The 72,089-nt window shown below is 47.4% G+C and overlaps 1 protein-coding gene and 4 long non-coding RNA genes across 5 annotated transcripts in view; 4 read left to right on the forward strand and 1 right to left on the reverse strand.

The window, feature by feature from the left end:
• The window catches only part of LOC100825379, a 1,574-nt gene extending 803 nt beyond the window's left edge, over positions 1 to 771 (forward strand). Inside the window, exon 3 of the long non-coding RNA XR_002961286.1 lies at positions 70 to 771. This is a non-coding gene — a long non-coding RNA (uncharacterized LOC100825379). The remainder of the gene's footprint in view (positions 1 to 69) is intronic.
• Positions 772 to 7,155: 6,384 nt separating this feature from the next.
• On the forward strand, positions 7,156 to 7,874 carry LOC112269444. Its single transcript, XR_002961291.1, has 2 exons — positions 7,156 to 7,272; positions 7,398 to 7,874. It is a non-coding gene; the product is annotated as an uncharacterized LOC112269444 (long non-coding RNA).
• Positions 7,875 to 10,079: 2,205 nt separating this feature from the next.
• On the reverse strand, positions 10,080 to 10,925 carry LOC112269443. Its single transcript, XR_002961290.1, has 2 exons — positions 10,570 to 10,925; positions 10,080 to 10,490 (listed from the first exon to the last, which is right to left on the reverse strand). It is a non-coding gene; the product is annotated as an uncharacterized LOC112269443 (long non-coding RNA).
• A 25,840-nt stretch (positions 10,926 to 36,765) lies between these two features.
• Positions 36,766 to 38,515, forward strand: LOC112269220. Its single transcript, XR_002960727.1, has 2 exons — positions 36,766 to 37,678; positions 38,170 to 38,515. It is a non-coding gene; the product is annotated as an uncharacterized LOC112269220 (long non-coding RNA).
• Positions 38,516 to 46,779: 8,264 nt separating this feature from the next.
• LOC106865476 lies at positions 46,780 to 50,243 on the forward strand. Its single transcript, XM_014895535.2, has 3 exons — positions 46,780 to 47,710; positions 48,200 to 48,277; positions 49,816 to 50,243. Exons 1-3 carry the CDS (start codon positions 47,647 to 47,649, stop codon positions 50,019 to 50,021), a joined length of 348 nt encoding a protein of 115 aa, XP_014751021.1. The 5' UTR covers positions 46,780 to 47,646; the 3' UTR covers positions 50,022 to 50,243.
• The last annotated feature ends 21,846 nt before the right edge of the window (positions 50,244 to 72,089 follow it).

Raw genomic sequence — 72,089 nt, forward strand, 5'->3', positions numbered from 1 at the left:
ATTTGTTTTGCAAATTATAATTAATATACGGGCTGATTATTGATGGGTGTTATTTCTAATGTACACCAGAACATTCCTGGTTGCGGCAAGTTCAAGAAGCAGGGGCTTTGCAATGAAGAGAACCTAAGATCATGTTTGAAGACATCACTAGTGATGGTACAGATCATTGGAATCCTACTTCGGGCGTACCACCTCCTTCCAGTGAAGCATTAGCAGATGCTATGAATGTTGATGACATCCAAGATCTTGATAATGAAGATACCGAAATGCAACCAAGTCCAGGTAATGCAGGAGCTAGTACCTCAGTCAAGAGGCTTGGAAAGTTTGTTCATGAAGGGAGCAAGAAACCCAAGACTGCAATGGTGATGCAGGAGCAGATTACAAGGATCGCTGATGTTGCTGTGCAATCCCAATCCTCTTTTGAGTCTTTCATACGAGCTGATGATGCTAGCTCCGTGAAGACTGTCATGGATGCTGACATAGAATGTGGCGCTAATGAAGGTAGTGATGAGCACTACATAGCCACTGAGTTGTTCGCCAAGAGAGACCTAAGGGAGATTTTTATGCACATGAGTGTTGGGTCTCGTTTGGCTTGGCTTCGCAGGAAGTATGACCACAAGTATCCGAAGTAGATGGTTCAATTTTATTTATGTGTAATGGTTGCATGCTATCGAGACTATTTGTGCACTTTGTTGAACCATTGTTTGAAATCTGGCTTGTAATGCTACTTGGATGATATTTATCTTTATCTATGGATTGTAATGTCTCTTTGGATATTGTTCACGGCTGATGATGCTAACTATTTATATTTGGAGATACTCACCTTGTATGATGCTAACTATTTATATTTATATTTATATTTATATTTATCTATTGTATGTACAACAACTATCTGGAGATTACTCACCTTGTATGATGCTAACTACATGTGACTTGTTCATTTGGTATGTGTAGATGTCATCTGACGGTGACAATGAAGATGCTAATGCTTATGAAATTAAGAAACTGGCTGTTTTCCATCATGCGAGTCAAATGTCTATCATGTTAGCTAATGCAGCAAGCATAGATGGGAAATATTGTGCAAGCTGGTTGTTGAAGGCTGAACCTAGGACATCTATTTTGAGTGGGTTTGGATGGCTCCAAGAGACTATTGACACACCAGGAGAGACGTACACAATACGTACACAATGCTGAGAACGAGTGCAAGGGTATTCTTTGATCTTCATGACTTGTTGGTTGAACGGTATGGCCTCACACATTCCCCCTATGTTAGCAGCTATGAGTCTCTTGCTATGTTCTTGTGGACCTTGGGTGGTTGTGAATCAAATAGAAGAACACAAAACCGTTTCAAACATTCACCAGATACTATCCACCGCAAATTTTTCATGAGGTATTACATTGTGTGGTCGGCATGTCAGCTCACTACATAAAGCCAAAGGATCCAAATTTTCGCAATGTGCATCCTAGGATTAGAAATGATAGAAGGGCCTACCCACATCTAAAAAATTGCATTGGTGCAATAGATGGGACTCATATTAGGGCAGTGATACCTGTGGACCAGCAAGTGAGATATATTGGAAGAACAGGCGCAGTTACTCAGAATGTGATGGCAATATGTGACTTCGATATGCATTTCACTTATGCTTCAATTGGACAGCCTGGTGCTATGCACGACACAAGTGTGCTATATCATGCAATTGACAAGGACAGGGCCACGTTTCCGCATCCTCCAAAGGGTTAGCATTTCTACTTATTGTTAATAAAATGTAATCTTATCTTAGGCATGCCCTTATGACTAAACTGAAATATTCTTTTTTGTTTTTATTTAGGGAAGTACTACCTAGTAGATGCAGGCTATCCTAACAGATTGGGCTATCTTGCACCATACAAAGGAGGAAGGTACCATGTTCCTGACTTCCATAGAGGTGTAGCTCCAAATACTCCTAAGGAGAAATTCAATAGGATCCACTCGTCCAAGCGCAATTGCATTGAGAGAGCCTTTGGAGTATTGAAGAACAAATGGCAAATTCTTCTCAAGATGCCGAAGTACTCCGTTGATACCCAAAAGATGATTGTTGCTGCGAGTATGACATTGCACAATTATGTTCGTGCCCTAATAGACAAGATATCCATTTTGAGCGCTGCGATAGGGATCCAGATTATATTCCAGAAATTCCGGAACGATATAAGAGCTATGCTGTTCCTCCAGGTGCTTCGGATTCATCAACTCCGGAGGCAAACTGTGATGACATGGATGCGATCAGGGATTAGCTTGCTACCGCCATTGCTGTTGGTCGGTGTGACTGATGTTTTTTGTCGTTTGAAACATGCCAGTAAACTGTGATGCTTTTGTCATTTGGAACATGTGAGTACAGGCACGAAGAACTGAACCATCAGCAGCTTCTCTTTGTTAGATAAAGAATATATGTATATGTTAATGAGTTATCCTTTCTCTGACTTCTCTTTGTTACATACTGTAATCAGGAGCTTGCTTACTGTACTACTAGTAAACAAGTCATGGTTAATCATCTTGCCGGCCTTTGCAAAGTCAGTAAGGCATCAGTCGCTACTCTCTAGTCATCATGCCAGTGTACGCTGGATGATATTTGTTGGTCTAGCACCAGTTGTTTATGTTTTGAACGGCAGGTACTCTGATATAGTATATGTGCCGGCAGAGACAGTCAAGCACTGGCAAAGTATGTCGCGTTTGGTTAGGTCATCAAAATGGTTTTGAATAGCGGAGTTCCTTTGTTTACACAAGTATCTGGTCATTGCAATGGTTTTTCTATTTCTGATGAGATCACTGTCAACTGTCATGCTAGGTTGTGACTAGGTCTGTACCTTAACGTTCTCACAATTGGATGGTCAATCTTTCTCTCCTGATCGATAGATTTGTCAGCTGATCGATCAATTGAAACACCCGACTGGCCTAATGGGCTCAATTTCTCTCCCGATCTGGCCGGCCTGCAATGTTCCACCTTCATCCAGCGAGCAGGCCAAATAGAGCTAGGTGGGTTATGGGCTTCCAGCCCAGTTGAAACGAGAAGCTGTCCCGAACACCTCTCGCTCTCGATCAGAAGCAGGAGCACGAAATAGAAGCGGGATCGATGGATTTCTGAGAAGCGGGGGGCGTTCCTGAACACGCCCTAAGATCTGCGAGTCAAATGTTCCATATTCCATTCCAGGTATCTGCTACCTACCTCCTGCCTAATTCTACCTTCTATGTCTAGAAGCATCATATATGCATTGCTAATTCCTACTACGCCAGAACCTAATTAAGCACTGATCATCCTTGAAATTGGCAGTACATTCTCATGAATGCAATCACTCATCATGCTCAAATTGCATGTGTTCAAATGTTGGCTCTAAATCTGAATATATGTCAACAAAAAAAAAGTGTCACAATCTTTCTAGAAAAAACAGAGTTGCATAAAGATTATCAAAGAGAAAAAAAAACTATCTTATGATATGAAAAAGCTCTGCATCTGCAGTTATTGCACCATCAAAATCAACAAAGCATAGTCTTACAAGACACGATTCCGTTCCAGCATCCACAAACTTAGCACTAAGCTACCTAGTACTCCATAAAATCAAAGGAAAATATTCACTAATTGCAAACAAATTGGGAGAAAGTTCAATAAAAAAATCCATGACATGGAGACTACTGAGTCATCTATGATATATACAGAATTCAGAGAATGGTATCTTAGAAGCAAAATCCCACGTAGAGCAATCGAAAACATGAGCTTCAAATATCTCCAAGGGCTTTCTATCGTAGTCTGAGCAACACACCCAGCTTGCTTATGTGTGCAATTATGTACTACTAGCAGGTGTGCCCGCGCGTTACTACGGGTCAACAAAATCATAAACTATTTATTTTTATTTTCTGTGTAGGCAACTCATGGCGCCGTCAAGGTCGGCATGCGGGTGTGGTGGCGTCGGTTGTAAGACGGAGTAGGAGAAATCGTGAAAAAAATTGGAAGAAAAGAAAATAACGGGCAGTGGATATTGGTTGTAATTTTAACGAGGTTAAGCTACGACGGCGACCGTGCCATCACCACCAACTCCAATTTCATATATTGGTATAGATGTAATATTGTTGTCATCTCTGAGTCGAAAAAAATGGTTACTGTAATTATCCTTCACTGGACCTCAATAAGCTCGTAAGCTAGTAAAATAAGAGCAATTTACTATAGCTCATCGTTCACATTGTCTGCGGCTGCCACTGCATTGACATAAAAAAATTTGCGTCTCCTACTTAATTTATCCATCATCAATAACATCAGCAGGCAGGAGACTCTGCGTCTGCCCGCCGTCACAACTCTATTAAACTCTAAAGTACTATCTCTCTAACTTGGTGTCATCCATCGTCGGGTGAGGATGCAGATGTTCCTTGTTGAATTGAAGGACTACTCCTGCGCCACCATGGTCCGGCATCCTGTATGTCGGTACGTGCAACAGGGTGCTCTTCCTCGACACACGCAGTAATAGGAGGTGGAGGCCACATGCCATGGAGGACAAACGACATTGACCGGTCCATCTCTTCCAGGACGACCTGCAATGTATATCAAATTGTCAGTCTAGTTCTGTCACTTGCCACATAACCCATAACATATAACTGTGTCAGTCTAGTATTCTGTCACTTGCCACATAACCCATAACATGATTTCAGAAAACAAACAAAGCTATCAGTAATAGCATGGCCACAATGTCTTAGTATTCTACTTTTTCATAAAATAGTAAAATTGCACTATATATCCTTGGACGACTGTTCTGCAAGAAATTTTGTTTTACAAGGGATGAAACCTAAAATCAATAAGCTCAAGGATTTTGGTTTCTGTTGTACGGTGGGAGATGAGAATGAGATCAAGCAGAGCTGAGCTAGGAAGTGCTTGTGACGAGGAGACAGAGTGCTGGTTGCCCAGCCAAAGCATGATCCAGATAGACCTCTCATGATGCAATTGCAGGTGAGCTGCATCTCGGCTAGCGATCCCTCGGCGGCCTCAGGTGAGCCGCAGCCAAGCCTTCCACCACATCAAGAGAACTAGCCGGAGACTCGCGCTTCGCCGCGAGGTCGTGTCACAAAGATATGACAATTTTATTGAAATAAGAGCCGTTATTTAACTGAAGGTTTGGTATTTTTGTGTACTTGTTGGGTAATTATTGGTAGCGGAAAGATGTCAGCGGCTGCTTGATCTCATTCCTGGTAATGATTATTAAGTATGATGTAATTTGTATTTAAGCTGACATTTATTTTCGAATTAGTATTTTCTGTCTCGACTCTTTTATTATTATTATTATTTCCACTTATTTTGTAGATATGATTGCCGCTTGTTCTCAGTAGGAGTGATTTCGTTGGTTCATTGTCATATCGTGCATGCGGTGCTGGGTGCGTGTTTGTAAAGTATCCATTACTCTTTGGCCCAGATTGCCTTTATCACTTTTTACTTAGTTGATTTTGTGTTGACGTCTATGAGGCAAAAAAATTCGTTCCTTCGTTTGCTACGCTTCCCTGCCTGATCGATGAGTAGGTGAGTGTTTGTTTACGTGTCGGTTCAATTGATGTCTTACTTGCAACGTGTCAGTTCGGTTTGTGCATGCGTTGTCGTAGCTGTAGAGACACGCGTCGTTACTCCTATGTTACTTGCTTGGGTATATATGGGGTGCCCGCCGAGCTATGTTACTATATTCTCGCGAATTATCGATCCTACGGAACTTACAGTAGGAGTGATTGCTGGACTCTTCCTTCTGTCTAAACCGATCGCTCGCTGTTTTAGGCTTTCTATAGACCCCGATCCTCGTGGTAATAGCCAGTATATATGTATAATGCATATTTGACCATTAGTCTTAGTAGTAAATTGTACATTTTCCTGTTTTATGTAATCATTAATTTATTAGCATAATTTTGTTTTCACGCAGCTGCACCTGTGGTGACGGTTTCTGGTAGGCCTATCCTGGCCGAAGCTGCGAGGAGACTTGGTGCTCCTGCACCGGTGTACCTCACGGATCATGCCGATGGGGAGTACACTTGTAGCATCCAGTTGGCTCTGCCAATGCGTTGTCATGCTGATTGCACTCGGATTGCTCACGCTGTACGTGGCGTTGCTCCTTCTGCTGTCGCGGCAGAAGAAAAAGCGGCTGAGTGCATTATATTTGCACTTCGTAGGAGATTCGGAGTGCAGTTTGATGATGTTAACTGGGCTCGTTTCAACCGGTGCCATCGTAGGTTTAACATGGCGCGTACTTGACTGAGGACCATGATTGAAAGGCACAACGAGTTGTCTCAAAGGGCTCGGCTCATGGAGAGGGGTTGGGAGAAGTGTTCAGCTGATATTAAGGCCGCTCATGAGGTGTGTTTTGACATTTCTTCGAATGGTAGTGATGCGCTTGACGTGTCTGAAGAGCCCAATCCTCTTGGTGACACTCTCTTTGGTGTGCACTCGCTTGGCACATGGACACAGGAGCGCTTCGATGAAGGCATGGCTGCTATCACTGCAGCCAGGGGCACCGGTGTGGCACAGTGAATCTGAGTCGCAGTTGGAACTACCATAGGTAGTTTGCCAGTTGTGCGATCTTGTTTTATTATCGAGGTGTGTCTTTCTGTGTGTGCTAGGTGCTTGTATCACTGCGTATTAGTTCTGTGTTGTTGTTAGCATGTCACTGGTGCTGTGTCCATCAATTTTGTTTTTTCTTCTGACCTCTGGTAGAACATGCTGTTTGTTCTCCTGGGCAGCGGTGGCGTGGTTATCAGTTGCATGTGTCTGGCCTGTCATAAATTAGCTAAGTGGTTGTGGTCGGTTTATGTAAGAATGTGATCAATAGACTCTGCGGCTTGCTCTGGTGCTCATTCACCCGTGTAGTTACTTTGATCCTGTAACTATAAGTGCATGCATCCTTTGGTCACATAATGGAGTAAAAGAAACGAAAAGATCGGGTCAAAATCACTAAAGGTGAGATGGTAAGAGTCCGAGAAGTCATAAAGTAAACAGTGACGTATGTTTCCGGAGAGTCCTTTACACGTTTCAATCTGCTGTACATAGCACTTGCAGAGGTCGACACGTTACCACGATGTCATCTCATTTGAGGGGTACACGAGTTATCCTTTGTAGTATAAATAGACGGATGCTGCAACCGGTTTCTCATCGTAATTCTCTTGTTGGGATTTCTGAGTTCCTGCCTTATTCTGGCTTCCAGTGACACTATCGCTTTGCACCGTGAGTCGCTGTCCATCGGTTGCAATACGCGGGGATGCTCGACGGATTCATACCTCATGTTCGTCGTCCTCGTCTGGCGATTCCTTTCGAGTTGTATCTGATTCTTCGGATGCTTTCTCCGTGTCGTCGTCACTTGGAAGTTCGTTGCTTCATTCATGTGAGTTTTCATCTTCTGAGCTGCAGATCTCTTTCGGCGATGCCGGGCGACCTCTGAACTTAGCCCCTGCGAGACCAAGAGTTCTGCAGTGTGATTGCTGTGAGGCCAATATCTGCGGCAGTAATGTTGCGCTTCGTGTCCGCCGGGCCATTGACGTTGCGGAAGAAGATCTCAGGCATACTAAGCGTGCTATTTCGGCTGCAAAGAAGGAAGAAAGCGATGCGATTCGCCGCGCTCTAGAAGCGGGTGCCGTGGCTAGTGAAGTCGAGCAGGCGACAGCTGAGGTGATTGATGACGTCGTTACCAGGGTTTTGATAGCGACAACGCACACAGAAAAGATTATCCGGGAAGCAAAAGTTGCGGAGCAACGTATGTTTAGCCGCAGCAACACAACTGGGCATATCTGAGGACGTTATTATACTCTCGTCGGACGATGACATGTGACTTGTCTACATTTATGTTCAAATCGTTGTTTGAACTCTTTGTAATCTATAGTTCGATCCTTCAGGTGCTACTATGTTGTAAATCTTCTTTTTTCGAATATCATAAATGTTCTTGTGAATTTAGCTTATGTGAATTTCTATCCAATGAGGTTTCATATAATTTATATATATCGCTGATGTGTTCGTATCTATATATATGGTATAGCGAATTGGCTATTCGATTTGTTTGCATCTTAGGGAATTTTTCTTTTGAACTGTGAGTAAATACGTTATGTGAAATTCCGAATGATTCATATTTTGTTGATTATTTTCGTAAAATACGTGGTGGCATCTTTTTTAGGTTGACCCGTGACGTCGAGGACGATCTGTTCTTACTTTGAGGGCAAAGATATCGTAATGGTTGACACGACGAAGTTGTGCGAATAAATTCTACGTAGTTTTAGCCAGGTTGTTATTATTGATAGAGGAGTCACCCATTTCTCTTGTAAATCAGGGGGTAGGACATGGTACACGAAGGAAGTTGCGCATTGTTTTTTTTACGTACTTATCTAAGTTACATTGGATCTTTCCTTGATGTTTGTTCAGAAAACTCTCTTCTTATTTTGGACCTTTTTTCGTATCTAAAGGTCAGTTTTGCCACTGAACTGACTGATTAATATATTTGGCACATACAACCAAAATTACTATTTAAAGCCCAAACATAAGTGAGTTGAAAAGAAATCACAGAACTGTCTCACTTCCATAAGAAGGGTTACAGAAGAGAAGAACAACGGGCCTTTTAGACCAGGTAGCAGGCATCGATAAACTGTGCAATTTTTTTTGCAAAATGTGCTATCCAAAAAGGTTGCCGCGGAACGAGTGGCCCGACAAGCCAAGACATACGCTCTAGTAGATGGGGATCTCTACCGGAAGTGTCCTAACGGAGTTATGCTCCTCTGCTTGCCCCAGGAGGAAGAGCGCACGCTGCTGGAGGATATCCATTGAGGCACATGTTCGCATCATGTGGCCTCCAGGGCGCTAGGAAAGCATTCCGGCACGGCTTCTGCTGGCCAACAGCCTTAGCCGATGCCGAGCAACTAGTCAAGACCTGTGAAGCATGCCAGTTCCACGCCAAGAAGAGCAACCAGCCAGCGCAAGCCCTGCAAGTCATCCCGTCCTCGTGGCCGTTCGCGGTCCGTGGGCGGGACATCGTCGGGAAGTTGCCGAGAGCTGTTGGCGGCTATGAGTACCTCCTTGTGGCCATCGACAAGTTCTCGAAGTGGATCGAGGTGGAGCCTGTCCGAGCTATGACAGCACAGGTGGCCATCAAGTTTTTCAAGGGCAATGTGTGCCGGTTTGGTGTGTCTAACGGCATCATCACCGATAATGGCACACAATTCACTAGTGCGGTGCTCCAAGCTTACTGCGAGGACATGGGCACTAAAATCCACTTTGCTCCTGTCGCTCATCTGAGGAGCAACGGGCAAGTGGAGCGCGCCAACGCAGAGGTACTGCGGGGGCTCAAGATGAGAACATTTGACAAGCTCAAAGGCCACGGGAAACTCTGGGTTGAAGAACTCCAGCCCGTGCTATGGTTGATACGTACCACACCAAGTCGGGCGATGGGCTAAACTCCGTTTGCCCTCGTCTACGAGGAAGAAGCTATGCAGCCCTCGAGCTCAAGCATGGGTCACCTCGGCTACGCGCGTACGACGACAAGAGCCAACACGCGTAGAGGATTTACGACCTTACCTTCATCGAGGAGATTCGATGCTGGGCTGTTGTGCGAGCTACAGGCTACCAGCAGGAGCTCCGTTGTTATCACGACAGGAGAGTCCGTCCCCAGGGGCTCGAGGTTGGAATCATCTCAAACGGATCAAAGGTGCAGTAGCTAAGGACAGACGAAGATGGCTTGGCAGGAACTGACAGAATACAGTAGGCACCTTCAAATGAATATCTTCCGGTGAAGATGGATCTAATCGATAGAGACCTAATTATATGAAATGTAGAGGGTAACGATATCTTCAAAACGCCACTGGATTCATCTAATTTGGAGCTTTGGTTCACAATATAAAGGTTCTGGAAGATACCTAATCAATACAAAGGTGCTGGGAATACACTATTCCAGAGAGGATGCTCTAGGGAAGATGAAAGTGGCAAAAAGTGATGTAAGGTGTAGATACAGATCTGGTGTATGATCTACAGGTGATTGGAATCCTAAGGGATCTACAGAATAGTCTATATAAATTTCGAAAGGTGGCTAATCCAAATGGAACATGCTGTGAATAGCAAATTCCAACAAACATCCATGATTGAAGATAATACGAACGGGGTATACAAAGTGACGTGAGGTGTAGAGATTGATATGGTCTATATAACTCAGAAAGAATCGACTAAAATGGTCTACGCGTTGGACATATACAAGCTCTGGGAGATAGCTAGTCAATACAGCTGCTGCTGAAAGTTTCTCACTGAGGATAGGAGTTCGCCGGAGTTGAGGGACACGGCGTGGGAGTGGTCGACTGGTCGGAGGAGACGATGATGTCATGGAGGAAATCCGGGAGGTCACATTGAAGTTCAGGGAGTCGGTTCTGGCCTTCGGGGCGTCGCGAAACGGCGGCAACGGCGGAGCTCCGGCCGTGGTTCCGGCATGGCGTCGGGGAAAACGCGGCCAACGGGATCCATGGATCGCACAACCTTGTCAAATAGACATAGGGGAATTACAAGAGTCTCCAGGTACAAGGAATCAAGGAACGGAGCTTCGGAGCAAGCTCACCTTCAACAATGAAGGCGACGGACGGCGGAGGAAGACGGCCATGGCACGGGATGTACAGAGCTTTAGAGACAAAACTTTCAACAGGAGAATGAGGTCGGATGGCCAGGGACACAGTATGACGCGGTAGGGGTCTCCTTTTATAGTCCGAGGAGGGAGATCGACGGGTGGATGCCGACGGACGGCATTCAGGGCGCATCGGTTTCACGGGGCAATAAAGGATCAAAACTCATGATGCATTCACTGAATCGGTTAGTGGACGGATGGGGATTAATTTCCTGGTCTTAATTTGAAGAAAAACGCTCGGGATCTAGAAGCTCGAAGGGAGATCAACTGGCGGCAGTGGCGTTCTGTTCCTGGGCGTCTTGTGCTCGTGCTAGGGGAGGAAGACGAAGCGAAAGGCTCGTTGGGCTGGGGCGTTCAGGTGGAGTTGGGCCAGGAGGAAAAAGTTCGGCCCAAAAGGAGAAGGACAAGAAAGATAGAGAAGAGAGGGTGGGCTGCGGCCAGGGGGAACATGGGCTGGGAAGGACCAACCGAAATAGAGAGTAGAAGGGGAGGAGGTCATGGGCTTCGGCCCAAGGGTAGGTTTAGGTTTTTCTAACCTTTTCCTAATTACAAAAATAATAGGAATTCAAATATAGCTTTTTGAACATATCATATGAACTCCGGACAATTCAAGATAATGTTAGTAAATCAAAATATCCAATGTGGTTTTAATCAAAATAGTTCTATCCAAAATAATGTTTATAAATATCTTTTGAAATTTCAATAAACACCAAATGAAACTCCAATAAATATTTCTATTGTCCAATGAGCTTTTAAATTGATTTCAAACACGAACTAAACACAAGTGCACGGCTAGAGATGTTTTCCCAACTTTATTATTGGGAAAGTCATATTATTTCCTCTCTTTATCATTTGAATAATTGTTGGAAAGCATTTCTAATATAAATATCCCAACCATGTTGCATAATTTGGATAGTCATATTAATCCACTATTTTCTTGAATATTCAAACATGATGTGGAAAATTTAAATAAGTCCTAAAAATTCAAAATCCTTCAGAATTTCACAACCAAAATATCTCCAAAGCCAATATTTTAATTAAAATGATTATTTTATTTAACATTCCAAAATTAGAAAATTTTGGGATGTTACAAACTATCCCCCTTAAAAGGAATCTCGTCCCCGAGATTCGACGAGGCTAGAGAAGAATGTTCACTCGTCTCTCAATCGATTTCCTTATTATTTGTGTGTCTCAATAGGGTTGGATGGGTTTCTTGTTCACGGGGCAGCTACGAGTGTAGTGGCTTCTTGCTTTGCTTGAGACTCTAACAGACAACTCCGTATATAAACTTCTTGATAACCTTTTCCTTGGTTTGGCCATTTGTGGCGATATGTCAATTGTTCCAATACATGTCTCGGATTTTGTTCTCTATGGTGGAGGAGAGAATCTTCGAGATATCATCCATGACATCTGCAGGCTGGCCTGGTGGCTACTATTGTACAGAAACGATGTGTAAGGTCTGACTAGTCAATTGGATCCAAACCTGAAGTGCAAACTTTCTGATAATATCTTCGAGTGCCCAATTCATCATTCCGTTATGGCCATCGGTCCTTGGGTGAATGGAAATACTGAACTGAAGTCGAGTGCCGAGAGCTTCATACAATTGTTTGCAAACTTGATTGTGAACTAGGTTCCATCATTCGATACTATCTTCTTTGGCACTCCATGAAGACAAATAATTTTGCTCATCTCCAATTTATCTGACTGACCGCTAGTGTATGTTGTCTTAACTGTAATGAAATCGATGACTTGCTGATCTTCGTTCTCGAGGTACAGAAACACGTCCTTCAATCCAAATGGTTCCATGTTCATCGCGGAGAAGTCCAAAGCTCTTCCTTTTGCCATATTACATGTAATTCTTTGAAAATCTTCATGTATCCTTGTTATATGCTTCCATGACTTCATCCAATAGGGTCGACTTTACTTCCATGATGGCTAGGGATCCTTTGGTACTACTCCCAAACTTGAGTTCATGAAATTCTGCTTCATATTATTCAGTCCAATTAAACTTTTTTTTTCTTTTTCTTCAGGGGTCTTGCAATCTCAGATAATTCTTGATGAACCTTAGAGGATCTATCCTGACACCTCGTGTCTTGCACAAATAATTTCCTTAATCCAAAACTCTGCAGATCCTTCAGAATTTCACAACCAAAATATCTCCAAAGCCAATATTTTAATTAAAATGATTATTTTATTTAATATTCCAAAATTAGAAAATTTTGGGATGTTACAGTTGCACGACGAAAGTAACTTATTTTCTTCCTGCAAACGCTTTGCTTCAGCCTGCAGATGTCCTATTCGAAAGTGCATGGAAGCATGGAAGTATCGCAGGCTCTTTAAGAACTCGTAGTTTACATCGTCAATGACAATATGAGCCCTGCTTGTGAAAATATCAATGATCTTCTCACCGAGGTTCTCTTCAGCAAGAAGGCGTGTTAACGCAAGATCACTGACTATTTTTTCTATCCTAACAGGGATGCTAGGACCCACTGGAGGGACTTGCACCTTTATCCAGGACTTCACCATCTCACCCTCCTAGTTAAACCCCCCTCCGACTACGGACAACTCCAAATATTCTATTAGTTTCTTAGCGATCATGATCCTTGAGACACGAAAGACATGTATATGTCCAAAGACGTACAATGGGAACACATACATGCATGACAAATCAAACTAAAGTGATTTAACCAAAATATTAACTAAGTCATTGTTTATAAACATATAAAGCACATATTCCATTCGTAGAAATTAAATCGTCGCTTAACAAACACAAAAATCAGACTTTGCATGCACAAAATCTAGTGCCCTAGGCGATCTCATGCCCGAGAAGTCATAGGAAAGCAAACATCATGTTGTTATCAAAAGAAAAATAGATCTGATGGTATATTAAACGAATGAACAAAGATGCAACACACAAATTCCTCTGACAATGAAAAAACGTTTTCGCTGTACTAAGGAAAAGAAGATTTTGTAACAGTGTTTTCAGGACACCTGTCATCGCAAAGAAAAAAAAATCGAATTTCATCGGTATATAAAACCCTAACAGCAAAGAAACCGCCTCAGTAATTCACAAATCTTTCATATATGTAGTAATTTTAGGCATGCACATCGCTTTAGTGAATAAATCCGAAACAATGATTAGTTAAAATCAAGATTTGTTAAAGCAAAAATCCAGATCTAAACTATCTGAACCCACTTGCAAATCCAAACGATTGGAAATATTGCATCCAAACAAGACTACTTAGCAAATATTCTTAGATTTACAAGTACTCGTTAACACCTCGCCTATTACATAACAACAGATAAAGGGGGAGAGCCGGGGAAAGTACCTTAGCAGTTGAATGCGTCCCTCCTATCTCCAACATCAACGCTGCGAACTTGTCGCCATCGATAGTGCGATAGTACCGCAGCATGGTAGCCATATGCTGAGAAGGTCTGGGTATAGTCTCCGTCGTTGGAGATGGCGCAGGCATCGGTGCTGGTGCGCTCACGCCTAGATGCAACTCTGAAGCCGCTGGCGCTAGATCTTCTGTTTTCCCAACTCGATTTTGTAGATGCGAAGCGATAGTCGATTAAGGTACCATGGACTGCACAACAGACTTAGGCTCAACGATGTGAGTTTCCATTGCACTATCGTCCATCTGTTCATCCATGGATACCTAGTTTGAACTAACTCCGGTAGCCATTGTTGGAAAGCTCACTGAGCTAACTGAATAGTAGAGATTGTTTAAGAGATTTGGATGGCTAGAGAGTGCGGAAGAATCAACGCGGTATTTATACAACGGAACTTCCAGTAGGACAGCCTAATTGGGCTACGAATGCAACAATTCTGCGACCCACAACGAATGATCCATATAATCTGTTTAACGGCCCATTGGATCATTGAGTTTTACATGGCGAAGCTCATACATACCGTTCACACTCTTAAATTTATCATTTTATGATTATTATTATTGGAAAATGAAGTTCGCAAATAATCGAAAAAATTACAAAGAACATAAAAGCGTCTTCTTGTTCATCCATACAGAACATGTAAGCCAGAATGTACGCAGGCCAGCCCGTTTTTAAAACGAAAGCTTATACATTGTACACGGCATGTTGATCCGTGGGCTGGCCCACTTAAAATACGTATAAGAAGGCCAACAAAATACCAGGATACCAAAATAACCGATAAAGCCTGTCGTCGCACGGGGCTCAGACACCGGGGATGCTTGGGCACCCCCTTTGAGGTTCGGCAGCGGGCGACGGGGATCGCCCCGGCGGTCGCCGGCGAGGCCAATGCGAAGCGTAAGAGCACATTGTACATGAGATCGTTTACCCAGGTTCGGGCCACCCTGAGGTGTAAAACCCTACGTCCTGCTTCTGAGTTTGTTATTAGCCGGTGAACTCGGATTTACAGGTTGTCGGGGAGAGTCCCCTGGGTGCTCTCTTTTTGGCTAAGTACTACTTGCTATCTTTGGCCTGTGCTAGCGTGAATCTGAATGAACTGAACCTTTTGACCGTTGGCGTGGGTCCATCTTTTATACTGAAGGGGAAGCCACAGGTGCCACGGTGCATGGGTGACAAATGCGAGCAGAGAGTTAGGGTAGCTCCCCCTCGGCGTGCTAGCTTGCATGTAGACTAGGTAGCCCTACAACTAGGGGTCTAGGCGCCTGAAATTTACCCCAGGCGGGTCACTGTAGGCTGAAAGGACGGGGGAATCCCCTTTTGGTCGGAGCATTTAATGCTGGCATGTACTTCACTCCTCGTCCTGACGAATCATGTGCGTAATGGACACTTGTAATGGACACTTGCGCCCGGGAACACCCTCCCGGCAAGCAAACTTCCCGGGAAGCCCCCAGGCGGGATTTCTCCTGCTGCCCTTCTAGGCAACCCCCGCAGCTCAGCTAGCTCTGCCGGGCAGCTTGTGCGGAGCTGCCCGGGGTGCGATCCTTCCCGGGGGCAAGCGAGGTGGCCCATGCGTCATGTAGCGGTGGTACCCCGGGTGCCACTGGTGCGACAGTTGCCCCCGGGTGTGGGCCGGCAACGCCTGTTCCCGAGTAGAACCTTCCCTGGTCGGTTGCCGGGCTACGCCCTTAACCGACGCGTGGGTCCCGAGCCACTTCGGGGCCCTGCTTATGCACGGCTTCAGGGGCTCTGCTGTTACATGCAGAGTAGTGGGCGCGAGATTTCCGCCTTAACCTCCCCACTAAACACGGGTAGTTAAGGCTACTCCTTGCGTTATCCCCTCTTAGGGCGTAATTATCCCAGCGCACCCGCAGGGTTCGGACGGGACCGTTGCTCGGCGCCGGGGCGCTATAAGACCCCATCGCTGCGCTAGGGAGCAAACACTTAGCCCCCCAGCTTTTCCCCTTCGTCTCCAATCTTCCTCGCACCCTTGCCTCCGGCCAGCTTTCACCCACACCTCTCATGGCGCCCCCCGCTCTGAAGAAAGGGAAAGGCTCCAAGAGGACTGCAACCGGCAGGAGCGAGACGGCTTCTCCGAAGCCTGTCTCGGATAAGGACCAAAAGAGGAGGGAGCTGAGGGCCTCGTGCGCCTTCTTCCGGCCCAGCTACAACGGCGAGGCGCTGGACAAAATCCGGCACGCCGTCGCCTCGTGCTTCAACGAGTACGGGGAGACCCTCATTTTCCCCGCCGGCGCCGACCACCAGGAAAAGGACTTCCGGGTGTTCGCGCGCTTCATCCTTGCCGGGTTGGTGCCTCCGGACTCCCTGTTCCTCCATGCGCTCATGGAGGCATACCAGCTCCGGGTGGCGCAGCTCCACCCCACCTCCCTCTTTATTCTTGCCGACTTTCAATTCCTCTGCGAGGCGTTCGTCGGAGTAATGCCGTCAGTGGCGTTATTCCGGCACTACTTCTACCCCCGCATCGAGCAAGCGGGGGTGATGTCATCGGGGGTGGTGTTCCGCGCCCGCGACCGGATGAAATCAGAGTTCATCGTCCGGTCGGAGAAGAAGATAGAGAAGGAGTGGCGGGCGGACTGGTGCTGGGTCCGCGTGAAGGAACCCGAAGAGTTCATCTCCACGCCCACCGAGCTGCCGGTGTCCAATGACACCTGGCGGAACCGCTACCACCGCGACGCCGAGCTCCTCCCCATTGTCACGAAGATCAAGGCTCTTCGGCTAGCAGGGCTCACCGATCTCGACGTGGCGCGCGCCTACATCAGCCGGTGCATCGCGCCGCTACAGCTTCGCTCCCGCCCCGCATGGATGTACACGGGGTCCGGGGACAAGACATGCCTCCAGCACGGGGGCGTGGACCCGGAGGCCATCCAAGCGCGGGTGAAGGGGATCACCGGCGAGGACGTCCCCGTCACGGAGCTGCCACTAGGGGTCTTCTCCCTCCACGCCAGCGTTCCGGGGCTGCACGATATCATCGCCGCCTACCCGCCCTGCAACGAGTGGGGGCTAATGGTCGACTCCACTGCTCGGACCCCGCGTTCCCCTCCGCCTGCACCCCGCAGGAAGCGGGTGCCCGAGGAGAGCGGGGGAGAGTCGGAGGTCAGCTGGCCCGACGTCCCATCCTCCGACGAAGAGGCGAGCCAGGTCGCCGGGACCCAGGTGGTCATCCCCGTGGCGGACGAGGAGGAGGAGGAGGATGATGACATGCCTGTGGCGACGGCCCCCTCCGCAGTGGCCGCTAGCGCCGCGGCGGCCTCTGCGATGCCCAGGGTTGCAGCAATCCCCCGGGCGCCCACGGCCCCGCCAAAGCGGGGGCTCTTCCGGGCTTCGAGTTCAAGCTCAACCCCCTGAAGGACGGCACCCTGTCGGGAGCCGGCAAGAGGGGGAGAGCCGACTCGCCACCTGCCGCGCCGAGCAAGAGGATGCGCGTCTGAACCGGCTGCACACCGACCCAGCCGTCACAGGGGCCGGCGGCACCACCATTGCGCCCACTGCCAACCCAATTCCAGTAGAGGAGGAGCCGGCAGCAGGTACCGATCCCCTCCCTCATCCCATGGCATATGTTAATCCCATCCGCTTACCTGCAACTGTGCCGCTTTCTAAACTCGCAGGCGAAATCCAGCCCGCGGCAGGCGGCCCGGCGACAGCGGCCAGTCCGGGAGGGGAGGAAGCTCTTCCCGCAAGTTCGGCGGCCCCACAAGGTATTCACTCAAAGCCCCCTTGTGTTTATCGCTGGGCGACCCACCTTATTTCTGAATTCTAACTTCATTCTTTGTCGCAGTCCCGACCGTGCTCACAACGGGAGCGGGCGCGGTGGTGGTTGACCTCGGCTCTGACGCCGAGGACGCAGGGACGAGGGAGGAGCTGGAAGGGGCTCCTGCGCCCAGCTCCCCCGCGGCGGACGCAACGGTGGCGGCGCCCGTCGTTGCTACCGGGGCGAAGCTCGGCAGCGCGCCCCGGGCCGTCCAGGCCGGGGACGCGGATCCCGCGGTCACCCCGCAGGAGGTGCCGCCTGCCGGGGAAACGGCAACTCCGCCATCCCCGCACCGATGCTCCTATTAAAACTAACGACATTGAGTAAACATATCAATGCTCCTAACCCAAGATTAAACCATTCGTTTTATTTAGAAATTTGAATGAGTGAGACCTTACTTAGTTTCCATATCCAACTGCTCATAATCCGTCCATAACCGGGGACACGGCTAAGTACTTAGTTTTGACACTGTCGAGAGGTTGTACACATTCCCCACAAGAAACCGACGGGTTAATCCCTTGCTGTCCTTAGGGTAGAGTAGCAACGGCGTCGATTACGAGATTTTCAGAAGTAATTTCCTAGACCACGGGAGAATCACGCTCCACCTACACTGCTACACCATTACAATTCTTTGGGTCTAGGTTCATACAACATACTCTATTCTCGCCAGATCCCATATAATATGTGGTTGTACTGGAAGCAATTAAATAGGAACCCAATTCAGCCTCTGGTTACCCCGGGTCGCGTTCCACATTTGCGACGCAGGCGCTCACCGAACCCTCGGGAGAGACGACCATGGACGCTCCCGAATCCACGGAGAGACGACTCAGCGGGCCCCATAGAAATGGACCTGACGTCGCGTACAACCATAATACTCAAAGCTGCCCACCCAGGATGGTTCATTAGTAGTTGCTTTTAGCCATACTTCAAAAATAACATTTACATCAACAATATTTCTAGAATGAAAGTGGTTCCCTCCCACGCATATTTACATAGCACAGCTAAGCATAACTACTAACGATGGATATTGGTGGGGATATGACGGCAAGGAAAATCTATTCTACTAGGACAATATAGCTAGCATAAATACGATAATTTAATCCTAATGCAATTCTACAAACAATACTAATGCATAAAGGATTAAAACAAGTGCGATAATAGGTGATTCATGATCAAGATGAACTTGCCTTGTCCAAAGTTGTTGCTGTTCTCACACTCTTCGCAAGGACAGAGTTCGCACTCTGAACAATCTAACAATCAAACATATAGCAAAATAAACTACCATACAAGACATACAAGCAATCAAATAAAATATGCCATGATGCCATGCACATGATGTACTCCTAAATTTGGTTTCTGTCACAAATAACTCGTTTCGTGATTTAATCCATGTGATGAATTTTTAGGATCATGTTCATGCTGTAGAAAAAAAGAAAACATTAAACAAATCCAATTTAATCCATTTTAAGCTAGATAAATCTTACTTTTGTGATACATCCATTTTTCTTATACCAAACAATTTTTCTCCTGATTCCACTGTATATAGGCTGCATCAAAGAAATTTTAAGAGTGGATAAATCATCCAAAATTAGTTTTAAATCAATTTTTAAGTGATAACGTTCATAGTTAAGCATTCTGTCACTTGGTCCTATTTCAGTTGCTCAAACTGAAAACTAATTGTGCCAAAATATTCTACATGCCATGAGGATTCCAAAAAGGTGCAGTTCATCAAATTTGGCCAAACGGTTCAAAAGTTATGAATGTTTGAAGTTCCGGGTGTTTTTCTGCAATTTTACCATTTATTTCGTCCGGGAACAATTTTACATTTTATTTACATGACACGTGTCGTCACATGATTTGTCCGTACCGGTTCGGGGACCAAAGAAAAGATGGTCGTCCGATCTCACTTAAAACGTGATGAACGGGTGAGATCGAAGGATACCCCTTTGATTAAGTAGTTCTAATTTCGGGCTCACCTCCGGCTTGGCTAGGGTTCCGGCGAGGTGGTCCGGCGGCGGCGGCGGCACGGGCGGTGGCGTCGGGGCGTCGCGGGCGGTCTCTGGGAGTCGGGGAAGACGGCGGCGAGGGCGGCGCGGCGAGGCAAAGACCGTGACGGGATCAGCGTGCTCCGAAGACGACGAGGTCAATGCCTATTTCCTCGGGGACGCGGCGGCGGCGGCGGCGAGCTCGGGCGGGTAGCTCCCAAGGGCTATGGTGCACCAAACAACAAACAGTTCGTGTCAAAATTTGCGCAAGGACGAGAGGAAGAAGAAGAGCATGGTCATTTGGACCGAGGCTCACCATGGAGTCGACGGCGAGCGAAGAAAACTGGCGGCCGAGGCAAACTCCGGCGAGAAATTGCTCGACGTGGACGCGGGTGGAGTGAGGGGGGTGCGGGGGAAAAGAGAGAGGAGGAGGGGCTCTTTATAGTGACACGAGAGGGGTGGTGTAATGTCGCGCCCTAAATCCCGAATTGAAGACGAAAGTAAAGGCTGCGCTCGCTAGATTCGCGGCCGGAGGAAGAAGAAGACTGACAGGGGGGGGCCCACCCGTCAGCGGCCGTGGGCTGCGGGCGACGGCGGGCGGGGCTCGCCGGGCCGGCTCGCGGGTGCGCGCGCGGGATTGAGATTTGGCCGGGCCGGTCCGTTTCCCTTTTTTTTTGTTCTTTTCTTTTCTCCTTTTCTTTTTCTGTTTTTCCTTTATAAGTTTTGATTTTGAACTCCAAATGGACTCAAATAAATTCCAGAAAATTTGTAAAATCATAGCCTTTAATGCCATAGCATCTGGCTTGATTTCTTCCAAAAGTAAATTATTAAAAATAGTTTTGCTTATATAATTGCCTCTAGTGCAATAATATTTAAAAAGAAAATAGTTTTTTTCAACTCCAAAATAAATTCCAAAAATTATGGGGTAGCTCATCTTATTGCATTAAACCCCTTTCTATTGTTTTAAAAATTCCAAAAGATGCAAGGTAAAAATTTAAAAGGGTAAAAGGCTTAATAAAAGGTTTTAAAATTTAAATCTTTGGTTTAAAGGTGCTCAAAGTGCATAAATGGTATGATGCTCATGAGTGCAAATGGATGATGCAAAGTTTGGAAAAATTGGGATGTTACAGCCACTTGCATGAAAAAAAAAACAAGCAATCATGTAGGAGGTGCTCCCAGGGCGACTGAGTCGGTGTCAGGTCCATCCTCGGCATCGGGGTTTCTCCGGCAACCTCCTCGTCAGTGGCTTCGGCTTCATCGACCTTGCCCTGCATCCGCGCCACCATCTCGTCCACAACGCCCTGCACTGCTTCCCTGTGGGTCTTGGCCTCTTCCTCGTCCGCCCAGGCGTCGAAGACCGACTCGAACGGGAAGTCGGGGTGAGCGGAGCGGACCCGGGTGAGAATTTGCCCATTGATCTGCTCGGCTGCAAGGCCGGCTTGCCGGTCCCCGAAGGCCGTAACGCAGTTCTGCAGGCCGCTCAGTCGGCCGACGAAGTCTACGAAGAAGGAGGTGAAGCTGCCCATGTTCGCCCTGTCGAAGGAAGCCACCGGGATGTCGAACCCCTGCAGCGCCTCCACCGCTGAGTCCGCCAGCTTCTTCAGCCAGGCCACCTCCCCTGTCCTGCGGGCCTGCAGCTCGGTGCATGCACCGCGAGCCTCCTAGGCCTACAGCTTGTGTTCACGGCACTCGGACTTCAGCCTGCCGATCTCGGACGCCTTCTTGGTGTTGTCGTCGTCGACTAGCCAAGTTCCTGTCGTGCCATGTCGAACTCACCCTGAAGGAACGAGCTGGCATCTTGGGCGGCCTTGAGCTGCCCCACTGTTGGGGAACGCGGTAGGCTACGCTAGCACAAAATAAAAATTCTACCGATTCCGCCCGGATCAATGCTGTAGATAATGGATCACGAGATTACCACTGGACGCGCAGAACCGTAGCGGAAGTAGAGTCGATGATGCGTGTCGATGCCGAGTAGTCGTTCGGCCTGCTCCTCCTCGCCGATCCCACGAGCAGTTCGTCCAAGCGCCGTAGGTGCAGCGCCTCCGAGGTATCCACACGTATAGGGAGGAACTCCGTGCGGCGGACTGCTAGATCCGATCACAAGGTTTTGGGCGTGGAGGTGTGACGGCCGAGTATAACTCGCGTCTGGACTGGTGTAACCCTAGCCGGGTTGGTCTTCTCCACTTATATAGACGTCCCTTGTGGGCTCAACACTTGAGACCCGTTAGGAGTCTAAGCCCGATACGAGTTGGATCCGATCCAACTCGGTCCCCACCCCTTAAGCGTGTGACCCTTCAGGTTCGCGGTCAGTCGGACACGACTACGAGCTCGGACTGCGGGCCCGAGTAACACCTTACTCGTCCACTGGGACCGACTCAAGTAGATAGTTGGTAGCGGCGCCTAGCAGCACGTGCCAACTCCTGAGTGACCACAAGGTATATTGACGAACCATACAATGTGTCATATGCAACATTCCTTTTGCCTCACGATATGTGTGTCGAGCTCAAGGCGAGTGCTTGTCATCCTTGTGGATAGCTCGACTCTCTTCTCATTCCTGTGATACAGATTCCCGAATGGGTTAACACTTAACCCAAGTCGCATGGCCATGCTTTCCGAATCTAATCACTCGAGAGGGCCCAGAGATATCTCTCCGAATAGGAGGGGCAAATCCCATCTTGATCAATCAGGACTCGCAGTATGCTTCTCAGCAAACCCAAAAGCTACCTTTATAACCACCCAGTTACGGAGTAGCGTTTGGCAACCCCTAAGTAGGCCGATTCACATCCCAAGCTCATGCGATGACCTCAGGTCTAGAACTGGCATATACATCATACTTGAGACTAACAAATGACAATCATCTCGTTGTGTCTCAGTGCGGGTCTGTCCGACTCAACAATCTCATTGTCGAGTCCATGCTATCAGTCGGCAACACCTTGCCCTAGGACTTGTGAAACATAGTCATTATACTGATTCACATTGCTAGTCTAGGTTATGTGTCTGCATAACCTCAATGACCAGGGACCATTAGAACAACATCATAGAATACATAGTCTCACAAAGAAATCACGTATTTATTGATACATATCAGTGATGATGTTCAAGGACAATAACAATAATTCATGAATACATAGGAAATAACATCATCACATGATTGCCTCTAGGGCATATCTCCAACACCCACAAGCTCGCGCTCTCGGGAGCGAGCCTGGTCCTGCAGCTCCTTCTCCCGGCACGCTGAGGCTTCGGCTGCTGTTGCAGCCGCCGTCTCCAACTCTCCGACCTCGTCGCGGAGGCGCTGGATCTCCAGTGAGTAGTTGGACAGTAAATCCGTCTTCTCCCAGAGACGCCCCTGGAACGAGTCCAGAGCCGCCCCTGGAACGAGTCCAGAGCCGCCTCGTGCTCCTCCTTGCTCTTGGCGTGTGTGGCCTTCACCAGCTCGAGCTCCCGCTGGAGCTCTTGCTGGAGATCCCACAGCTGCTGGAGGACTTCAGCCTCCGGCACCCCTTGCAAAGCAGGCATTGCCCCGGCTTGCCGCGCCTGCTGGAGCTCCTCTCGGAGCCGCTGCAGCTCGGTGCGCTGCTCCTCCGTCTTCCGTCGTGCTGCACCCAGTTCCGCTACCATGCAGGCGTGGTGCTGCTACGCGTTGTTGAAGAAATCGACGAACATCCGCCGCTGCTGCTGGATGTTGTCGATCACTTGGTGTCCCTGCTGGAACACGCTGGGGTCGAAAGTAATCCGACCCCATGTCCGCCCGGCGAGCTCCCCTGCTCCCGGGCTGAAGGCGGCTCCAGCGGAGGAGGAGGACCCCGCCGCAACCGTCTGTGATCCCGAGGGCGCGTCGGGATTTGATGACACCCCCCCGGCCTGGCCAAGCCCTGCTGCTCCTTGCCCGTCCAAAGGGGTGGGCTGGGGGCTCGGGGGCTTCTCCAGAGCACTACCGCCTGCTTCGTGTCACCTGCCACAGATGGCGCCCCCTGCGTGGCATTGCCTACGGCAGCAGTCACAACCCTGGCAGGCACCGTGGCCGATTGTTGAAGGGCTCCGACGGAGGCAATCTCCGCTGGAGCATCATCGTCGACCTCGCCGGTGAGGTCGATTACCCGCACCTCGGTGGGCGCGGGAGCAGCCGGAACATCCCCGGCAACTGCACGAAAAGCACCTACATCAAGTATGGGAGATGGCGCGGATGGGTAAAAGAAATGTTGAAACTCGCACGTACCTGCCGCCGGGCCGGTGCCCTGCGAACTCGAATCGGGGACCCTCGAGTCCCCAGCGGCAGATGCCGCCGTCACAATAGCCGCGTCAGCGGCATCTCTGTCGCCACCGCCCAATGCCAGGCGGGGCTTCTTGGTCGGGGCTGCCGGCGACGTGCTGGTCTGCCCCCTCTTCCTCGAAGAACTGGAAAACGCAAAAACAAGTTAGTCAGGCATGCAAGAAATTCACGAAATCGAAAGTGTTCTGGACAACGTTGAGCTCACCCCGCCGTTTGAGCTTGAGCACCCTGTACGCCAGGATGCTCCTCGCCGCCGGGCCGCTCCGTGCGGGTAGGACTGGCGGAGCCGCCAGGGTAGTCGGGGTGGCTGTGGCAGCCGCATCGATGCCGCCAGAGGCCCAAGCCTCCACGTCGCCATGAGGCTCCTGAGGCTGCGGGCTGGCCTCCTGCTTGCTCGCCCACTCCGCCCAGGGGACGTCGTCTTCCTTGTCGTCCTTCTCTGGCGCAACCCCGTTGGCTGCCGGGGGAGCGTCGTTGTCATCTTCATCGCCGTCGTCCAGCGAGGAGTCATCGGAGTTCGAGTCCTCTAGCCTGGCTGAGGCCTGGCCTTGGCACCCCTTCCTTGAGTCGGCAGCCGGCTCCTGGCCCCTGCGGGGCCTGGGCTGCGGGGGGGGGGGGGGGGGGGGGAGGGTTGCGCCGAGGGGTCCTCCACGATCCCCCACTCGTCACATAGTGGGAGAACCTGGGCTCCCGGGTTCGGGATCCCGGCGTGGAGCGGGTGCGCTCCAAGCTGGGCAGCCGGTAGGCTTCATCCTCGCTGGTGATGCCCTTCACCCAGAATTGCACTTCCTCCAGGAGGAGGTCTGTGCGCTGCAGCCGGGTCCGGTCGCGGGACTCGGTGTTCATCCACGCCAGATGTGAGCGCCGCTGCAGAGGAGCCACGCTCCTCCCGATGAAGGGGCGCGCCACATCCGTGTCCGTGAGCCCAGCCTCACGGAGCGCCTTGATCTTGGCACAGATTGGGGCCAGCTCCTCATCCTTTTGGTCGCGGAGCGTCCAGTCGTCAGAGCCCTTCGGGAGCCCGAGGGGCTCCTCGTGGAACTCCTGGAGCTCGTCGGTGCGCACCTAGCACACCAGTCGCGGCGCCACTCATGCTCAATCTTCTTCTTCCCCAGCTGGATGAACCCCGACTTGATCCTGTCGCGGAACCGGAACACCACTCCCAAGGCTAGGGGAGCCTTCTTCTCCACCCTCAGGTAGTAGTAGTGGCGAAATAGAGCCACCGATGGCATCACCCCCACGAACGCTTCACAAAGGTGTTGGAAGACAGCCAATGTGAAGAACGACGTGGGGTGAAGTTGCGCCATGATGAGCCCGTAGGTCTCCATGATGGCTCAAAGGAAAAAAGAGTGCGGCGGCACGAACCCGGCAAGGATGAATCTCCCGAAGATCCGGAAGTACTGCGGGTCGCGCTCCGCGCCAACGGGGAGAATCCGTGTGGGCCCGTACTCGTTGTGCTTGGTGACAAGCGCCAAGACCAGCTTGTCTACCCCCTCGCCATTGTACCTAGGTGGGAAGAAGGCGAACTTAGTCCGCATTTCCTAATCCTTCCGGGCTCAATCTGACAGCTCCTTCTTGCTGACCTTCTCGCGCTTTTCCCCTTCGCTGGTGCTCCCCTTGGGACGGTTCTGGCCCTTGCAAGACATCGGCGGAGGTGGGGAGGTGATTTGGTTGGAGTTGGGGCGCAGAGAGCTTGGGAGGAGGCAATGGCAGGAGCAAGAGGCAATGGGGAGTGACCGCCGCCAGCCTTGGGTATTTATCGGGGTTGGCGGGCTGCAACGGACACCCCCACGATCGGCAGTAAAGTGCCCTAAAGAATCAGAGGTTAAGAGGGGGGTGCGCGACGTGGCCTTAACTCTCTGGTGATTAAGGGGGATAAGGTACGAAATCGTGCGCCCGACCGTTTCGCTCGGAGGAGTGGAACTGTAAATGCGGCCCGCAAGGCCGGGTGCCAGGGTACTCCCCTTGGGACCCACGTGTCGGATAGGGCGTAGCCCAGCAAGCGACCGAGGATAGCACTTGCTGGGAGCTTCAAGGTTGTCGGCCCATGCCCGGGGGCTACTGTCGTACCAGTGGCCCACGGGGTCCCACTGATACGGGACGCGTGGGTCGCCAGTGACGAAACCCCGTCAGGAAGGCCTTCCGGGAAACAATGAGTCCGGGAAGCCTGCCTCAAGGAGACGGTCCTTGGTGAATGTGAAGCTAAGGGCCAGGATATAAGAAGCCCCCAGGAACCCGGTCCTGGGAAGCGGAAGAAACGCCTCCCGGCAACTAGCCGGGTGCGCTAGCCGGGAAGGGGCACCCCAGCAACCCACACTCGGGCATGCAGGCGGGGCCTGCAGAACAGTGAAGACAGGACAAGACGGCGGGCGCAGTGCATTTAATGCACCGACAGGAGTCTTATTAGCAGGCCTAGGCGTGCTGAGCAAGGCTAGGTCGACTACTCTACGAAGCATTTTTTCTACCGTGTACAGTGGATCGGTCGCTGCCTGGCATCCAACGTGGATCAGCGGGAGTATTTTTCATGTGGCTGTGACACGCGTCTAGGAAACGTGTCATGCTGCATGCACTGGCACCTGTGGTATCCCCTTGTCTATAAAAGGAGGACCGATGCCACCGGTCAAAGGGTTCCGATCCGTCTTAGTTTGAGCCCTAGTTAGAGCCATTGCCGAGTAGCTCCCCGGGAACTCTCGGGACACTTTGTAAGCCACATACGTAATCTTGAATACAACAAAAAGCAGGACGTAGGGTGTTACACCTCCGGGTGGCCCGAACCTGGGTAAATTCATGTGTCTACACTTCGTGTCTATCGTCACGCCGGCGATCGCCGAAGCGATCGCCTCGCCCTCCACCGAACCAAAAAGGGGGGTGCTCGGCATCTCTGGTGCCGGAGACCCGTGCTCCAACAGGGTATAACCCCAATGAGAAGAGCAACAACAAGAAGAAGGCCAAGGCTCCTCCCCACACTAATGTTTATTTTGTGAAGGAAGGGGAGGCGGCCAAGGAGAAGCCAAAGAACAAGAAGGGTGGCAAGGCTACTTATGATAATAGTGCTGGGGATTTCAATCCCTCATATGTTCTTTGTTGTACTAATGATGGGCGTGTGTATGCCAAATTTGTTGGTTCTCCTTATGAGTATGTTCATTGGTCTATTTCGGTTCCTAAGACCCTTGTTGCTAACGCTAAAGGACCCATTCAAAGATGGGTACCTAAAACCAAGGATTAAACTTGTAGGAGGTTGCTTCCGGTGGATCTTCATGGATAGTGGATAGTGGATGCATTAATCATATGACCGGGAGCAAAGAATTGCTGGTGGACGCCAAAATGAGTACATCAAGGTCCAAGCAATTTACATTTGGAGATTCTTCACAATCAACGGTATTGGAACTAGGCAAGGTTGTCATCTCTCCGAATACATCCATTGAGAATGTCATGCTTGTTGAGTCCCTTTCATACAATTTACTTTCGGTACTTCAACTTGCACATATGGGTTTTTATTTCTTCTTTGGCACAACTAGTGTAACACTTTTGTGGAGCAAGACTCTTAAAGTAGCCTTTGTTGGATATGTGGAAAATGGTCTCTATGTGGTAGATTTTGGTATGAAACCCACTAGAGAAGAAACATGTCTAATGGTTAAAGTTGATGTGGGTTGGCTATGGCGTCGCCGTCTAGCCCATGTCAATATGAGATCTTTGCAAAGTCTCCTCAAAGATGAGCATGTGCTAGGACTAACCAATGTTTCATTTAATAAAGAATGTGTGTGTAGTGCTTGTATTGAAGTGAAGTTACATGAGAGGGCACATCACCACAAGACTATTATCACTTCTACAAGGCCTTTGGAGCTCCTTCATTTGGATCTTTTCGGTCCTCCTACATATGATAGTCTTGGTAGTAAGAAATATTGTTTGGTTATTGTTGATGACTATTCTAGGTACACTTGGGTATTATTTCTTCAAGCACAAGAGTGAGACCCAACAAACCGTCATCGACTTTGCCAATGAAGCCCAACGCCAATACAATGCAAAGATTATGGCTATAAGGAGTGATAATGGCTCCGCGTTCAAGAATTACACCTTGATTGAGTTTTTGAGTGATGAGGGTATCAAAAGACAATATTCCGCTGCGTATACCCCTCAACAAAATGGTGTAGCAGAGAGGAAGAATAGAACTCTCATGGATGCCGCAAGGACAATGTTGGCGGAGTTTAAGTCTCCATACAACTTTTGGGCCGAAGCAATCAACACCGCATGCCATGCTACTAATCACCTCTATCTCCGCAAGATATTGAACAAGACACCTTATGAAATTCTCACGGGACGCAAGCCCAACCTCAAGTACTTTCGGGTATTCGGTTGTAAGTGTTTCATGCTTAAGAAATTGTTCGTTTATCTAAATTTGAGCCTAAAACTTATGAGGGCATATTTGTTGGTTATGCATCAAACTCCCACACTTATAGAGTGTACAACAAATCCACCGGATGTGTTGAAGAATCTTGTAACGTGGAGTTTGATGAGAATAATGGCTCCCATGTGGGGCAAGTTGATGTTGTGGATGTAGATGATGAAATTCCTCCCCAAGCCATATGAAGAATGGGCATAGGTCAAATTATGCCCGTTGAGGATCCCCGTATGGAAGAAGGAGAAGGACAATGCTCTACACAAGTGGAGCCCTCATCTTCACAAGATCCATAAGCTAGCCAAGAACAATAACAAGTCCCTCATGTGGATGAACAAGTTGATCAAGGGCAAGATCAAGCAAATGTTGATGTTGGTAATTCTTCAACAAATGATGTCCAAGATCAACATCTTCAAGTTGTTCAAGCTTCCACTGAGCCTCAAGATTTATCTCAAGAAGCTATGGAACGTCGGGCCATGAAGATTGCCTCACGACTTCAACGTCAAGAACATACCTTGGACAATGTCCTATGAAGTGTGAGAAAAGGAGTAACTACTCGTAGACAATTAGCAAATTTTTGTGAACATCATGTTTTTGTCTCTTGTGTTGAGCCCCAAAAGGTACAAGAAGCACTCGAGGATCCGGATTGGCTTAATGCCATGCATGAAGAGTTGAATAACTTTGAGCGCAATAGAGTATAGTCATTGGTGGAAAGACCAAAAGATTGCAAGAACGTCATTGGCACCAAATGGATATTCAAGAATAAGCAAGATGCACTTGGACAAGTGACAAGGAACAAGGCAAAATTGGTGGCTCAAGGTTTCTCCCAAGTCGAGGGTATTGACTATGGTGAAACTTTCTCTCCCGTTACTCACCTTGAATCTATTCGTATCTTGCTTGCATATGCATCGCATCATAACATTACTTTGCAACAAATGGATGTGAAAAGTGCATTTCTAAATGGTCCACTAAATGAGTTGGTATATGTAAAACAACCACCGGGGTTTGAGGACCCTCAATTTCCTAACCACGTGTACAAACTTGATAAAGCCCTTTATGGTCTCAAACAAGCACCTCGAGCTTGGTATGAGCACCTAAAGGAGCTACTAGTGGATCGTGGCTTTGAAATTGGGGTGATTGACCCCACTCTTTTTACTAAGATGGTTGGTGGTGATTTGTTTATATGCCAACTATATGTTGATGACATCATATTTGGTTCTACTAATGGTGTGTTCATTGATCAATTTGCTAAGCTAATGACCGAAAAGTTTGAGATGTCTATGATGGGTAAATTGAAGTTCTTCCTTGGATTTGAAATCAAGCAATTGAGACAAGGAATCTTTATTAATCAAGCCAAATGCATCCAAGACATGCTAAAGAGATTCAAAATGCATGATGCCAAGAGTGCCAAGACCCCAATGCCTACATCATGCTCTCTTGATCTCGATCCCAATGGTAAAGATGTGGATCAAAAGGTATATCGTTCTATGATTGGTTCTTTGCTTTACCTTTTTGCATCTAGACCGGATATTATGTTGAGTGTGGTTATTTGTGCAAGATATCAATCCGCACCAAAAGAATGCCACTTAGTGGCGGTCAAAAGAATCTTTAGATATTTGATTCATACCCCAAACTTTGGCTTACGGTATCCTAAAGGATCAAGTTTCAAGCTCAAGGGATATTCGGATTCGGATTGGGCGGGAGATAAAGTGGATAGGAAGTCAACTTCCGGGACGTGCCAATTTCTTGGTAGGTTTTTGGTGAGTTGGTCTTCTAAGAAGCAAAATTGTGTGTCTCTCTCCACGACGGAAGCCGAGTATATAGCCGCCGCAAGTTGTTGTGCATAATTATTATGGATGAGGCAAACATTGTTGAACTATGGAATCACTTGTGAAAGTGTGCCTCTTTTATGTGACAACGAGAGTGCAATCAACATAACCCACAACCCCGTGCAACCCACAACCTCTTTTATTGAGATTCGTCATCATTTCATTTGAGAGCATGTGGCCCGTGGTGATATTGATCTCTCTTATGTTGCCACCGGTAAGCAACTAGTGGATATTTTCACGAAGCCACTTGATGAAGCAAGATTTAGGGACTTAAGGCATGAGCTAAATATCCTAGATTCTAGTGTTGTGGCTTGATGAACTTGCACCCGTACCCACGGTTAACATTTGTCTAGTTTGGTTGTGCGCATGGATGTAGGGGGAGCATAGCTCAATTCATGGGAAATGCTACTCTTATTATGCTAACATTAATTTTATACATTGAGCTTCAATGTGAGTTTTGAGTCTTGAGCCCAAGAACTATATTCGCGGTGTCAAGCTCATGCATACTCAAATATGGTGGCCTAGGCCACCACCCTCATTTTTGTGAGGTTGGTTCTTTTCATTCATTGCAAATCTTTATATAGTCAAATATGAAACATTATGTATCTATGGAAATGCACTCATATTTGGTATTTTGAATTTGCTTCTTGCAAATTGAGTGTATAATGCCATAATATAATTCCAACTTTGTGTGATCTAACCCAAGCCATCTTATCTAAAAACAATCTATTATATATGCTCAAAAGTTCAAACACTTCCGGCTTCCAGCTTTTGGGCGGAACTTCCGGTCAGCCGGATGTTCCGCGTGTCCGCTGGAACTTCCAGTCGGGGAGTTTTCTGTTAAGTAAAGGGGGCCGACCGGGTGGGGGGTTTTCCCCTCCACTCCAGCCCGACCCCATCCATCTCTCTTGTTCTCCTCAAACCCTAGCACCAAGGACGCCCCTTTTTCCTTGGATTCAATCGGAACATCCGGTTCCTTTCTTCAGATCTGCAACAAGAACGCAATTCTCTTCGATCTCCACCATGGTGAAATCAAGTAATTCCTCTTTTCTCTCCTTCTAGGGTTTGTTTGAATCCTTGGATGAATGTGAGAAATTAGAGCAAATTTCTTGGTGGAATTCCATTGCTGTGTAGAATGCAAGGACTAGGCTAGTTGGATTTGAGTTTGTATGGCTAGATTGTTGAGGGATTGAAAGTTAGGGTTCGTCCCGTTTCTGCGGGACCCCGGAAGTGCCGGTCGCGACCGGAACATCCGGTCGGGCGGAACTTCCGGTTCCTGAACAATCTTTCTGTACAGCCTCGGCTCCAATTGATCGATTCTTTGTGTCTACAATCCTGAGCGCTTACCTATTTTCCCTCGTATCTTTTTCTGTTTCACAGTTTCACAGGGGCTACTAGTTCTCGTCAAGACAAAGGCAAGGATCCGATCATCCCTCCCTCTCCCAAGAATTTCTCAACTAAGAAGAGGGAAGAGATTGTGATGAAAGAGCGAGAGCGTGAGCAGCTGGACCTCACCAAGCCCAAGTCCTCTCGCTGAAAGTCCACTTCCAAAGCACAACCCAGATTTCCTATTAAGCATTGGCCTGAGCATGTCTTTTCGGCGGAGAGGTTCACTAATCCTTATATGAAGGACCCGGATTCAGATCTCAAGGATAACAATCATCTTTTCCATACCAACTTTCAGATTTGTATCTTTGAAGAGATCTATTGCCTCCCAAGACCAAATGTGTTTCTCAATGCTCTATCAATGTTGAAGCTATGCAAGCCGAAAAGAAGTATTTTGGGGAAGCACTGTCTATTTGTGAGAAGCTCAACTTGTTTCTTATCATGACCTTCAACCAACCTTATGATGAATACCTTGTGGCTTAGTTTTGTGCCACGGTTTTCCAAGAAGATCTTGATGAGCAGAACATTCGTAGAGTTTCATGGATGTCAAGGAGCCACTTTTGCACTGCCACATGGGCTGAGTTTGCAGGCCTCCTTGGTTATGAGAATGCTTGACACTGCACCCCTTCTGGCTTTCGCTCTCATGACAATGATGCTGCTGGCAAGAAGGTGTTGAAGCCACTCTTCATGGAAGAAAGAGTTACGCTTGGAGGAACCAAGTTTCTGAAGCCCACTTATGACATCTTGCAACACATTTACAGAGAAACCATTGCATGCAAGACGGGTAACTTTGATGAGATTCATGGTTTGGGTGTCAATCTCATGTTGGAAACCCATAGGAGGAAGAATGGAGATACACCGTTGGATGTGATGGATTATTTGTAGCATGAACTTCATTTGGTGATTCTCCACAAGAGAGTGCTTCCCTATGCTCCGTACATCATGAAGCTCATTCTTGCCAAGGCACCTCTTATGCACAATGTGGTGTTTGTGGATCATCCCTCCAAACAGCTGAAGAAGAAGAGACACCTTCCACCGCCTCCTAATAACTTTCAAGCCCCGGTTGAAGTTGAGGAGGATGAGGATGTTCCTTCAGATTTGGGTTTGGCATCCTCCTCTGTCACTCGTGGTTCTAGCAAGCAAGGTGGATGGAAGGGCATGCTAAGGAAGATATTTTGCATGCAACAATTAAATGAGAGGAAGATTGTAACATCCTGATTTTTTTTCAATTTGGATGTTATCATTCTTTTCGTGTCACCTGCATATCATTTTGGTCTTATTTGAAATTTTGATGCCAATTAACTATTTTCCAACGCTTGGTGATTATTGAGATTGGGGATAACATGACTTTCCCAAATATTAAAGTTGGAAATATTTATTTTGGCTTACTCAGGCTTATTTTGTGTTAGAAATGAAATTCTGGTTTTATTTGGAGTTCATGAGGTATATTTAAAGACCATATTTGAATTCCTATGATTTATGTAATTAGGAAAAGGGTTAAAATACATAAACCCACGTCTGGGCCGAAGCCCATTTTGATCCTAGCTGCAGCCCAGCCTGTCTTATCTCTATTTTTTTTCTCTTTCTTTCTTTTTCTTTTTCCTATGGGCCGCACTCCTCCTGGCCCATTCCCTGCCGAACAGCCCAGCCAGAGGCTTCGTCTTCCTCTCGCACGTACAGAACACGAACAGAGGGAGATGAACGCCACTGCCGCCGGCGATTTCCCTTGCGATTCCAATCGACTTGTTGGTCTAAATCCCAAACTGAAGCCTCCTAATTAATTCCCACTCAGTTCTGAATCAATTCCGCCCATCATTGATCCGTTTCGTCTCCGCCATCACTCCGACGCCATTAATGGCCGAGCTCGCCTCAGCCTTGCCCGGGCCCTCCCTTGACGTATAAATAGGACCCCTCGACCCCCTCCAGCCATGCACCACTTCCCCCCTCCCGTCCCCGTGCGGATTCGAGTTGGGAGCTCGAATTCGAGCTCTGCCGCCCGTACGACGACCGGAATACGACGACGACGACGAACCGCCGCTGCCACCGTTGAAGAGATCGACGCCGCCCGTAGGAAGATCACCGGAAGTCTCTACATTCGTCAACCACTCCATCGACTACTTCCTCGACGTTTCACATTCATCCCCGGCGAACTCCATCATCTCCAGGAGCTTTTGGTGGTACAGACTCGGTTCCTAAACAGCAGAGAAATTCTTCATTGTGTATCTCACTTTAGGTGCGGTCTCTAGTTCAACCATAGAACCTATCGAACCATGGTTTCCCATTCTGCGTAGAGCACATCTAGAACTATCTTTTGGCTGTTGTGGTAAACCTTAGAAAGTTCATCTTCACTATTGGATCGACGTCAGAAAGTTGAATCTTTTGCAATCCTGTTAAAACATAGGGGACTTGTTCTGTTCATAGTTTTTCTCTCACCACACCATTTCAGATTAATCCAACGCCTTTGCATAGATGTAGTTACCCTCCAGGTTTCATCTTATTAGGTCTCTATCGATTAGATCCTTATTCGTTTGTAGTCACCTACTGTGCACTGTCTTAGAGAAGCCTTACTTCAGAAGTTCATTAGTTCAGTCCGTAGTTCCGTTTAATATGAATCTTGCTGTAGATCCTAGTGAGTTGAATATTTCTGTAATTCAAAGTATAGGTAACACACACGACACATTAGGATGCTTCTTGCACATAATCTAGTTTGCTAGTGCGTTGTCGATTAAAACTAGTATTCCCAGGACGCTGTTATTGATTAGCTGTTTTCCCGAGTCTGTAGCTTTTGTTTCGCAGAACCAAAGTGGACGAATCTTTCTGTTCTGTGAAGTTTGGATTACCATCTAAACATTAGTACACTTCCCACATGTTATATGCTACGTTGTCATTAGTGCAATCTCAATTAGAAACTCTATCTGTTACAGCACACAGCCTGTCAAATCTTTCTGTTTCAAACTCCATTCTGTCCAAATCATCACTCCAGCTTCTAGATCCTTACCTAGGACTTAACTAACAGTAATTATGTACTGTTTAGGAAGAATTTTTATTATTGTTCTTTTGGTTGCCATTGGGTCTTCATTTGGAGTTGTTGGAGTTTTGTTCGAACTGTTGTTTATTATATTCGTTCTTGGCGCTAGATTATCCGGAGTGCGATTGTGAGGAGTGGCAGGCGACGTCTGACCACTTCGACTACTCGGGATCAGGCAAGTTACACTTTTGAACATGTAGACACCTATATTTTTGCTTATGCTATTTTGATTTACCATGTGCAGAGATGCATGTGTAGGATTATTTACTTATGAAGTATGTTTAAAATGCGTTTGCAACTTGTTTAGTTATAGTCGTAGTAGAGTGCTTATAGGTCTATTGTCATGCCACCAATTACCCTAGGTTGTAATCTATGTTATTTGCAAATGCTCGCTATATTATTGTATCGGGAGGGTACAAAACTATCTTCAAAAGTATTAAGAGCTCGGCAAGAGCGAGTATGTTTTTGAAAAATGTTTTCGAAATAAAACAAAAAATGTTTTTAACTGTACGGAGTGGTATGTTTCTGACCATATGTGGTTGTCTACAAGAGATGTAACCCCATAATGGGTGCAGACTCAGGAATTTTGTGGGGACCGACGTCCAGTGCCAGAAAGTTCAAGTCTTTTCCATGCACCCAAAAGCTTATCGTACAACCACTTGCTATTATGGGCTATGGCTTAGTTGAGTAGCTAGCGGGAAACCCTTGCTTTGGTACCGTCATCCGGAAAGGGGCCAATGTGTCCATAGGGGGCGGGCGGTGCGAGGTTTAAGTATAGGGGGCCACTAGTGAAAGACTTCGTCACAATTTTTACCTGTTGCGCACGCTTGTCGTCAGGCAACACCTTCGACTGATTGTGTCAAGTGAGGAAAGTGTACAAACCTCTAGAGAGTGTTAACCTAATCGATTAGCCATGCCCCTGGTTACGGGCGAATTTTGAGCTACTAAGTCTGGATAAGAGGAGATCTTCTAGTTTTGTTTTCAAAAACCCAAAAACTGTTTTGACCCGATGGAGCCGCATCCACAGAATGGGTCTCGGGAAGAAAGGGATGCTATGTGAGTGTCAGCGGCATGACCCAAAGTGCATAGCTAGGTCAGTGGAGCAGTATCCACAGATGACCATACTTACATTTCCAAAACTATATTTTAGAAAATTGTAGAGGTAGAGTTTTCAAAGGAAAATGTATTATGAATAATTCAAAAATCCAAACATGCTGTCTTTGCAAAAGGAACCATAAAAGCCTAACTAGGAACTACCCTTAAGCATATATTTGCATTTCTCCTAACATCACAGGTGTAACTTACAAGTACATTCAATGTACTGACCTGCACGTATCATGTGCAGAGAATGACGCTTGATGAGGGATCATACTACGCAGGGTCGCGAGTCTACACACAATAAGCCTGTGGCATTGGTGGACTCTATTTTATTTGCTATTTCGATCTTCCGCTTGTAATAAGTTAATACTCTGGATTCTGTTTGTTGCAAACGATGTAATAAAGATGTGAGTTGTGATATTCATCTTGGAACTGTGTGTACTAGCTATTGATCCAGGGACTAGTACAGAATACACAGAGATTCGGACCCCTATGATTCTGGGTCACCACAAAGATGTACAAGGTTGAGCAAGATAATCATCGCATTCTTCGTCATCAAGAGCGCATTGTAACAGCCCGAGACCAACCCTTTTCCTTTTAAACCCTTTTGGACTGTTTTGTAATTAAATTGTTGTCATCATCTTGTCATGCTCATGTCATCATCGATATATTGCCATGTCATTAGCATCATGTCACATGAAACCATATTCATTTGCATAAATCTGTTGTTTCATGTGCTTGCCTTTTTCGTGTGTTTGCTAAAGCCTAAAATATTTTTTGTAGAAGATCTAATTTGGTTTGACAAAATAAATCCGGATTTAATTAGACCTCGCTCTCGTCTCTTATTTTTATTGTGAAAACTAATCTTGCAAAATCTGTATTTTGGTTTGAGACTTTTGTTGGGTGTAAAGCGAGCCCATTAAGCTAAACCCTAACCCTACCTTTTTAATCCCCTCTCCCTTTTCTTTTTCTTTTCTTTCTCCCCTTTTTCCTCCAAGCCGCCGCTGCCAGCATCTCTTCTTCTTCCTCTTTTCTTCTTCCTCCCGAAGCCAGCTTCCCTGGCTCGATCTCCCCGCTGCCTCCTCCCATGGCCGGTCGCCCTTGCTCCCCGCGCCTCTCCGCCTCGCCGCGCGCCCTCCTCTCCCCGCACCCTCTCTCTCCCGGCTGCTGCTCGTGCTGCGAGCCCCACACGCGCCACCACCTGCCGCTCGCCCGAGCTCCCGCTTCCCGTCGCCCGCTGCCGTTGCCTCCAATGGCGCCTCCCCTTCCACCGAGCGCCGCCTGCCTTGCTCCCTGCTCCGCCTCCACGCTCGCCGCCCGTCCAGCCGTCTTGCCCGCGCCTCTCCACCCCGCCGGCGACCACCTGCCCGCGCGCGCCATGCCGCCTCTCCCCGTCATCCGCAACCACCTCGCCGGCCGCTCCGCCTCCCTCTTCCGAGCGCCTCCATCTCCCCTGCGCTGCCCTCGCCTGCTGCTCGCCGTCGGGTGCCACCAACCGCAGGCCCGAAGCAGCTCCTTCCTCCTTGGCCCATCTTCTCCAGCCCGCAGGCCCAAGACAAGCAGGCCCGTGCCCTCTTTCCCTTGTTGTTTTTCTTTCTTTTTCCTGAAATTGCTGCCTGACGTTTGGGCCCTGCTGATCATCGCCTCCGTTTCCTTGCTGTGTGCTGCTGTTCGCTTGTCATCGCTCCGTGTCGAGTCGTCTCGCTGCTGCGTCCACGTGTTGCTGCTGCCGCACTTCGTCGAATCGCCTAGAACCCCGGAGACGGAGCCATGAACAACTACGACCACGACAGATGAATGACTACATCGTCTACTCGACTACGACGACTACGTGTACGACTACCTCGATATACATCGACTACTTCCTCTACATCGCGACGCCGCACGTGTCCAAGGTATAACGAGCGACCGTCCCGTGAACCGACCATTCTTCGGCGTAGACCCGTAGGTTGCGATCGATGACATCCATGTGTTGTATGAGATGCCCGTGATTGTATCGATAGTATCGATAGTTGCAGGTACCTTGTTGTCGTTGGTATGTGCAGTCCCGACCTAGTCGGATCTTTGTGTTGTTTTTGTTTTAAAGCATGCATCGCATCTATCCATGTCATTCTCATGCATGATAATACAATTATAATATTGTTGTGCATAGTTAATCCATTGAACTCTATTCCTTGCATATGGAGTTGTATAAATGCTATGTGTAGAGTATTCGGACTCCATTTAACTTGGTAGTGTTATATCAGATTTACTTTTGGAGTCCTTAATATGTCATGCATCATCCCTATGTCACGCATCATTCTTTGATTGCGCATATTAATTACCATGTGTATCGTGTATGCTTATACTTTCCTTTTATGTGGTGTATTTGCTTCTTCCTCGCTAGTCTTCGGTTCCGACGACGACTACGCTTGTTCTTCTTCCAGTATTCTTGCTCAATTCCGAGCAATTGAGTACTCCAGGCAAGCAGCCCTTCCTTGACCATGTTGTTTATACCCAATGCCTCTCTCTCATTCTTGCACTAAGTTACGTTCTCAGTCTTGTCACGATGCCTCTAGGATTGCATAGCTTTTTAGCCAGCTCTACTCAAATGTCTTTGTCTTGTTACTTGTCCTATTACCATGTCACATGTCCCCCTCGACTTAGTACTTGATCCTCAGCTCTTCCAGGGGCCACATAGTTCGGGCGTTCCATTGGCATATCGCATGTACACTGGTGTTGTGTTGGAGACTTGTTGGTGACTTTGCATTCATATAGGATTGCAGCACTAGTCTGGAGTGGTCATCCTGCGGGCTCTGAACCGCTACCAGCTGTCCTCGCAACTCTTGAGTCCGTACGACGCTTCGGCCGGGCTCTCGTTTCGGATAGACTTAGTTGGGTGGTCCACCTGGACTAGTTGTGAAACTTGGAAACGTCGTGTCGCTCAATCCAGCCAGCGCACATTTGAGTGTGAGCACGCTTGGTATTCGTGGGTTGGTCGAACGTGTACGGGTAAATTGGTGCACCCTGCAGGGATAAATCTTTCGAAAAGTCGTGTCCGCGGTTATGGACGACTTGGTTGGTCATTACTTGATCATAGAGAACTTAATCAGTTTAATCAACTGAATCTCATAAACTTGAGTAGTAATTAGCCTTAATCATAGATATGCTTAAAACAGCTTAAGTGTGAGTGTCCTTTGGATTGTTTCCTCACAGGGTGTTGAGGGGGTGATATGAGGATTGTGTTGTTTGGTGTTTAGTAAATAGGTTAATCACCTTACACCTTGGTAGACGCTTCTCTTCCTCTCATTAGACGTTGTTATTAGAGTGTCTCTCCAGATATTAATGCTGCCGCATAATCTCACCATATTTAACCATCCTTTCAGACTTGTTGCATATTTAGTTTAGTTCTCCCCATAAGTCTTGCGAGTACTTTGTACTCGGTTGCTTTGCAACGTTGTTTTCTTTAGAGGTTCCAGCAGAGCAGGTGAGCCGCTAGCTTCTTCGTGGAGCACGACGTTGGATTCGATGTTTAGCCAGGAGATCCAGATCAGGGTTCTGAGACTCGTGGCGGGTTTCCTTCCAGCTTCCAACCTCTTCAGGCCATGCTATATTCTTGTCCGTACTCGGGCATAATTCGACTTCCGCTGATGTAATGATGTAATGTTAGGACATGTGTCCTCTTTTTGTAATAATTGTTATTCTGCTCCTTGTATGAGGTTTGTAATTACTCTCTTCTGTAGAGTTTTAGTAATGATATTCATGTTGCAAAACTCTGCGATGAGCACATTAATGCATGTATGTATTGAAGTGTTTATCGTACATTAAGAACCTAAGACTTGAATTATGTAAAGATTAGCAATTTGGGGCTAAATTGCATAATTCCGGTCCCGGGGTCTTACAACTTGTTATCAAAGCTAAACTGACTCTAGGATTCCCTGGCTTCTTTTGGTCGAAGTTTAGTCTAGAAATCTATTTTGTTCCTCTAAACTATTTGAAAACGTGAAAATAGGCTCTATTTTTCTTCTTTCCCACCCACCCACCCTTCTTGTTTCCGGAAAAGTTCCCTCTCGCCTAAGTTTTGCAAACTAAGTATCTTGTGGGTTTTCCGTAGTACCTCAGGTGGTGTCTTTTCTCATCCCTTCTTTTGCTTCAAGACAGATGAAGACCTTCTACTTTCTCTTCTAGCTGGTGGTTCTATAGGTGTTATAGACCAAGATTTTCTTCTCTTTCGCTCGTCTCCTTCTTTTCTTATTGACTCCCTGACTTGCCTTCTTTTTAAATGGTTTCGTCTTCTTTTAATTGGCTTCGTCAGGTTGTCCGATTTGACTCGTTGCGAGAGCAACGCTGGTCTTTTGGCCATGCCGCGTAACGCAATGAGTACATCAATCTGTTCTTTCCTTTCTCTTTCTAGCATTCTATAGTTGTTATAGAACTTGCTTTTCTACCTTGGCTTTTGCCTTCCTTTTAACGACTTCGTGGATCGCCTTCTTCTAGGTTGGTTGTTTCACATGTTGTTCCTTTGTCCGTTAAGTCAAGATCTTCTGTCATCTCTGGCTATGTTTTGCGATGCCTTGGATTACATCGGATTTTGTTGGGAATCTTAGTACGTTGTGTACGAAGATTACCTTGATCTCAACCAGGAGATGTATTGTGTAGTGGTTTACATCTAAGACGATTAGCCGTCTGACGCAACACCACTTAATGTTTTTCATGGCATTGGATCATATCATTGAGATTATTGTCCAGCATGCCATCCACATCTTCCTTACCCTACTGCGTACGAAGTACCTCAGTATGGAGAAGTCACTTTTCAAATGCATTCCTAGCGGATACATTCGTGAAGGGGGACTTTACTTCAGATTGTGCAAAGAGGCTAAGGATCATCTGATCTATGTTGAGAGCATAGCTAAGTTTGCACATGATTGTGAAACCCTAGGTTTCAAGGACCAAAATTATATGGTCTAATCATCTTATTTCACAAAATTAATACAAAGTCCTCTATTACAAATTAATAATTCAAAAATTACAAACAAGCCCTTTTAATTTTACATTTCAGCCCTTGAATAGTTTCTTAGCACCTAAGAAACCCCTAGGTGGGCCCAGCTGCATGAATGCCATTTGTCTCATGCTGCTTGCCATTTGGCTTCCTTCCAACAAGCTGAGAAACACGTGTGAGCCATGCAACCAACTTGTCCAACACTTGTCCTCAACTTGCACAGTATTCTACACACTACAAATAGCAACTACTGTTTTTTTTACTGCGGCCTTTTCACCACTGCCTCATCGAGCCACCTCCACTCCACCTGCTGGCAATCCTTCCTGCTGCTTGCTATTGATTGCCTCACATGCTCCTGATTGTTTTGCTTGTACGATTATAGTAGAGTAAAATGCATGTTTAGGCAGTACTTTAACAAAGCTAATCCAGAACCCATGTGTATTCTCTGTGAATAGTATTGTCATTTTGCTAATAGGGAGTAGAACACATCTACCTACCAGTAATCACCATCTTCTTTGCTCACCCAAATCAGGCATCTATGCATCAGAATCAACACTACAACTTGTTTCCCTGATACACTAAAACTTGTTGTCAATGAGAGAGAGATGGACTTAGCTTTTCTTAGGATACTTAGCAGCAGGCCACGCGCTGGACCGCCGGTCCCAACACCGGCAAGCTGGGAAGGAGTAGGCGTGACCCCAGCCTAGCCGTCATCAGCAATGGCCGCGGCACCTGAGCCGTGCCGAGAAGCCATGGCAGTCATTGTCGTTGTAGTGGTGCGTGCTGCTAGAGAAATCGTAGGGAGAAGCGTCGTGGTCGCCGAAGAGGATGAAGTTGGCCGTGCCGGACCCGAGGGAGACGGCTGCGGCCATGGCATCCCAAAAGCTAGGGTTGCAGTTTCGGGATAGGTTGGTGGAGTTTTGTAGAAATTAATTTGGGGATCTAAAAGACGAGGAGTGAGAGAGGAGTCTACGGCTAGTCTCAGCTTGGCCGGACATGGCCGGAGCAAGGAGATCAAGGCGGCGGCGTGGTGCCGTTTGTGCTTGCTCGGGAGAGAAAGAGAAAAGGAGAGGCCGAGAGGGAGATAAGGGAGAGAGAGAACCGAGAGGGAGGAGGAGTACTAGTACTACTTCGTTGGGCTGCTCTCGAGGCTTAGACAAGAGATTAGCTTTGTCCTTGCTCTTTGCAGCACGTGGGAGCTAGCTAGCAGTAGCTTCGTTAAAAAAAAAGGTGAAAGAGTTAGCAATAGCACTAGTACACCACACTAGCACACCTCCGACGGACACGCTTGCATCTTTTATTTCATCTGTACGCTAGAGACTAGGTGAGATTAGCTTAGAAACTTTGTTAGCAATGCATGTTTATTTTGCTTGCTTTACTTTATTTTATTTTATTTTATTTATTACAATCAGTTTTAGGAGATTTTTAAGTATGTTTATGAATTAAATATTAGGAGTTGACTCCGGACAAGTAGGACACCCGGACGGTGTTTCCGAGTTGACCGGAACGCTACCAGGCAAGTCGCATCCTTTGAATATGTCTTCGAAAATGTTTTTATGAAATTTGTCGGATTTCAAAATTCTTGCATGTCACTCAAAAATAATTTTTATACATATTAAGAATATTTATGTGGATCAGGAAGATCCATTAGTTTGGTCAGTACTAGATTTGCCGGCCCGGACAGGGTTACGGCTAGAGTATATTCGGCAGGTAGGGAGCTCAGGTAGTAGAGCAACCCGGATAGGGTTGATGGAAAGTCATGGCTCTCCTACATAGGAATATCATATAAGGACAAACCAACTAGCGCTTACTTCAAAAGCGGCGCAAACCGTACTGACCATAGACCTGGAATGGGACAGGCTGATCCGAACCACGCCAAGTAGCTGCCTCTGCCTGGGTGAGAAGGTGACTGTATCCGGGTAGGTGCAGACACCCTAGGGCGGGACCTACCGGTCAGGGTTCTCGACCTGCGGGCCTACGTAAGGCAAGGCGGCAATGCAGAGGTAGTGTACGGGCTGGTTTTGGTTCAGGTTCCTTGGTCTAGTCGCGTGCAGATGATTAGTGCACCGACGAGGATTGACCAAGTGAAGCTATGGGCAAAGCAGTACACCTCTGATCAGAGTTAAATGTGATATCACTCTTAGCTTCCGGGTTTGGAAGTGCGTCGTGTGGGTTTTCCTCTAACACAGGATGTAAGATCCCACGTCGATCTGCCCCCAGTAGATTTTTTAAATAAAATATGGTTTTCAACAAAATACTAAAAGAAATAACTTATTTTCAGATATAATTATTTTTGGTCCGACAACTTGATGGTCGTCAAGGTTAACTCATGCATAATGATTTCCGGCGACTTGCGGAGTACGTATTTTCATACGTACTCAGCCTTGCTTCATATGTTGTTTTTAGAACCAATGATCATGGTGAGCCCCGACAAAGTAGAGGCCGGTACTTATGATGAGTCCGGTCCTTACTATGAATATGCTGAAGTGGAGTATGAGTATGAGGATGCCGTTGGCGAAGATGATGTTGCGTAGACCACCAGGAGGGTAGTTCAAGATGGCCTAATAATGTCTACATTAGAGGCACCTCTTGCCGTAGTGAGACTTGGAGACACTTTGAGTGTCCTTGTAATAAGACACCGTCCGCGAACGGTGAAGGTTTCTATTGTACATGCTACTGTTTTCCTCAAGTTGATCTTGGCGCAACTCTGTACGTGGCGATTCTTACGTTATGCTGACGTTGTCAGAGGTAACGGGGCGTCACAATGATGAAGGTTGGATCAAGCAGAATCTGCATTTCTAGCTTGGTCACACCCGTGAACGACAATGGAATGCTCTGTTTGATTGTCGTTTACTATAGCCGTCGGGTTTTTCTCTAAGGATGTGTTTTACCCTGAGAAACCCTAGTTCTCGTTTCCAACAAGTTGCTTGATGTTGGTGGTTTTATCTTTGAGTGTGGTTTTCTCACCATACTCACAGCTATAGCCATCATCTTTCGTGTTTCTATGGCAAGTAAACGCCTTACGGTGTTCATTTTTTTCATGAGACCACAGGCAATTCCAAATGTGTCCGTAACGCTTGATCCTCGTTACTGGGATTCATGTATCCATAGCAATTGTGTACTACTATCCCGTGCGATATGTGATGCATAATTGATGCTATGGATCAAGTTTATCTTTTGATGAACTAGGATCTTTCTTTTGGCTTGTGTCTACGACTTTGTATCAGTGGTACAACTTGGAACTAGACTATAACTTGGCATCTTTTGCAATATCACTAATGGTCGCTTTCCTTTCTTGTTTTTTCACTCATGCATTATGCAAAAGTGGGCAAACAAACCTCTCCAATCTCTAGAGCATTCTTCTGTGTATGAATGACATCTAGATTCTTTCCCAAGCTTCTTTTTGTTCTCACCCGGAGCCCAGATGAGGACTTCCAAAGCATAACCTCCGTTTGGAATCTGTTTTGCTTGACTTTCTGTTTCTCTTTTCCAACACTTGATTCTATACCGGTGTTTTGAATCTTTTCGGATGTTGTTCTTGAGGACTTGCTAGGCATTCCGTCTAACAAAGCAATCAAGTTTGTTCTCAAACTAGAACTAGGATTAACTCCAGTTTTCTAATCGGCCTTGTAAGATGTTTCCCAATAACTTGTTAAGCTCAAGAAAGAATTGGAAGACTTCGAACATAAATGCTACTTCCGACTTAGTTCTTATTCTTGGAATTATCCACTCTCTTTGTGCAAAAGGGTAATAAAAACCAAGTGCATGTGCATTGATTATCGTCCTCTTAATCAGCGTACAATTAAGAACAAGTATCCTCTCCCACGCATCAACGATCTTTTGATCAGCTGTCTGGTACGTGAGTCCTTTTCAAAACTTGATTTGAAAATGGGTTACCATAAACTCAAAATCCGAATGAGGACATTCCAAAGACTTCCTTTCACCACTCGTTTTCGTCTTTACGAGTACACATTCATGACATTTGGCCTCACCAATACTTCATCAACCTTCTACCGTCTCTTCAACTTTGTCTTTTTGGAATATCTCAACATTCTTGGTGGTCCTCTTCAACGGTGTTCTCGACAACTCCAATCCGAAGAAATCTTGCTGAAGATCTATTTCTTGTTCTATCCAATCTTTTTGCACCACCTCTCTACCTTTGTAAATTCCAATAGTTAAGTTGCTCGATTCACCTATTCATGTACAAAGCTGATAGTTTGGATGCGAGATGGATTGGCCCCCATATCGACCACTCTTATTATTCGCTCTTGTTATGTTGGATCGATGGATCAGTGTGTGGCTTACACTTTAGGTAAATTCCGGCTTCCTGAAGTTCTAACTTCTACAAGGTCGCCTTCCTTTCGCTATTATCTTCAAGAAGGATAAGTGTTTCCTTTGGACCTCACAGTGCGATGAGTTTCCATATCTTGAAAGATAAACTTCCTAACCCACAGTTTTCCTAGAATTGTAACCTAACTCTGATACTCTTCTCTAGTTCTACCTCTTTTAGACTCTTCAGCTCTTTTGGGATCTTTTGAGATGTTTCTCACTAAGGTCTAGGCGCCATTCTCTTCCAAGATCATAAATAAGTTGTGGCGTATGCGTCTCGCCAACTTCGTTTTCACGAACACACTACTATCCGACTCATGATCTTGAATTCTTGCACTTGTTTCTTTCTCTCAAAGTCTAGTGACATTACTTGCTCGGCAACCGTTGTGAAATCTTTTTCGAGAACCAAAGCCTCAAGTATGTTTTCACCACATGATCTTAATCTCAGACCGTGATGCTGAATTGAGAACATCGAAGACTTTGTTTTGACAATTTCACACTTCGGGCAAAGCTATTGTTATGGCTGACGCCTTAGTCGCAATTCTTTTTGCAACAACTTCATGTTTTAAGGTTTGTCAACCTGCTCTCCATGAGGAATTTGTGAAACTGAACCTTGAACTCATTCCACAAGGTTATCTTGCCGACTTGATTGTTATGTCAATGTTGGAAGACAAAATTCGGAATGCTCCATTTTTTGTTTCTCCTTGCCCATAAGCTCATTTACCGTTGGCAACTCCAAGTCCAAGAGTCTCACGATTGATGACAAAGGGACTGTGTTCTTTGAGGATGCATCGTTGTTCCTAATCATCAAGGTCTTCGAGAATTGTCTCAAAGAAGCTCATGACACTCCTCTCGCTTTTCACCAAGTTGCACTAAAATCAAGACATTAGTTTTGGTATATGCACCATGTGGTCAATCTTTTCTTCGTGTTACTTTGTTGTGAGGTGCACATCGTTCAGGTACCAAGAACAAGTTCGCTCCACGATACATTCACCTTTTGAAGTTTCTTCTTTGCTTCAACCTTCCTCCAACCTCTCTAAGGTGCACGTTGTGTTTCGCGTGTCCTATGCTCTGCTTCGCGTCTATATCTAGTCCTTGACCTTCTTATCCAGAGCGTTTGGTTCACATCCTTCGTGAAGCCGAATGTCTTTCTTTGACAAGACCGTCAGCCTCTTCAAGGACAAGCGTCGCAACGTGAAGATCATCGTTGGACCGAGTATTCCACATCCTTCCCTTCCTTCTTTTGGAATCTCGGGACGCGATTCCTTTGAGTGGGAGAGAGTTGTAACAGCCTGAGACCAACCATTTTCCTTTTAAGCCGTTTAGGACTGTTTTGTAATTTAATTATTGTCATCATCTTGTCATGCTCATGTCATCATCGATATATTGCCATGTCATTAGCATCATGTCACATGAAACCATATTCATTTGCATAAAGCTATTGTTTCATGTGCTTGCCTTTTTCGTGAGTTTGCTAAAGCCTAAAATTATTTTTGTAGAAGACCTAATTTGGTTTAACAAAATAAATCTGGGTTTAATTAGACCTCCCTCTTGTCTCTTATTTTTATTGTGAAAACTAATCTTGCAAAATCTGTATTTTGGTTTGCGGCTTTTGTTGGGCCTAAAGCCAGCCCATTAATCCAAACCCTAACCCTACCTTTTTAATCCCCTCTCCCTTTTCTTTTTCTTTTTCTTTCTCCCCTTTTTCCTCCAAGCCGCCGCTGCCAGCATCTCTTCTTCTTCCTCTTTTCTTCTTCCTCCCGAAGCCAGCTTCCCTTGCCTGATCTCCCCGCTGCCTCCTCCCATGGCCGGTCGCCCTCGCTCCCCGTGCCTCGCCGTGCGCCCTCCTCTCCCCGCACCCTCTCTCTCCCGGCTGCTGCTCGTGCCGCAAGCCTCACGCGCGCCACCACCTGCCGCTCGCCCGAGCTCCCTCTTCCCGTCGACCCCTGCCGTCGCCTCCACCGGCGCCTCCCCTTCCACTGAGCGCCGCCTGCCTTGCTCCCTTGTCCGCCTCCACGTGCGCCGCCCGTCCAGCCATCTTGCCCGCGGCTCTCCACCACGCCGGCGACCACCTGCCCGCGCGCGCCATGCCGCCTCTCCCCGTCATCCGCAACCACCTCGCCGGCCGCTCCGCCTCCCTCTTCCGAGCGCCTCCATCTCCCCTGCGCTGCCCTCGCCTGCTGCTCGCTGCTGGGTGCCACCGGCCGCAGGCCCGAAGCAGCTCCCTCCTCCTTGGCCCATCTTCTCCAGCCCGCAGACCCAAGACAAGCAGGCCCGTGCCCTCTTTCCCTTGTTGTTTTTCTTTCTTTTTCCTGAAATTGCTGCCTGACGTGTGGGCCCTGCTGGTCAGCGCCTCCGTGTCCTTGCTGTGTGCTACTGTTCGCTTGTCATCGCTCCGTGTCGAGTTGCCTCGGTGCTGCGTCCACATGTGGCTGCTGCCGCACTTCGTCGACACCGAGGAGACCAACATCGCCTCGAACCCCGGAGACGGAGCCATGAACAACTACGACCACGACAAATGAACGACTACATCGTGTACCCGACTACGACGACTACATGTACGACTACCTCGATATACGTCGACTACTTCCTCTACAACGCGACGCCGCACGTGTCCAAGGTATAACGAGCGATCGTCCCGTGAACCGACCATTCTTCGGCGTAGACCCGTAGGTTGCGATCAATGACATCCATGTGTTGTATGAGATGCCCGTGATTGTATCGATAGTATCGATAGTTGCAGGTACCTTGTTGCCGTTGGTATGTGCAGTCCCGACCTAGTCGGATCTTTGTGTTGTTCTTGTTTTAAAGCATGCATCGCACCTATCCATGTCATTCTCATGCATGATAATACAATTATAATATTGTTGTGCGTAGTTAATCCTTTGAACTCTATTCCTTGGATATGGAGTTGTATAGATGCTATGCATAGAGTATTCGGACTCCATTTAACTTGGTAGTGGTATATCGGATTTACTTTTGGAGTCCTTAATATGTCATGCATCATTCCTATGTCACGCATCATTCTTTGATTGCGCATATTAATTACCATGTGTATCGTGTATGCTTACTTTCCTTTTATGTGGTGTATTTGCTTCTTCCTCGCCAGTCTTCGGTTCCGACGACGACTATGCTTGTGTTCTTCTTCCAGCATTCTTGCTCAATTCCGGGCAATTGAGTACTTCAGGCAAGCAGCCCTTCCTTGACCATGTTGTTTATACCCAATGCCTCTCTCTCATTCTTGCACTAAGTTACGTTCTCAGTCTTGTCACGATGCCTCTAGGATTGCATAGCTTTTTAGCCAGCTCTACTCAAATGCCTTTGTCTTGTTACTTGTCCTATTACCATGTCACATGTTTGCTTGTTGCCCTAGTTCTTGGTCATTACATGTCATGCTTAGGTTGCGAGTCTAGTGTCCTTACTTTGGGGTTCCACAATTGCTACATCCACATGCTACTTCCTGTATTTAAATTGCAAATGTTAAACTATGATATGATATTTAACTGTAACAAGGCAACGATGGGAGGCCGTGCTCTAGCGCACTGGTGATTTGTTCCATTTGCGCCGACCTAAGGACTGAGTTCTCGTTTTCGCCGATCCAAGAAACTTTGCGCTAACCGCTCGTGGGAGAAGATATGGCTTCCCCCTCGACTTAGTACTTGATCCTCAGCTCTTCCAGGGGCCACATAGTTCGGGCGTTCCATTTGGCATATCGCATATACACTGGTGTTGTGTTGGAGACTTGTTGGTGACTTTGCATTCATATAAGATTGCGGCGCTAGTCTGGAGTGGTCATCCTGCGGGCTCTGAACCGCTACCAGCTGTCCTCGCAACTCTTGAGTCCGTATGACGCTTCGGCCGGGCTCTCGTTTCGGATAGACTCAGTTGGGTGGTCATTACTTGATCATAGAGAACTTAATCATTTTAATCAACTGAATCTCATAAACTTGAGTAGTAATTAGCCTAATCAAGGATATGCTTAAAACTGCTTAAGTAGTGTCATTTGGATTGCTTCCTCACAGGGTGTTGACGGGGTGATATGAGGATTCTGTTGTTTGGTGTTTAGTAAATAGGTTAATCACCTTACACCTTGGTAGACGCTTCTCTTCCTCTCATTAGACGTTGTTATTAGAGTGTCTCTCCAGATATTAATGCTGCCGCATAATCCCACCATATTTATCCATCCTTTGAGGCTTGTTGCATATTTAGTTTAGTTCTCCCCGTAAGTCTTGCGAGTACTTTGTACTCAGTTGCTTTGCAACGTTGTTTTCTTTAGAGGTTCCAGCAGAGCAGGTGAGCCGCTAGCTTCTTCGTGGAGCACACGTTGGATTCGATGTTTAGCCAGGAGATCCAGATCAGGGTTCTGAGACTCGTGGCGGGTTTCCTTCCAGCTTCCAACCTCGTCAGGCCATGCTATATTCTTGTCCGTACTCGGGCATAATTCGACTTCCGCTGATGTAATGATGTAATGTTAGGACATGTGTCCTCTCTTTGTAATAATTGTTATTCTGCTGCCTTGTATGAGCTTTGTAATTACTCTCTTCTGTAGAGTTTTGGTAATGATATTCCTGTTGCAAAACCCTGCGATGAGCACGTTAATGCATGTTTGTATTGAAGTGTTTATCGTAGGTTAAGAACCTAAGGCTTGAATTATGTAAAGGTTAGCAATTTGGGGCTAAATTGCATAATTTTGGTCCCGGGGTCTTACATGCATTTTGAACTCAGTGGGCCTGCCTAGCTCTCCTGTGTCCGATGTTGAGAACTTTGAGAGTTGGAGGAGCACCCATGGAGATTGGAACCGGAATGATGGTCATCTTCCCTCTCCGGTGCGTGGTGATGAAGAAGATGAGGATGACGATGATGAAGTGCCTGTTGCCGAGGGAAGTGAAGAGGAGGCCGAGGAAGTCACTGATGATGATTTCTCCGAGTGATGTGTTTGTTTCTCTCTTGATATGATTCTTCCCTTTTTGGTGTCTTGATGCCAAAGGGGGGGAGTGTAGTTTTGAGGAAGAGTTTAGGGCCTCGAGGATTTGCATGGTTTAGTCACAAGCTCATTCTTAGTGATGGAGTTTTTATATGCTTGTGCTACTTATCTAGTTTGTTGAACTATCTTGTTTGATAAGTGTAACATCCCAAAATTTCAAACCTGTACATGTGCATTGCATCCATGAGCATCATGCCACAATTGCATGTTTGAATTCAAATTTTGAATCACAAAAGGCTTTAAGAGATTTTGTTTACATCCCTGTAACCTTTGGATTTTCAAACCAATAGGGTTGATGTATAAAAAGGGTTTAATGCATATATAAGCTATCCCATAATTTTTGGTTAACTATTTGGAGTTGAAAAAGTATTTTATTCAAACAGATATATATAGCCCTAAAGTCATTTATAGGGCAAATGTATTTTTATATATTTTATTTTGAAGAGAAACTACTTCCAAAAGTTGTATCATGGTAGAACATGATTTTACAAATTTTCTGGAATTTATTTGGACCAATTTGGAGTTCAAACACAAAAGATATCAAAGAAATGAGAAAAACAGAAAAAGAAAAGGCCTAAAAGAAAAAAAAAAGGATAAACCGGACCGGCCTGGCCAAAATGGGCCGAATCGGCCCAGTTCGACCGCGCCCGACCGGCCCAGACCGCCCGGTCCGCGCGCGCGCGCCCGCAGTCGCTGACAGGTGGGGTCCACCTGTCAGCTGCGTCTTCCCCGAAGGAAAGCGCCGCCGGTCACGCGCGCGATTTCCGGCCGCCGTCCCCGCGCGCCCGCCGCCGCAATCTCCTCCTCCGGCCTTCCATTTTCATGCCCGAGCACGCCTTTATAACCCCCGCGACCTCCTCTCTCTTTCCCCCTTGTTTCCCCATCCAATCGCGCCGCCAGGCTGCCCCGATTTCTCGCCGGAGCCCGACCGCGCCGCCCGCCCGTCCTCGTCCTCGGCGCCGACCCCGACCGTCCCCGACCGCGCCCCGTCTCCGCCGTGCCGCGCCGCGCCTCCTCGTGTCTTCCCCGTCGCGCCCACGTCGCCGGAGCGTCCCCGCGCCGCCGTCCGCCGACCGCGCCACCCGCTCGTCCCGTCCTAGGCGCCGACCCGCGCCGCCCGAGCCCACGCCGACCACGGCCCCGTCTCCGCCGTGCCGCGCCGTCATCGCCCATCACTTCCCCGTCGCGCCCCGACGCCGGAGCACCCCCGTGCCGCCGCCGGTTTCCGTCGCCGGAACCCTAACCCGCCGGTGAGCTTCCCCCCGATCGATCTCGTCCGTCCATCCATCTCCAACGGTGTAGATTAGATCGTCCTTATTCATTTAAACCGAACCGGTACCAACGAATAGGAATGCGCCACGTGGCACCCGAGTTATAAAATAAAAATGTAATTTTATTTCCCCGGAATTAATAAAAGGCACTTTTGCAGATAGGCCCCTGTAACTTCAAATGATGATAACTTTAAATCTGTTTGGCCAAATTTAGTGATCCACACCTTTTTGGAATCCTTAGGAAGTGTAGAATCTTTTGGCACTGTCCAATTTCAAATTTGAATATTTGAATCACATTCAAATTACAGATTAGTGTTTTATGCCATTTAAATCATAACTAATTATTTAGAAGTCCTGTTTGAATGAAACCAGTGCCCAAAATTTTGTTTTAATGTCCTCTGTCCAATGGGGCAGAGAAATAAATATTTTGAATTAAATTGTTTTGCAGATGCAAATAAAACCTCAATTTAGGATTTAAACCCTAGCTTTGGCTTTTGCTTAAAAAACCTAATTACATGTGTTTAATTCTCAAGGCATTGGATCAGCAGATCACCCAAATAAAATAAACCAAACTCATGTCACATGTTTTGCATTGCATCATGACATACGTATTTTTTTGCTTGTATGGTGTGTTTATGTATGTGTATGTTTGCTTGATTGTATAGTTTTCTCGGAGAGCGAACTGTGTGACTGTGAAGAGTGTTTGAATACCAACTACTATCGAGGCAAGTTCACTTTGATCATTTACCCATTATTTTATTGTGCACTAGATTTTATTAGTTGCATTGTCAGGATTATTATTGTATCTATGCTAGCTATGATCTGTCCTAGTAGTATAGGATACCTTTGCATGACTTCACCACCAATTGCCATTGTAGTAGTAAAATGCTATGCTTTGATAATATACGAGGGTGGTATTATTACAATGTGATACTATTGAAATTACAATATGATTTTCCTAGTGTATGGCAAAACAAGTAATTCAATGAACCGTCCTGGGTGGGCTGCTTTGAGTTTTCAGATGTCGTGACGCTAGGTCCATTTCTATGGGGCCCGCTGAGTCGTCTCTCCGTGTGATTCGGGAGCGTCCATGGTCGTCTCCCCGTGCGATTCGTGGAGCGCCTGCGTCACAATGTGGGATGCCACCCGGGGTAACCAGAGACTGGACTAGTTTCCTGTTTAGTAGCTTCCAGTACAACCACATGGTATTATGGGCTCTGCCAGGATGGATGTAAGAAATATGAACCTGGATCCGAGGTGACATCGGTATGTAGCAGTGTAGGTTGGAACGCGTCCCTCAGGTGGTTTGGGGGAATATGTTCTAAAAATTCCTGTAATCGATGCCGTTGCTACTCTACCCTGAGGACAGCAAGGGATTAACACGTCGATTTCTTGTGGGTAAAGTGTACCACCTCTCGAGAGTGTCAAACTAAGTACTTAGCCGTGTCCCCGGTTACGGACAATTATGAGCAACTAGATATTGGAGCTGTAAGGAAAGTCTCACTCATTCCAATTTCATAATAAAACGAATGGATTGAACTGGGTAGGAGCATTGATGTTTCTACTCAATGTGCCTAGGTTAATAGGAGCATGGGTGTTTCTATCCCGTGTCCAATAGAATTCAAAACTATTTGTCTAAAAATGATAGGTTTTGAATAATGATGCTTTTATGCAAAATGGCCAAACCCCACTTAGCCAAACTGTGCATGTACTTGGTAGGTCCTTTATAACTCTAGTGAGCTTGCCAATACATTCAAATGTATTGACCACGTAGTGGCTGCAATTAATAATGCAGGTGAAACTGACGAAGAGTGAGGGTCGTCGATATTTCTCTGAGTCATGTGCTTACATTCCAACATGCTCTCTCCTCTGGGAGTAGATAAGGCCTTTTTCTCTACTTTTCCGCTGCAGCTTCGTGATACCTTGTTATCATGGTTTTGAACATTATTTGTTTATGCTGGCCTAGGAGGTCATGCAAGTTTGTAAGTACTATTTAAGTTCTGGATGATACGATGTAATAAAGTACTTTTGACCTTTGTATGTTGGTATTACATCTTGAACTGTGTGTGCTAGTGAGTCGATCCAGGGACTAGCACAAGTAAGCACAGAGATTGAACCCTTGGCGAAGGGGGGATCGCTTCAATAAGTCGTTGTAGGCTTCATTCAATGTTGTTATGCCTTGTGGAGGTATGCTCTATTTTTTTCTTACCAATGAATCCTACATATCCTTGTGGAGCTTTTAGTGAATCATCTTTAAACCTTTGCGAATGAGTTATTGGTTTATAAAATCTAGGGGGAGTGTTGATCCTAGTGTATGTGCACTTTGCATGTCAAGCAAGTCTAATTAGTGCATACATCTAGGGGGAGCCCGTCTACATTTTATATTCCATGCATCAAGTCTTAATTGATTATTCTTTATGCAAATCTTTGTGTTCTCATCATTCACCAAAAGGGGCGAGATTGAAAGGGCATTTCTCTCCTAAATGGTTTTGGTGGTGATGACAACGTGTTTTGTGATCTAATCTTGTGCTAAGCATTTCAGGGTTTAAAAAGAACTCGACACAAGATGATTTGTGGACGCTCAAAAAGGAAAGAAGCATAGTGATGTTTAGCGGTTTTTTCGGTTGATTTGAGTCGTAGGACATCCGTACTATTAAGAAGGGATCCACAAGGGAAGGTAACGGGTGAATCAATTTCACGTACACATCTACACCAAATTGCACCCACTAAAAAGCCTACCCAATAAGGTGTGAGAAGAAACAAATTTTCAGAGTCTGTTCTGGCTTTCCTGGTTCACAGGCGGCGGAAGTTTCGGATGAACTTCCGCCCGAACCTCCGGGTGCTCTCTGTTAGTCCCGGAGGAATTTGCGGAACTTCTGGCCGCCTATCCAGCGGAAGTTCCGGCCTATCCCGACCAGTGCCTAACGGCTCGATTTTTGGGGACCCCATTTATATACCCCTTCATCCCCAACGAGTAAAACGTTGAAGCAAGCAGCCAAGAACACCACCTCTCACCCCAAGAACACCTCAAGCTTAAATCTCCAAGATCTCCCTCCCTAGCCACTCATATCTAGGGTTTCACTAAGTCAAAAAGTTGATTCTCCTTGTTTTCTTTGTGGATTTCGTTTCTTTTGGGTTGTTGGGAACCCTAGACGAAAGCGGTCACGTCGAGCTCTCCCTTGGGGATTGGGGAGCTCGGGGCTTGGATTGGGAGCCTCCGATTGAGTTGTGCAGTTTGCCCCGGTCAAGTTTGTAAGGGTTCGGCGTTCGCCCTCAAGGAAGCCATTAATGGAACTCACCTCACCTTTGTGGTGTTGTGAGAGCTCATCCCACCTTTGTGGTGTTGTGAGTTGGAGAATAGAGTGAGCCTTCGTGGCGTCTCTACCTTTGTGGTAGAGCACTCCTCCAAATGGAGACGTACACCGATCCCAATAGGTGGAACTCCGGTGAAATCTTTGTCTCCGCGTGTGGTATCTTTTCCCCTTTACATTTTTGCTATCTATTGTTGCTTCGGTTATTGCATTTCATACTAGGGTTGCATTCACTTTAGAGAATCTACTAAACCCTAGGATTAAGTGTTTGTATCTTTCAAGAAAAGAAAATAAAAGTAAAATTTGTTAGTCGCCTATTCACCCCCCCTCTAGTCGACCATACCGATCTTTCAGTCTCCCCCTGCTCATTTTCTTCTGAAATTCCAATTTAGTAAAGAATGTACCGCCACTGTGATGCAGTCGCAGCATATCTGTTGCCATGGATACACTATTTCGTTTCGGTGTTGGTCCCGTGATTACAGAGCTGAAAAATCAGAGTTACCATTTAGTATTACCATGAGTCTCGATGGCCTCCCAGAAGATGCACGCGAGGTTGCATTTGTTGGGAACGTAGTTAACAGTCTAGGTGGTGAATTTGTAGAGTTTGTTAGCCCGATTGACCAACGATGTATAAGACTGAGAGTGTGGACACAGAATCCATCAGATATCCCAAAGATGTTACGAATCGAGATACCTGAACCTATGGGACCGCCAATTCCCCCGTTGGACAACGAAGACGAAATACAGTTCATGGAAGAATTTGATCCTCCACCGACAGTCCAATTATCGAGACGTGCACTCACATTTCAAGTATCCATATCCACGAAGTAATAGACCGATTTCCACTACTTACTGATGGCCCGGGACCAATGACAAGGGCCTCTTCTTCAGATTCAGATTCAGACTATGCAAATTTCAACGGAGGGTCACCGGGTGAACGCGATGTTACTCGTGTCCACAAGTTTCCCTGCTTCGTAGGTATCATGGATGGCTCAGCTCCGCCAAACGAAAGAACAAATCCATGCTAGTAACAGCGAAATAGTAAGCCTTATCTGAAATATATTTTCATTGATGAATCCTAAGTCAAGGCAATTGTTATAGTTTGTCAGCATCGCAGCCTGTCATTAGTCGTGCGTCTTATGCAATAAGAACTTAACTAAATCATGAACTATGTGCGTCGTGCTGTAATTTAAAATGACACATTTTACTTCATGCAGCATGCTCTTGTTTACATTTAGTCATGTATCCTAAATCTAAATAGCAATCATGTGCAATTGCAGACCTTTCACTTACGAATTGTTCTATTAATCATGATATATTTCTGCTCTTTAACTCTTCGTTGCTTGAAATCTTGATTAAAGGACGTAGATGCTGACAATAAACCGAATGAACTATATATTAATTGTATTTTTTACGACCCAAATATTGAAGAATTAACTATTGCTGTGATTCTCTGACACCACCACAGATGTAATCAACCAGAGGAACTAAGCGCTGGCTTTCAGGCACGACTCCAACCGTTTTTGCTTGTAAGACAGTTTTAATGGTAGATATAACCATTGTCCAGTGATAACTATGCGATTTAACAAAACACAAAATAGGCACATGTTAAAAAAAAGGATAGATATTGTGATTGTACAGGTCATTATTTCAGTCGATTGTGCGCAGCCAAACAAGTTAAGCAATAAAAATGCCACCACATATAGCACATAGAAGTGTTACCACATATAAAAACAAACCGTTACAAGGCAACAACCTAGATGGTGCCAACAGTAGGCTAGACAACATATCCTGCTGTCACCACATAAAAACAAGCTACTACAAAGCAACAATTCAAATTGTGCCAACAGTAGGCTAAACAACATGTCTTTAAATAATACATGACAGCAACGCACGGCTAAACTAATTGCCACGAACACTATCCCGAAGCTAATGAGAAACCACGTGATAAACTCCTTTTATTGAAGAGAAACTAAATGCGTCAAATAAATCCGAAACGACAAACTACCACGAAGCCATCGAACATAACCACATTGCCCATCGCCATCATTGCACACACGTAGATCACGTACTGTATTTCAGCAAGAGACCTGAGGAAGCAAAAAAATAAAATAAAAAGATCAACAATTAAGCATGACCAGACGATGGTAAGGTGTTCAACAATTGTAACCTAAGAACCTACGTGACAGTACCTCTATGAAGTGGAACCAGACGGCTTGCCGAAGAGTTTTTTCTGAGCATCTATTTTACCCACAGAAAACCGAGGCCTACTCCTGAATACATTCACTCATATTAAGGAGTAAATAGAGAAGGGTATAAATTAATAATAGCATCCCAGAGTATAAATTAATAATAGCATCCCTGTAAGGAACAAAGATAAAGAAACCTCTTATTTCTACTCTTGTCTCCAGATTTAGAGGTGGTCATATCAGGAATCTCGTCTGCATTATCGCCTTCACCCTCATCGCTCACAACAGTCTGTACAGAGCAAGCACTACCAATAAAATTAAATGCGATTTGAACTAACAATTTGCATCAACAAAAGAAAACAAACTTAATACCTGTGAGTCTGTAGGAGGTGTATTACCAACCACAGATTGCTCCACAAACGCCTCCCGAGAGCCAAGCAGCTCAGCATTGAAAGGCTCCTCTTCAGACTGCACAACTGAAGAACAACAGAAAGATTCCGGTCAAAAAAAAAGAACAACAGAAAGACAAATATGCAAATAAAAAACGGAGACACACCTAGAAATCACACATTTAGAGAAAAATGAAAGGAAATAACAAGGATCCCAACCCTATTTACTCGTAGAATCACAGGTTTCTTTAGCCCCTAAACCAGACACAAATTGAGTAAACACCATACCACCCTCAGGATAGAATTTTAGAGCCTGAAATGATATGTTATCCCTTCGAAAAGAATAACGTGAAACAGCTAAATCGACAACATAATTCCTGCCCATTAGGGAAGCAATCTTTGATGCGACACCGGACTCAAGAGCATAAGAATGTGCCACTAATACATCAGCAGGTTTTCCAAGAAGCTCCTCTGCAAACTGACCGAAGAAAACCATCTCAATATTGGCGCCGGCATCGGACCCCAAAAGAACCAATTTGTACCTAAGCCATGTCACACAATCAGACAGGCAATAGATCCATTCACGAACAATATCAACTGCAAATAATGTGAACAATCACCAAACCTGGGACTCGCTGTGCGATTACTACAATTGGTATTAGTGCAGCGGAAACTGTCGCCTTCTTCCACAGCTTTAGACGTACAGATGTCACAAGATAAAAACCACCAAGACTGTCCATCGGCAACTGCATCGATATGTACCTTGCATCTAAAAACCTTATTCTAAAAAGAAATGATGATCTTGTCAAAATAAAAAAGAACATAGTCAACTAATAAAAACGATTCAACACGAAAGCCACGCCTACCATGGCTGCATGCGGCACCAAAGCCGCCAGGGTAACAACATCGGCATACTCTGTACCCGAAGAACCAAGACGATGTCCACGTTCAGCAATCCACTCAATGGAATAACGAATGCCAGCAACCCTTCCGAAAACATATGGAAAAACACAGTTAATAGGGCACAACAAAATTAACCAAGAAAGATAATGAACAGACACCACAAAACCTGTTACGTAACGAAAAAACATCCCAATTTGCCATATTGATACATATTTTGGATCCAAAACTCGCGGACAAACTAAACATTGCTGCAGCATAAATAAATTGTCAAAACACAGCTACCCAACAAAATATCCAAAAAAAAAACACAACTTATATCTATGATCATAATCTCAAGCTTACCATCTTGCATCCTAAAAGTACAACCCATTATAAGAGCGATCACAGGCTCCCGTTCACTTAACCGCACAAGTCGATTAGCTTCTAATTCTTCTGCATTTGCACCCCACAAGGAAAGAATCGCAGTATGCCTACAAATAACCACGAAATCTAAACATTAACATCATAACACATTCATATCCAAATGGAAAACACAACAGAAAAAATTAAAGAGGACAACAACATGAATTATTATAAATCTTAGACAGCCCACAGGTGTACCTCGTATCTGTTAATCGAACTATCCTGCGTGATGTGACTTGGTGATGTGGTTATGACTAACCACGTACTCGACTCGAGTATACCCGGTACAGCCCAGCTGAGGGCCCACAAGGAAGCCTACTTCGACTCCAGGAGTCTACATGCCAAGTCTTGCAATTCAAGATAAGGAAGATTAATTAGAATGTATCTCCTCATTGTAACCGACTTGGACTCTACCTGAGACCTGAGTTCCTGCATATATAAAGGACCAGGAGGGGGAGCCAAGAGGACACCCCAACTTAGATACAAGTCGCCTAGACGCACTCAATGACTCGGTGCATCTAGACTCTGTGGCACCCCATTGTAATCGACTCATCAATACAGATCCGACAAGCAGGACGTAGGGGTATTACCTCATCGAGGGCCCTGAACCTGGGTAAATCGTGTCCCCTGTGTCCTTGTTAGCCGACGAGTTCGCCAACACGCACTCGAAATCTTTCCTTGATACAAGTCCATCAATATGGACATTGTCGAAGTTACATCTTCGTCATTGGCGCCGTCTGTGGGAAAGAAGTGTGTTGGAAACACGACCTTGGCAGTTTCAGACTCTTCAAACCCATCGTCGACTCAGGCGGAGTCGATGACCTACGGGTCCTCTCACTTTACCGCTCACCCTCCCGCCAGCCGCGCAGTATTCAACGCGCTTGATACCGGTGTGGATCTCGTGTTCGGGGAGTTCTATCTCCGAGCCGACCGAACTGGCATCCTTCGTACCAGATCTAACTGCTCCAACTCGAGAGAAGACGCTTCTTCCTTCACCTTCAGGTAAGATCGCGCTGACGGATCCGGCGGAACCACTCGGAGGGCAAGACTCCCTCGAGACTCCCTCTGGGGTCGAAGCCAAATCACCTTGTTGCGCAGAAAGCCTTGTCCGAAGCGACGCTGGCGACTGCCTGGAACAAGAAGGCTGCCATGGCAGCAGCGATCTTGCGCCCAAGTGCGCCATCGCCCAAGTCTTCATGACAAACCCTGTCACCTCAACTCCTTCGACTGTAGATATGATCGTAAATCCACAAGGTGGGCATCCGGCAGCGGAGAAGTCGCGGGTTCAAGCAGCCCTTGACTCGGGAGTCCTCATGGATGATCCAACTCCTGCAGAGTTGAATTATATGCGAACTCCTGGCCAGGAACCGCTTCAAGTTGGTCAAAGAAAAAGAAGAGTTTGTTAAGCAACAGAAGCTCGAAGCTGACAAACTTAAGAAGATAGAGGAGGAACTTCAAGCGTCCATAAAGGCTCGGCCGGAGTCATCCGACACTTTGGGCAGAAGCGCTCCCCTTCTTTGAAACACCCATCGCGGGTCCGGTTTCCATAAACTACCCGAGGAAGACAGAAGACACGCGGTTCGCGATCTCTCCTCAAGCTTCCTGTCAGCAGATGATCGCAACGAGGCGACACTTGGGATTACTGAAGAGGCACTCCGAGCTGCGAGTACTTATCTACAGTCAATCCCACTGCCCGACAATGACCCGCGCTGGCGCGTCCGCGAGCAAATCCTTAAGGGATTAGCTAAAGTGGGAGCTTCGTGTATCAAGCAAAACCTGACCGCCCTGCCTCACAAGGATGGTGAGCCTCAGCATGACCACCGATTGCCCGACTCGGGTCAAAACGAGCGCAAGGAAAACCCTCATAGAAGGAGTCAATCTCCTCGTCGAGCCGATAGTCGCCTAGCCCGCTGCAGGGAGGACTCTCCTGACTCAGACCACGAAGCATGTGGAGCGCCATGCTTCAGTCATCGGATTCGCCGAACCAGGATGCCAAGAAATTTCAAGCCACCTTCTGACCTAGTCAAATATGACGGAACGCAGGAGCCCAGACCCTGGTTGGTGGACTACCTCACCGGGGTTCAATGCCAAGGTGGAACTCGAACCATCGCTATGCAGTATCTTCAACTCCAGCTATTACATCAGTGAGGTCCTCTCGCCTACAAAGCAACGCTACCCACACTATCAAAAGCTTGCGTATGGAGTCTTTCTAACAGCACGCAAGTTAAGACACTATTTCCAGCAACACACAGTTGTGGTTGTCAGCGAGGCTCCTCTCGCCAACATTTTGAACACCTCTGAAGCGACGGGACGAGTCGCCGAGTGGGGGATCGAGCTCTCAGCTCGCAACATAACCTACAAACGGCGGAAGTCGATCAAATCACAAGTGCTCCCTGACTTGATTGCCGAATGGACAGAGGCTCAGACTCCGGCCCGCCCGACATGTCAAGCTCATGGACGATGTATTTCGATGGGTCGAAGCGACATGAAGGTGCAGGTGCGGGTGTCGTGCTTATTTCACCCAAAGGTGATAGACTCCGCTACGTGCTTCAGATGCATTTTCAAAACCCTTCAAACAATGAAGCCGAGTACGAGGCCCTCTTGCATGGCATGCGCATGGCCAAAGCTTGCGGGGCCACGAGGCTCATTATATACGGCGACTCATACCTCGTCGTTCAGCAAACGATGAAGTCGTGTGATGCCATCTCCGATTCCATGATTGCTTATCGCGATCTCCGCAACGTACTAGAAGGCCAGTTCGACGGATGCGAGCTATGTCACATTGGCCGAAACAACAATGACGAAGCGGACAGTCTGGCCAACATCGGCTCGACTCGTTCCCCAATCCCGTCCGGAGTATTCCTAGAGATCATCCACCAGAGATCCATCAAAGAAAAGAATACTCCGAGTCCCAAGAAGTCAACACTAATCGATAGTGAGCAAAAACCTCTCGACCCTGACTCACCGAACGACCCTACAATCGCAACCGGTGAAGAAGAACCCGATGAGGTGCTCATGGTCGAGCCGACGTGGATGCAACCCTTTCTTGCGTACATGATACACCAAGAGCTACCTGCAGACATCGCAGAAGCACGTTGAATTGCTAGACGGTCTAAAGCTTTTACTGTCATTGAAGGCGAGCTCTACAAACAAAGTGTCTTCGGCGTCCTGCAACGGTGCATTCCACCCGAGGAAGGACTGGAGATTTTGATCGACATACATCAGGGCACATGAGGTCACCATGCAAGCAGCGGTGCTATCGCGGCAAAGGCTTTTCGAGCCGGCTTCTACTGGCCGACAGCGATGCAAGACGCCGCAGACATCGTCACCCGATGCATGGCCTGCCAGATGTTCGCATCTAAGCCACATGCCCCGGCTTCCGAACTCAAAACAATACCATTGGCTTGGCCTTTCGCTCAATGGGGACTCGACATGGTCGGGCCACTTCAATGATCAAAAGAAGGGGGTCATACTTTTCTGCTTGTCACTATCGACAAGTTCACCAAATGGATCGAGGCAATGCCCATCACAAACGCCACGGGAACGACTGTCGTCGCATTCATTTGCTCCATCGTATTCCGCTTCGGAGTCCCTCACAGCATTATCACCGACAACGGGTCGAACTTCCTTTCTAACGAGTTCCAGGAATTTTGCGAACAGATGGGAATCCACCTCAATTACGCAGCAGTTGCGCATCCACAGACTAATGGGCAGGTCAAAAAGGCGAATGGCCTGCTCACAGTTGGCATCAAAAAACGACTCATGACTCCCCTGCATCGCGCAGCCGGGGCATGGGTCCAAGAACTAACCTCCGTACTCTGGAGCCTGCGGACAACTCCAAACGGTCGCACCAAGTTCACACCGTTCTTCATGGTATATGGAGCCGAAGCAGTGCTACCAGGCGACGTCCGGTTCAATGCTCCTAGAGTCACGGCGTACTCTGGACTGGAAATTGACATGCCAATGGAAGACGCACTCGATGCGGTCGACGAAGCTCGCGACGTTGCGCTCGCACGAGCAGCCGTCTATCAACAGAGCCTGCGTAACTACCACAGCCGACGGTTGCACACCCGCTCCTTCGTTGAAGGTGACCTCATACTACAACTCAAGCAAAAGGGTCATCACAAGCTCCAATCGCCTTGCGAGGGACCATACGTGGTCACCAAGGTGATTCTGGGAGGCGCTTACTATCTCAAAGACATGAAGACTGGAGTCACATACAACAGGCCTTGGAACGTCGCACAACTGCGACGATTCTACGCTTAAAATCGTTTTCCAGTGTTTTCTCCCCCTGCTTTTCCCCTACAACTTTTATTAACATCCTTAGGTCACAATTGTTTTAGTTTCACTCATGTACTCCGATACTCAATAAAGTTTTCAATAATTCTCTACACAGAGATCTCTCATTTACCTTTTGGGCTCGCTACCTACTCGGTGGCTCCGTCCAAGCTTGCCATAACATTTTACCGCAAGCCAAACAATGCTCGATTCGAAGCTCTTATCCATTCAAAAGGATGGGCCGAAGGAATACATGTGTTGGACGCACCCGACACTCGGGAGCTACGTCCAATCGACGGGAATGCATGTCTTGGACGCACCCGACACTCGGGGGCTACGTCCAATCGACTCTAATGCATGTCTTGGATGCACCCGACACTCGGGGGCTGCATCAAGTCGACTCTAATGTATGTCTTGGACGTACCCGACACCTGGGGGCTGCGTCCAATCGACTCTCATTCGTCTCTTGGACGCACCCGACACTCGGGGTCTGCGTCCAATCGACTCTAATGTATGTCTTGGACTCACCCGACACTCAGGAGCTGCATCCAATTGACTCTCATTCATGTCTTGGACGCACCCGACACTCGGGGGCTGCGTCCAATCGACTCTAATGCATGTCTTAGACGCACCCGACACTGGGGGGCTGCATCAGGTCGACTCTAATGTATGTCTTGGACGCACCCGACACTCGGGGGCTACGTCCACTCGACTCTAATGTATGTCTTGGACGCACTCGACACTCGGGAGCTACGTCCAGTCGACTCTCATTCATGTCTTGGAGGCACCCGACACTCGGGGGCTGCGTCCAGTCGACTCTCATTCATGTCTTGGACGCACCCGACACTCGGGGGCTGCGTCCAGTCGACTCTCATTCATGTCTTGGACGCACCCGACACTCGGGGGCTGCGTCCAGTCGACTCTCATTCATGTCTTGGACGCACCCGACACTCGGGGGCTGCGTCCAGTCGACTCTCATTCATGTCTTGGACGCACCCGACACTCGGGGGCTGCGTCCAGTCGACTCTCATTCATGTCTTGGACGCACCCGACACTCGGGGGCTGCGTCCAGTCGACTCTCATTCATGTCTTGGACGCACCCGACACTCGGGGGCTGCGTCCAGTCGACTCTCATTCATGTCTTGGACGCACCCGACACTCGGGGGCTGTGTCCAGTCGACTCACATTCATGACTTGGACGCACCCGACACTCAGGGGTTGTGTCCCGTCGACTCTAATGTATGTCTTGGACGCACCTGATAGTCGGGGGCTGCGTCCAATCGACCCTAATACACGTCTTCGACGCACCTGACACTCAGGGACTGCGTCCAATCGACTCTAATACTTGTCTTGGACGCACACGACACTAGGAAGCTGAGTCCAGTTAGCAAGTAAACAAAGTACTACCCATGCAAATAAAGCTCACTTCGGTCCACGCCCGACTACTTGTAGTCGACCATGAACCCGGGGGCTACTCCCACTGGTGTGAGACCCCGAGACTGAATTTATGCAATTTAGCCCCAAATGCTAACTCGCGCATAAATCAAGTCCCAGTGCCTCCCTACGATGAACACTTCACAACATACACGAAATGTGTTCACCGCAGGTTGGAACAACAATGATATCATTACATCACTCCAAGACACAAAAATTAAGTCAAGCTCATACATGGAGCAAAATACCAAGTTATTACAACTCACGGACACATGTCCACAATCATCATTACACTAGCGGAAGCAAATTATGCCCGAGTACGGACAAATTACAATTATTGCCTAAGAGGCTGAAACTGAAAAGGAGAGCCACCACAAGTTCTCAGAACCTTGCTCTGGAATCTTCTGGCTAAACGTCGAAGCTGTAGTCGTCGAACTCCACGAAGTAACCACTCACCTGTTCCTCTGGAAACTCTGGAGAAAACAACGTTGCAAAGCAACTGAGTACAAAGTACTCGCAAGACTTACGGGAGATCTGAACTAGATATGCAACAAGTCTCAAAGGATGGATAAAATGGTGGGGTCATGGAGCAGCAATATATCTAGAGAGACACACTAATGACATCGTCTAGATAGAAGATAAGGAGCGTCTTCCAAGTGAGGTGATGATCTAACAACTAACACCAAACAAACACAACCTCTTATCACCCCCTCAACCCCTTGTGAGGAAATGATCCAAAGGCACTCACGCTTAAGCAGTTTTAGCATATCCATGATTAAGGCTAATTACTACTCAAGTTTAGGAGATTAAGTTAAGTAAATTGATTGAGTTCTCTATGATCAAGTAATGACCAACCAAGTCGTCCATGACCGCGGACACGGCTTTCCGAAAGATTTATCCCTGCAGGGTGTGCCAATTTACCTGTACACGTTCGTCCAACCCTTATTGCCACTCGAGTAGAAACACACAAAGACGTGTGTCGGCAGGATTGGGCGACACGACGTTTCCAAGCCCCACAACTAATCCAGGGGACCACCCAATTGAGTCTAATCCGAAACGAGAGCCCGGCCGAAGCGTCGCACGGACTCAAGAGTTGCGTGGACAGCTGGTAGTGGTTCAGTGTCCGCAGAATGACCACTCCAGACTAGTGCCGCAATCCTATATGAATGCAAAGTACCAACATATCTCCAAACACAACACCAGTGTATATGCGATATGCCAAATGGAACACCCGAACTATGTGGCCCCTGGAAGAGCTATGAAACGAGTACTAAGCCGAGGGGGAACCCATATATTCTCCCACGAGCGGTTAGCGCGAAGTTTCTTGGGCCGGTGGAAACGAGAACTCAGTCCTTAGGTCGACGTCAATGGAACAAAACACCAATGCGTTAGCACGGCCTCCCATCGTTGCCTTGTGCAGGTAATCACAGGTCACAGTTCAATAATTGCAATTAAATACGGAAAATAGCATGTGGATGTAGCAATTTGTATAACCCCAAGTTCGGACACTAGACTAGCAAGCTAAGCAAACTTCTAATGACCAACTAGGCAATAACAAACATGTGACAAGGTAATAGGATAAGGGACAGCATCAGGCAGTTGAGTAGAGCTGACTAAGGCTATGCAATTCTAGAGGCATCGTGACAAGAACTGAGAATGTAACTTAATGCAAGAATGAGAGAGAGGCATTGGTATAATCAACATGTTCAAGGAAGGGCTGCTTGCCTGGATTCTTGGTCGCTGGGCACCGAGAGAGGGGATCCGAAGAAGTGTGGGAATCCGGATCGTCGACGGAGTAAGTCGGAGTCGCTATCGTAAAGATCCAAATCACACAATACGCGAATAAGTAACAATTCATAGGTGCAATGCACAATACAACATGAGATGGCATGTGACAACATGATGCAACCATATGCAAGTGAAAAGATTCTATTTAGCAACAAAGCTAACCATTAGGTGATTAGAACATGGTAAACAGCAGCTTTAATATACACAAATGGCCTAACCAACTATGCTGTTGTGTTCTACAAGTTACAGGGATCAACTTTGATGTTTACACTATCCACAGAAGAGTTACCAATTTTAAACTACAGACTAAACAAGTTCATACGTTTGAATTTCAAATGTAATTCTAATTGCACAGTTAAATTCCTTGCATTTTTTTGATTCCAAAACACATAGACTTTGTATTATTTGGACCTAGAATGAATATTCTACAAATAAAACAAGATCAAAGCATTTTCTGGGATTTTATAAAAGAAAACAAACAGGCAAAACAATTTACACCGAAGGGGAGCTAGCCATGGTCACTGACAAGCGGGACCGGAACCTAGCTGCCGTGGCGCTGACGCGGATGGGAGCCCGCGTTCGCTAACTGACCGGGCCCACCTGTCAGTCTCGGGCAGAGGCTAAAAAGGGGGGGTTTTATTCCGCGCGGCGCGGGGGATCAAACCCGGGTCGGTGTGAAGCGAACGGACGAGCAAGGTAACCAGGCGGGCAGCGGTTCGGATCTTACAAGGTACAGGGCGCAAGCTCTTTTGAACAAAGCCAAGACGGCTGCTTGGCCACGCACGGCGGCCACCGCGGGGCGTGTCGCCGGCGACGACCACACGGCACGGCGGTGCACCAACTAGCGGCGGAAACGAGAGCGGCGCGCGGATCTACCCTAAGTGGCGCGAAGGCCACCTCAACATGCTCAAGGAGGCGACGGCGCGGCTACGAGCCGAAGCTCGCCGGCACATGGCGGAGCGCGCGCTCGCGGCTACGATGCTACGGTGCATGAAAAGCGGCGCGAAAAGAGGCATGAGGAAGAGCATCTGACCCCGGATCTTTAGGAGGAAGCTGACAAGGAAAGAGTCGACGACCTCGCCAGAATTTGTCGGAGAAGAGGCGGCGGCCGGAGATGGGGAAGATGACCTAGGCGTCGATGTACGTGCCCTCCGTCCAATCCCTCGCACGTAGACGTAGCAGGAGACGACGCGGTTCGGGTGACGCGGGCGGCTTGCCGCCGTTCGGCCGGAGAAGGTGGCGCGACGCGGTGGCTTCCACGGCCAAAGGAGCGGGGCGACGGCACTGCGCAGAAGGGGAAGGAGAAAACCCTAACTAGGGTTTCCTAGAGGCGGCGCGGGCTGGAGGAGGTGCGGCGCAGTTTATGTAGGTGAGGCAGAGGCGTGGTTGTCACTGTCGAAGAGGACTGGGAGAAGGGGGCCGCGAGGCCTGGGCTGCGGGGCGGCTTGCTTGCGCGCGCGGGAGGAAGGCGGGCCGAGGCGGCTGGGCCGGCTTGGGCCAAGTGAGCAGGTAAGGTTTTCTTTTCCCTTTTCTTTTTCTGTTTTTGCAAATAGTTTTTGGATTCAAATTTCAAACACCTTTTTGAATAGCTGAGAAGTAGGAGAAAACAAATATGGTACTAGTATTTGTAAAATATTCACATGAGTTGAAGGTTTGAAACAAAACCCATTTGAATGTGATTTGTAAAATATAGGAAAAAGAATTCAAACTTAGAGAAGGATGATTCATATTTGAATCTTCTAGCAAATTTAAACAACGAGAATTCAAACCACAATTGAGATGCCAATTTAAAACTCATGTGACACAAGTAAGTAGACATGGCATGGCATGGATGCAATGTAACATGTTATGCAATGAAAATAAATTACAACCAGGTCCACACAGGGGCTTAAATGTAAAAGTTGCTCTTGGGCTGTTACAACCGGGAGCGCTGGTCGCGCATCCGGTAAACGCCAATCGTGTTCCTGCACTTTTCAGATTCAGGGGAGGATAAAGGATCTCAGCGTCACTCCCATCGGGAGTCTTCAAGATGAAATTCACATTCAGATTCAATTATAATACAAAAAAGCTCTTTCTACAAGAATGACCCCCAGTCAATATACAATCTTCGAGTACATAACTTGAGTCCGGTCACCACTGCAAACATTCGTTGTAACAGCCCGAGAGCAACCCCGCAGCCCTCTCTACCTCGAACTTCCTCTCCCCGAGTGCCTCCATCTCCCCTGCTCCAGCGCCGAGCTCGCCCCTGGCCGCCTCTCTCCAACCGCGCGCGCCCCAAGCCACCTCGCCGCTGGTCCCCTCTGGGTCAGCACGCCGGCGAGCTCCTCCGGTTGTCACTCCTCTGCCGCGCCGCTCCACCACGCCGGTGACCCCCCTGCGCGCGTGCTCGCCATCCATCGCGGCGCCTAGCTCCCTGCTCCGCCGGCCGTCGCCCTCGCTCCCCGCGCGTCTCCACCTCGCCCGAGCTCCTCTGCGCCGGCGCCGCCCTCCACCGCGCGTGCCCGCGTCTCTCCTCCCCGCGCCGTCCAGCTCCCGCCGCCCTCTGCTTCCCCTCGCGCCCCCTCGCGCCCTGCTGCTCCCCACACCGGCGACCACCCCCACGCACGCCCTCCTCCCTCTGGCTCCTCGCCTGGCCCCCCGCGCACCTCTACCTCTGCCGGCCAAGCTGCCTCGCCGGAGCCGCCTCCCATTCCCCAAGCACGGCGCCGCCTGTTGCCCTAGCCGTGCCGCCCGCTGCCGTCGGCCTCCACCACCAGCAACCGGCGCCTTCCTCCTCTCTACTCTCTCTTCTTGCTGCTACTCCCCATCTCCAGCGCCTACTGCTCCTGGCCACCAAGCTCTCGGCCCGTCCATCTTCTCCAGTAGCGCCACCAAGCACCTCCGGCGCCTCCCCTCGCTGTCCTCACCCCGACGACCTCCCTCGCCTGTTGCTCGCCACCGGCGCTCGTCCTCCGCCCCGCGCCGTCGAGCACCTCGCCGTCGCCTCCTCGCTGCTGCTCTCCTCGTTGACAACCTCGCCACCGGCAGCGCCCCCACCTTGCAGCGCCTCCGCTCGCCCATGGGCCACAACCACTGCCGTTCTTCTTCAAGCCCAGCAGGCAGCCCAAGTCAAGCCAGTTGCTGTTGCTTAGCCTTGCCACTGCTGTGTTGTTGTTGCCGCCACTCCGCGTGCGCTTCGTCGTGCCGCTTCCCAAGACCTTGTTGTGCACCGCGAAGATCGACGACCGACGAACCTCGAAGATGAAGCCATGAATGACTACTTCGCCTATGACAACTACATCGCCCACGTGTACGACTACTTCCTCTACATCGCGACGCCGCACGTGTCCAAGGTATAACGTGCGACCGTCTCGTGAAGCCGACCGTTCTTTGTTGTAGACCCGTAGGTTGCGATATTTGAAATGCATGTGTTGTATGAGATGGCCGTGGTTGTATCGATAGTGTCGATAGTTGCAGGTAACTTGTTTCTATTAGTGTGTGCAACCCCGACCTTGCCGGTTGTTTGTGTTGTTTTTGTTAAAGCATGTTGTGCACTTGTCCATGTCATGATCATACATGCTAAAATAAATATAACCTTGTTGTTTGTAGATAATTAATTAAATGTTCGCTTTGCATATGGAGTTGTGTGAATGCTATAGATAGATGTTCGGACTCCATTTAACTTGGTAAATGATATATCGGATTACTTTCGGAATCCTTAATATGTCACGCATCATCCCTATGTCACGCATCATCCTTTGTTTGCGCATATTGATTACCATGTGTATCTTGTATGCTTATACTTTCCTTCTGTGTGGTGTATTTGCTTCTTCCTCGCTAGTCTTCAGTTCCGACGACGACTACTATGCTTGTGTTCTTCCAGGATTCTTGCTCAATTCCGGGCAATTGAGTACTCCAGGCAAGCAGCCATTCCTTGACCATATTGTTTATACCTATTGCCTCTCCCTCAATCTTGCATTAAGTTACAATCTCAGTCTTGTCACGATGCCTCTAGGTTGCATAGCTTTAGTCAGCTCTATTCAAATGCATGTTGTTTGGTTCCTTATCCTATTACCATGTCACATGTTTGCTTGTTTCCATAGTTCTTGGTCATTAGATGTCATGCTTAGTTGCTAGTTTAGTGTCCTTACTTTGGGGTTCCACAATTGCTACATCCAAACGCTACTTCCTGTATTTAAATTGCAATTCTTGAAACTGTGATATGATATTAAACTGTAACAAGGCAACGATGGGAGGCCGTGCTCTAATGCATTGGTGTTTTGTTCCATTGGCGCCGACCTAAGGACTGAGTTCTCGTTTTCGCCGACCCAAGAAACTTCGCGCTAACCACTCATGGGAGAAGATATGGCTTCCCCCTTGGCTTAGTACTCGTTTCATAGCTCTTCCAGGGGCCACATAGTTCGGACGTTCCATTTGGCATTTGCATTGCATGCACACAGAGATTCGTGGAGATTGTGGCACTAGTTTGGAGTGGTCATCCTGCGGGCCCTGAACCACTACCAGCTGTCCACGCAACTCTTGAGTCCCTACAACGCTTCGGCCGGGCTCTCGTTTTGGATTAGACTCAGTTGGGTGGTCCCCTGTGTTGGAAATATGCCCTAGAGGCAATAATAAATTTGTTATTATCATATTTCATTGTTCTTGATAAATGTTTATTGCCCATGCTATAATTGTATTGATTGGAAACTCAAATACATGTGTGGATAAATAAACAAATACCGTGTCCCTAATACGCCTCTACTAGATTAGCTCGTTGATTAAAGGTGGTTAAGGTTTCCTAACCATAGACATGTGTTGTCATTTAATAACGAGATCATATCATTAGGAGAATGATGTGATGGACAGACCCAAACCTAAACATAGCTTTTGATCGTGTCACTTAAGTTTAAGTTGCTTATGTTTTATTATGTCAAGTATTATTTCTTTAGACCATGAGATCATGCCACTCCCTAGTACCGGAAGAATACTTTGTGGGCATCAACCGTCATCTCGTAACTGGGTGATCATAAAGGTGTTTTTCAGGTATCCCAGAAGGTGCTTGTTGGGTTGTATGGATCAAGACTGGGATTTGTCACTCCTTGTGACGGAGAGATATCTCTGGGCCCTCTCGGTAATATGACATCCTAATGAGCTTGCAAGCATGCGACTAATGTGTTTAGTTGCGGGGGTATTATATTACGGAACGAGTAAAGAGAACTTGCCGGTAACGAGATTAAACTAGGTATGGCGATACCGACGATCAAATCTCGGGCAAGTAATATATCGCGAGACAAAGAGAATTGGATACTGGATTAATTGAATCCTCGACATAGTGGTTCAACCGATGAGATCTTTGTGGAATATGTGGGAACTATTATGGACATCCAGGTCCCGCTATTGGTTATTGATATTTGATCATGTCCACATGTTCTCGAACCCGTAGGGTCACACACTTAACGTTTCATGTTGCTTGGGTTAGATGAGATAAATGATGATGATGTCGAATTATGATTCGGAGTCTTGGATGGGATCCTAGACGCAACGAGGAGCTCCGGAATGTTCCGGAGATAAAGATTTATATATGGAAAGTTGTTTTCAGGGTTCTGGAAAGTTTGGAATATTTCCCGGTTTTGACTGGGAAGCTTCTAGAAGGTTCCGGAGGGATCCGGAGGGTTCCACCTTGAGGCCCACCTATCCCTGGGCTAAATGGGCCTGTGAGGGAGCACCCTGGCCTTAATGGGCCGAGGGGCTAGCCCACAGGGCCCATGCGGCCAGGAGGAGAGTCCTGGCCGCGGGAGAGTCCTGGCCGCATGAGAGTCCTGGCCGCCGGAGAGTCCTGGCCACGGGATAGTCCTGGCCGGCCACGCCTCCTCTACCCCTATATAAATAGAAGGGGGGGGCAAGGGAGAGAGACACCCCGAGCTTTCAGTTGGATCTCTCTCCCCTGAGCCCTCCTCTCCTCCTCTTCTCACGCGCACGGCGTAGCCCTGCCTGTGAGAATATTCACCATAGTCACCACGCCGTCGTGCTGCCGGGATCTCGTCTACCTCTCCCTCTCGCTTGCTGGATCG

Source organism: Brachypodium distachyon, chromosome 5 (assembly GCF_000005505.3).
Source record: "Brachypodium distachyon strain Bd21 chromosome 5, Brachypodium_distachyon_v3.0, whole genome shotgun sequence".
Classification (NCBI taxonomy): Eukaryota; Viridiplantae; Streptophyta; class Magnoliopsida; order Poales; family Poaceae; genus Brachypodium; species Brachypodium distachyon.

What these genes read in the sequence shown, in the direction of transcription:
- LOC106865476 (XM_014895535.2), top strand. Translation starts at nt 47,647, where the DNA reads ATGTACGACTACCTCGATATACGTCGACTACTTCCTCTACAACGCGAC. An exon ending in CGACGCCGCACGTGTCCAAG is followed by an intron (nt 47,711 to 48,199) that starts GTATAACGAGCG and finishes CTTCCTCGCCAG; the next exon opens with TCTTCGGTTCCGACGACGAC. An exon ending in CGGGCAATTGAGTACTTCAG is followed by an intron (nt 48,278 to 49,815) that starts GCAAGCAGCCCT and finishes TTTTGAACTCAG; the next exon opens with TGGGCCTGCCTAGCTCTCCT.